Raw genomic sequence first — 72,089 nt, 5'->3', positions numbered from 1 at the left:
GGGGTTCATAAAACACAGTTCTTAAGAGATGACTAAAGGGGCTTGCATTTCTGATGGGAGGAGTAAACACAGACTTGAGGCATAATGGAAATTATTCTGATAAACTCTTCCAGGAGGGCAGATCCTCATTCTACCACTCTAGATCCAAAGACTCTGTTGAGATTATGGCAGAAAATGAAGCCCTTGAGCATCATGCCATCTCATGCAAGCTTCTGGGGCAGCCCCTCCCTTCAAAGGAACCAAGAGTCCTTTCCAAGTCAGTAATTCACTTTAGAATTTACTGCAGAATTCTGCAGCTTTCATTCCACATTTAGGATTCAGTTACCTCATTTTTTCTTTTCCTGAGGAAAAAAACTGTGGAAGTCAAATGTACATTTTTAGGACTTTTTGAAACATATTAGCAAATGTCTAATCAGAATGACTGTCTCAATTTACACATGGATGAAAACGTCCATTTCCCTAGTCCCCATTGCAATATTTTGCCATTCACTAGCTAGGGAAAAATTTTCTTTGTTTCAATTAGCACTTTTAAAAAATTAGTGAGTCTAAGCACTTTTCCTTAATTCTGTTTTTTGTGTGTGTGAGTTGCTATCCTTTGCCAAATTTCCACTGAAACATTTTCTTTCTCTTATTGATTTGTACGGTCTCTTTAAATATGACAAATATTAATATTTTCCTAGCTTGTCATGTGTTAACTTCATTTAATGGTGTTTTTGACACAGAAGTATTGGATTTTAATGCAATCAAATCCAGCAATCTTATTCTTTATTGTTTCTGCCTTTGTTACCATGGTTAGGAAAACCTTTCCTAGGCCAAAATTATAAAATTATTAAACCATACGTTCTTCTGGGCCTTTTATGGATCTGGGTTTTACCTTTTACATGTAATCCACCTGGAGGCTATCTTGGCATAGGAGTTAGGTAAACATTTACCTTTATTTTTTTGCCAAATGGTTCACTTTTTGTCATAACAAGTTATTGAATTATCTATCCTTCTGTGATGTTCTGAAATGCATGTGAAGTAAAGTATTAGTTCTTTGGCAATTTTTCAAATTGACATTCCTGACACCCTCGCCCAGCTCCCCTCCTTCCTGCTGAGTGTGTGTTAAGATGCAGGCAGTGGTTGAGGACTGGGCCCCACGTGGGATCTGGGTAAAGACTGCTAAGTGTCTGTCAAGGGAGGGGTGGGTGGGTCTCATCTGGGTCTCATCAACTCCATTCCTAACCGCTTTCTCCTCCACTTTCCATTCAATGTGTCCACTTTCCTGAGACACCTTAAGATTTATTGAAATAGGTGACAACATTCCCCCTTTACAGTTACCTTCTCCCACCAAAGCTTTGTCTTCTACTTTCACAATGGGATCTGAAACGTCCTAACAACCACAGCTGATCCTGATCCCAACAGAACTGATAAGACTTCTAGGTGCATGGTGTTGTTTATCAGCAGGGGAAATGACTTCGGGCCCTGGGGTGACACACTCAGCCTTACTGACACAGCCTTGGGAGAGAAGGGAGCAGAGGTACTCGTACAGCACCACCCAATCAGGTGCAAGGACTGGCCCTTGCTTGGTGCCACCTGGGCTTTGAAAATTGTCTGTGGCTACTGTAAAAGGAAAGAAAGAGCAGTGACTGTGCCCGTCCCTTAACGCCCTACCCCTTTCTCTTTCTGACTCTGGAACAAATAATGAAGGAGGCACCACAGGGAGCCCTGCATTTGTGCTGAGGGGCCTTTCAGGAGTGGGGCCTTCAGGGCAGTTTCCCCTGCACACTCAGGGACTTCTCTGTGAGACAGCTGTTGGCCCAGGTTTTGAGGAAGAGCGTTCATTTTGCCTTCTCAACTAGACTGTCAGCTCCCTTTCTAGGAGAAGAGAGTGTATCTTGTTGACATTTGTGTCCCCAAAACCCAGCACAGTATCTGACATTTCAAATGGGCTCAGGACATAAAGGTTCAACAAACTTAAGTACTGATGTGTTGTTGGTAATAGTAATAACAGACACTTAGGAATCAACTTATAACTTACACTTTGTACACTGTGTGAAATTAAATGTTTTGTTTTGTTTTGTTTAACAGGTGGCTTTGGTGTAGAGGACAAGGACATAGCAAGCGGAAACATTCCTTGTGAAACTCCTCATTCAGTAGGATAGACTAGTCTCTGAGTGGGAGCTCTGGAGCAGGGAGCCTGGAGAGAAGTACACTGAGGAGAGCTCCAGGATGAAGGAAAACAAAGGTGATTCAAGGGGGAGGAAGCCCAAGAAGCCTAAGCCCCCAGGAACTTTAATGCCAGTCTTCCCTGACCAAATTCCCTGTCAGAGGCCAGGATCCTATAAAAATGCATTTGAAGGTGGCTTGAGGCATTTAGAGAGCCTTTAACTCATGGATGCTCTAAATCAACCTTTGTCCCCTCCCAGCATCATACAACAGGGCCAAGGATTTGACTGCCTGTGCTTCAGTGGCTCTTCAGAGAAGCCCCATGAAAAACAGCTCTTGCCCCCTGAACTGAGCGATTTTCAGGGCTTACAATTTCTCAATGCTTCAGACACACAGTCAGTTAAGAAAAAAATCTAATTTATTACCCTAGAAAATACTGTTTTCTCTCCATAATTCATGGAGTACATACAGAACGATTTTTTTCTGGGTTCACTCACATACCTGCCTTTGCTCTGAAGCAACAGGATAGCGGGGTGGCCTGGCCTGGACCCTGGACCCTTCAAGAAGCCTTCACCTGGCCCCTGTAGCTGTCACCTGAGCCTATCCTGGGCTCTCCACCAGGTAAGAAGCCTGTCCAGAATCCTGTAGCTAGTCAATTTGCTTGTTGGCTCCAGCCTGTTGTGATGGAGCCAGCAAGCAAATTCAGGACAATTCCAAACCTGATCTCTTACCCATTATTTAGGGTGCAAATTCTTACTGACGGGATCGGTAGGGCATAACTCTCCTCTCCAAGCTCTCGAAATTTTCCTGTGGTGTTCCAAGTCCTCTTTACCCACAGACTTCGCTTGAAATATTTGCTCCTTGTCTCAGAACTCTAATTACACATTTAGTCACTGCTCATGCAGCGGCTCAACGCAAAACCCCTAAACACCCGCGGGTTTATCAACTCATTTCTTCCCAACACTTTGCTTCAGAAACCTGGATTCCCCATTTCCTGGCTCAGCGGACGGCTTCATCAACCTGCCATCCCACGCGTGGCTAATCTGAGTGGCCTTTTGGTGCTCTCGGCCCCCGCCCTACATCCGCTAACAAGTCGGCGTCTCTGGCTCGGGGCCAAACAGGAGGGACCCGAGCGCCCAGCGCGCACCGGGACCCGCAGAGCCCGAGCGGCCGATCGCATCGCCGAACTACGTCTCCCACAGTGCTCGGGGAAGCCGGGGCCGCCGAGGCGCGGCCCATCCCCTCGCTCAGGCTCACGCGGAGCCTCCTGGGAGTTGTAGTCCGGGCCGCTCGCGCCGGCGCTGCTGAGGGCTCGTTGTCGGCCTTTGTCTGTCTGCGGGCGCGCGCCGCTGCGGTGAGTGAGGCCGCCGCCCGGGTCCGTACGCCCGGGCGAGGCGGGGCCCCGCCTGCAGGCCGCGGTCCCCGAGCCCCCTGCGGCCCTGAGCAGGCCTGGCCAGCTTGGACTCCCCAGGGCAGCCAGCTGAGAGGGGAGAGGTCTGCGGCCCGCAGGAAAAGGTCCAGCTGGACCAGAGAAAGGGGTGCTGAGGCCCAGCGCGCAGAGCCGGCCCGGGGGGGTTTGGGGGTGGGGGCAGACCTGAGGCGGGAAGGGAGAGTCTGTCGGGAGGAGCAGGGGTCCCTCCGCCGCAGAGCACGGCCGGGTGTGGGGCAAGGCCCTGCACCCCGAGACGCGGGAGGGGGAGACCACAGGCAGGTGTGTCCCGGGGCCCGCAGGGAGGGTTTCAGAAGATGGACAGGAGAAAAGTGCAGTCTCTCTGAGGTGGGTGAAAGGGAGAAAGGACAAACTTCGTTGGGTGGAGAATAGGAAAGGACAAAGTGGATTCAGGTGTGCAGAGAAAATAATCACCCCTCCCCAGAATCTCCTAATCCTGAAACTATCCCTCAAGAAAGCAACTATCCTAATCCTCTACTGAGGACTCTCAACTTTAGGCCTTAAATCTGTAGGTCATGTCAGAGGCCCTTCACATTTGGTTCTTTTATTCTCCCAAGAGCTACTTGATAATACAGTGTTATCAGACTATTTAGTAAGTGAGGAAATAGGGTCAGGGCTGTTTGGTTACTTGCCCAGTGCCATTTAAGGGGAGAGAAGGGTAATCCAAGTCTCTCATGGCCTAATTCTGAGCTCTTTCCACAGGATATAATGGCCTTTCTCATAGGAAAAGTAATATTTTCTACTATAAAGTGACTTCCTCCAAAACCTTCAGGAAATTGATTCCTCAGACTTATGGAATCTAGGGAGAAAAATACAACAATTTCCCTTTATTAATCAAGGAGGTTCCTGAGACACAGCTGAGCTGTTTCTTGTTGAATATCTCACATGTGGAGAGGCACAGCTGTAAGTGCTGCCCACATGTTCTGACCAAACTATTTGCTGGACTAACCAGAGACAGTCCAACCTCAGGTAGCAGGTACCCATATACTTTCCACTGACTCTTGGTGGATGTGCGGTTGAGCAGTAACACCTTCCACTTCCAAGTGAACGGTGTTGTAGTGTCCTGACACTCTGATAGGGCATCGCTTTGTGGCTTGTACTGCACATTGGAGCTGAGTCCTCCAAATAAAGAGTTTAAATGCCTCTCCAGTCATCACAACATGTAGCAGAAAGGGCAGTTGTCAAGAAGACCAGGTGTTTGGGTTAACAAAGGATTGTAGTATCACACTATTTCATTAAATCAGGAGGCCAGCATTTTCATGGGACATAGTAGAGGGAAACAAAAGTTATACATTGAACCACTGCATAAATAAAGTGTAAGTATTCAGTAATTAGCGTCCTGAAATAAGAAGAATATCCCCCCCAAAATACAAAAGGATAATATGGAACAAGAGGATTCCTAGGATCTGGAAGAATAGTAAGGTCTGGTCAAGCTCTCTTCCATTCTATTTCATTTTATAAGAGTTCTCACCAGCTTTTTAGTGATGAGGAAGTAGAGAATTGTCTGGACATAGGCTTTGGATCCAAAAAGTCTTGGATTTGAGCCTTTGCCTCACCTTGACTCCTTACTGGCTCTGGGAATAGGGGCAAGTTACTTACCCTAATCGGTGTGCCTTGGGCTTGGTTTTGGAGTCTGAAGTAGGTCTTCTTTTTTCCAAGAATTGGCAAGTATTTATACTTCCTCAGAACTGGTATTCTCATACCTTGAAGAGTCTGGAGCCTCCTAAGAAGTGCCAAAAGGAAATATGAAATCTCTTGTTCTGTCCTAATAACCTAGAGGGGACTGGAGAGGAGAGCTGGAGCCATTTCAATCATAGAACCAATCATGAAGGCTGAAATTTTTTTTATATTCTGAATTCCTTTGGAGCCTTGGAGGATAAAATAGCAGGCTGTTAGGTGGGGGAAGGAAGTGGACGATTCCAGTCACATGCTAAGGCTAAGCTAAGGTACAAATAGGACGGACCATTATCCTGGCACTGGCAAGAAGAGATACTTGTTTGCTTTATGTCTTCCCTGCTTTCCCACCTCCTGCTTCCTCCTGGACTCATTTATAAGTGGTCATGGTACCTTTTGGCTCATTTTGCAGTTACATTGTAGGTGACTGACATTACATCAAGCAATCAAGATTTCCTCCATTCACTCATACCCCAAACTGGAGCTCCTGTTGACTTTATTCTCCTCACTTATCAATTCTCCTGTCCTTTCCTGTTTGTTTTTGTTGTTCTGTTTTGTTTTTGTTTGTTTGTTTTTCCCTCCCAGGTACTCAAGAACAGCCCATGGAAGAATCATATGGAGAGGTGGTGATTAAGGTCATACAGCAGGAGTGGACATGTTTGGATTTCCAACAGCTACTCTGCTGGACTGTCATGGAAGATATGCCCAGAATGTAGCATTTTTCAGTGAGTCAGTTGATTGCTGGCATGCCCTCAACTCACAATAATCGGTGTCCCTGTTCTCAGCACTAGTCAACAGGCTGAGGATGCAGAGAAGACGTTCCTTTGGTGGAGCTCACCGTTTCTAGGGATTACAGGGAAAGCCTACAAACCGGAGTTAGAAATAGTAGAAACAGAACAGAACAGTCTTGATATGGAGGTAGTCTCTGAGAGAATGAATGAGCAGTTTTAAATCTCAGCACAATCATTGAATAACAAGTTGAAATCTCCCTAGGATGACTCCAAGAAAACTATTATTAGTGATGAATGGACCCATATTTAAAGTGCAGTAGAAGGCTCATATGCAGGGCAATACTGGACAGTACTGTCAATATCTGCATAGGAAGTGTTGAGAATAACTTCCAAACCAAAATAGACTTCAGTTCCACCATAGCTTAGCAGATTGAAATAGCATGGATTTTAAAGGGAAAAATTCCTTGGATCAGATTCTATGATAACCCTGACTCGATCTGTGGTATCAGACAAGTTATTTAACTTTCTTGAGCTCCAGCCTCTTCATCTGTAAAATGGGACAATAAGCTCTATCTTGCAGGGTGCAGGGATTAGAATTAATAGATGTAAAGTACCAAGGATTCTGCTACATATATTCTGATATCATGGAGCTTACTCCACTGTTAGGAGAGCAGACTAGAGCAGAAGTGGATTTCTCATGAAACTAATGAAACAAAGTTCAGGATCTTTCCCTTACACTGGTCTCTTCAAGGCCTTGTCCCTACTTTTATACTGTTTCTTAATGGAATCCGTCCAAAATTTTAAAGCTTTAGGCCCTACACAACCTGGATCCACACCTGTTTTGGTGTCAGAACTTTGGTATGGCACTAAATTTGATCGTAAATAGTTTTCTTAATTTTTCTGAGCCTGTTTTCGTATCTGTAAAATGGAAATAACCATGTCTATACACAATACTATTTGGGAGGCTAAATTAAACTAAATTTAGAGGCAGTACACTGCTATGGAGCATGCCTGAATCCCAAGTCTATGCTTACCTAGCTGCACAATCTTTGACAACCTCCCTATACTTTCACTTCCTTAACTGTAGCAATAGACTGTTTTCAGGATTAAATTATCTATGCAAAGTTTATAGTATAATATCTGGCACATTATAAGCACTCAAAGCATTGTTTCTTTTTTCCCTGTTCTTCTCACTCAGCATATTGGTGCCTCTTACATGACTTCCCTCTCATTTTACCAGATGTGATGACAGAAGCCCACCACAAATATGATCACTCTGAGGCCACAGGATCCTCAAGCTGGGATTTCCAAAATTCTTTCAGAAGAGAGAAGCTGGAACAAAAATCCCCAGATTCTAAGACACTACAGGAAGATTCACCTGGAGTGAGGCAGAGGGTCTATGAGTGCCAAGAATGTGGAAAATCCTTCAGGCAAAAGGGTAGTCTAACGTTACATGAGAGAATCCACACTGGTCAGAAGCCCTTTGAGTGTACTCACTGTGGAAAAAGCTTTAGGGCCAAAGGCAATCTTGTTACACATCAACGAATACACACAGGAGAGAAGCCCTATCAGTGCAAGGAGTGTGGGAAAAGCTTTAGTCAGCGAGGTAGTCTGGCCGTTCACGAAAGACTCCACACTGGACAGAAACCCTATGAGTGTGCTATCTGTCAGAGAAGCTTCAGGAATCAAAGTAACCTCGCTGTTCACAGAAGAGTTCATAGTGGTGAGAAGCCCTACAGATGTGATCAGTGTGGAAAAGCCTTCAGTCAGAAAGGAAGCTTAATTGTTCATATCAGAGTCCACACAGGCCTGAAACCCTATGCCTGCACACAATGCAGGAAGAGTTTCCACACCAGAGGGAATTGTATTCTGCATGGCAAAATCCACACAGGAGAGACACCCTATCTGTGTGGCCAGTGTGGGAAAAGCTTCACTCAGAGAGGGAGTCTGGCTGTGCACCAGCGAAGCTGCTCACAAAGGCTCACCCTATAACCACTCTCATCAAAGGAAGTTCTCTTTGTGAATTAACAGCATAAAATCCCCTGAGATTAAACAACCTATTCAATTTTACGGAATGAATGGAGACTCCTTCAGAAAGACCATCATTGGGTAGAGCAAACTGACTTTTCTCCCTTCCCCCAAATGAATATGAAAAATAAATGTCTTGTTTATTATCGTTATCACGTATGATTCATAATTTGTCCACTTATTTTGACCTAATTTCCCAAGGTACCTCCATTAATCTAGTACACAATTGGAGATTTATGTAGCAGATACAGATTTTAAATTTGCAATTGACACCATCAGCCTGTTTAAAAAAGTCAGCCCCTTACCAATCCCAAGATTATTTTCTTCTCTACATATTCAAATTAATCTTGTTTTGCATTCAAGACCACTGGGCAGAATTCATGAGGCAAATCTAATAATCCTCATATTGAATATTATCTGAATGGTAGTCTCAACAGCATATTCTAACAAATCACGCATGTTCATAGCAGAGGCCCTAGCCTTTCCTTACAAAAATAGGATATTTTCCAAGCCTGGACTGTGGTTTACTTCAGTCTTCCACTCCTAACTGGGATAGAGATAACTTGTCTATAGCCAAAGAGCAGACAACTATCTACAATAGTTGACACAATGACTCTCACTCCCTTTTGGCAACAGTAACAATATCTCAGAGTTAGAGTCACCTAGTAAGGGCATAAGTGTCCTCATTACTGAGCTCAAATTTGTAGTCAATTATGAAGTTCCAGTCCTCCAACAACACAATCCTCTTCCTCCTACACAGACACATGCATGCACACACAGAAGAAATTTGGAAAGTAATTGTTTTTTACCTCTAGTAGATGAGATTTGAGGAATAGTGGAGAGGAGAAGTTGGTTTTGAGAGGGAATTTCCAATTTTTTTAACTTTAGCCATCTCTAAATTTTCATTCTTAGCTTTTATGTAATTAAAATGATGAATGATGTAGATAGAGTGGTTTTCTTGATATGATACCATTCCATTCTTTCTTTACCCTATAAGCTGTAGGCTCCTATAGACTATAGGCTCCCTCTAGTAGATCCTATAGGCTGTAGGCTCCTTAATCCAAGAAGCTTAACAGAAAATCTTGAGAGAGAGGTAAATTTTACCAAAGATCTTTGGGCATAGAAACACTTTAGAAACACTATGAGTTTGAATATTAATACAGTAATACTCCTAAAGATACCCTGATAATTTTTTTTTATAAATTTATTTATTAGTTTGTTCTTTAGTTTTGGCTGAGTTGGGTCTTCAGTGCTGCACCCGGGCTTCCTCTAGTTGCAGCAAGTGGGGGTACTCGTTGTTGTGATATGTGGGCTTCTGATTGTGGTGGCTTCTCTTGTTGCGGAGCACGGGCTCTAGGCACGTGAGCTCAGTAGTTGTGGTTTGTGGGCTCTAGAGCGCAGGCTCAGTAGTTGTGGCACACGGGCTTAGTTGCTCCACAGCATGTGGGATCTTCCCCGACCAGGGATTGAACCCATGTCCCCTGCATTGGCAGGTGGATTCTTAACCACTGCACCACCAGGGAAGCCCTACCCTGATAATATTTGAAGATGCATACCAGAATGTTCATGTCATCCTCATTTATAATAGTCATAAACTGGAAATAACCCAAATGTCCAATAACAGGCAAGGTAATAAACTGTGGTAGAGTCATATAATAAAATACAACTCAGCAATAAAAAATAACAACTGATACATGCAATAACCTGGATGAATTTCAAGATTTGTGTTGAGTGAAAGAACCCAAACACACACACACACACACACACACACACACACACACACATACACACACAAATATAGTACATAATTCCATTTATGTAACTTCACAGAACAGGAAAAACCAATCTGCGGTAAATGACATCAAACAGTGGTTGCCTCTATGGAACAGGCGGGAGGGGACTGACTTGAAAGAAGCACAAGGAAACTTTACAGAGAGAAAAAATGTTCTCTTCCTTTCTTCAGATGGTAGATGCATGGGTCTATGCAACTGTCAAAACTGATTAAACTCAACACTTAAAATCTATGCTTGTTATATGTAAAGTACATTTTATATATAAAGTATAGTATATGCAAAGTTTAAATAACAATGAGGTAGTTTTAAAATATTGCCCACAAGTTCTTTGACACTCATCATGTGTTCTATGTCACCTCCCCTTGAATCTGGGTAGGCTTGTGTCTGCTTCAAACAATGAAACATGGTAGAAGTGATGCTACATGACTTCCAAGAATAGGTCTAAAAAACATTTTAAAAGTCTGAAAAGTTTCTTCATGATTCTCAGGACACTTGCCCTGGAGAAAACCAGCTGCCAAGTAAAAAATCCAACTATCTCAAGGCCACTCTGCTGGACAAACAGCATGTAAGTGCTCCAGTTGACAGGTTCACCTGAGCTCCCAACAGATAGCATCAACTCTCAGCCATATGAGTGAACCATTGTAGATGCATAGCCCAGTAGAACCTTCAGATAACTGTAGCCCCAGATGACATCTGATGAAAACTATGAGAAACCCACAAATTAGAACTGCCTTCCCAAATTCCTAACACACAAAATCATGAGAGAAGTTAAAGGTTATGACTTTATACTATTAAATTTTCAGGTTGCTTGCTATACAACAGTATTAGTTAAAATATATATATATTTTAAGGATAAGCTATTTTCAAAAATAAATGAGGGGCTTCCTTGGTGGCACAGTGGTTGAGAATCTGCCTGCCAATGCAGGGGACACGGGTTCGAGCCCTGGTCTGGGAAGATCCCACATGCCGCGGAGCGACTAGGCCCGTGAGCCACAATTACTGAGCCTGCGTGTCTGGAGCCTGTGCTGCGCGACAAGAGAGGTCGCGATAGTGAGAGGCCCACGCACCGCGATGAAGAGTGGCCCCCACTTGCCGCAACTAGAGAAAGCCCTCGCACAGAAACGAAGACCCAACGCAGCCATAAATAAATAAATAAATAAATAAAATTTTAAAAAAATAAATAAATAAATAAATGAAAAATCTGGGGAGCAACTTGATATTAACTCTGAATAAATAGAAACAGGAAATTAGGATTTATGGTTCACAAGAAAGCTTAAGGTATAAAAATAAACATTTCCTTTGACAAAATAGGAGGCAAGGTATAGATTAGTTAAGCCGGATGCAATCCAAGTTACAAAATAAAGTAGATGTGGGTCTCCATCAGTCCTGGAGTATGAGAAATGTGTGTGTGTGTGTGTGTGTGTGTATCTTAGAATCCTGGTTCTGCGGAATAGAATCCGTAAATAAAGAACAAATAGATCAGAAAATATAAAGTATCTTTAAAAATATAATTCCTATTTTCTATATGTATATTATTAAATTTCTTTAAAGATTGTTCGCTGCTTATATTAAAATAATAACAAAAGAGAGTTCTGGTTCCAGATGGCAAAGTAGGAAGGTCCTGAACTCACTTCCTCCCATGGACACACAGAATCTACATCTACATATAGAACAATTTCCTCGGGGGGTGGTGGGGTACCTAAAAACTAGCTGAGCAACTCCTACACACTGGGCAAATGAAAAAAAACAATAACCAAAAAAACACACTGAAGCAGGTAGAAGAGGCTGAGACACAATCTCACCATAAATCCCCTGCCAGCAAGGCAACCCGCAATTGGGAGTGAACTCAAAACCCGGAGCTTCTCCCTGAGGAGTGAAGGGCTTGAACCCCACATCAGGCACCCCAACATTTAAGACCTGCACCTGAGAGACAAACCCCCTAAAACATCTAGCTTTGAAAACCAATAGAGCTTGCATTCATGAGACCCACGAGGCTATAAAGAAATGAGAAATTAAAAAAAAAAAAAAAAAAGAAATGAGAAATGGCTCTTAAACGGCTCACATGCTCAGATTGATTCACACCAGGGTCCAGCACAGAAGCAGCCAACTGAGAGGTGCCCAGATTTTATGTGAAAGAGGCATATTTGCTTATGTTAAAGTGTCACCCTAAGGAGCAGGCATCTAACTTAATACACATATAGGAGCCTACTGGGGTGCTCTCAGGGATGGAAGCTGGCAGGTGCCATCTTCGTGCTCTCCCTCTGCCATGCTCCAGCTCACCGGTAACTCCTGAAAAGGAACGTATACCCTCCTCTGGAACACCAATTCTTCCAGCTGAGGCCCATGGGACAAATCTAGGTTGCCTGGTTCTGGTGACAAATGGGGCTTGCACTTCAGGGTCCCACGGGTCTCCAACCAAAGAAGAAAGATTTCTTAAGCAGCTACCACCCCCAGAGCACAAGAGGCAACAGACCAAGGTACCCAGTCTTTCTATGAAAGAGGCATATTAGCTTATCTTCATAGCTGTGGCCTGAGTGGCAAACTTCTATCTAAACACACATGTAAGGGCAAACTTTAATCCTCTCCAGAGACCTCAGAGGTCAGGCACTATTTTTATGCTCTCCCTCTGCCATAATCCACAGTGCCAGTGTCTTCTGGAGAGGAGCCTATACATGTGTCTGATACCCCAATTTATGCGGGTGCTACCCAGGGGACATTCCTTGATCACCTTGCTCTGGTGGCCAGCAGGGCTTTGTTCATGGGTCCCAGGTGACTGTAACAAATGGAGAGACAATTATTGGCCAGCTACCATCCCCAAAGCACTGCACAGAAAGCAGACTAAAAAACACACCCCAGTCTTTCTGTGAAAGAGGCCGATATGCTTGAGCTTCAGCCTGAGGTGCAGGTTTCTGTTTGGCACACATTCAAGGATGGAGGCCAAAGGACGCCATGTTTGTGCTCTACCTCTGCCCTGCTATAGGTTGCTGTATCTCCCAGAAAGGAACTTGTACATTCATCTAGCACTCCAACTTTTGAGACTGTTGCAAAGGGGACAACTCTAAATTGTCTGGCTATAATGGGCAGGCAGTCCCAAAAGACTGTATATAGTTGTATACTTTAAAAGCTGCTGTCTAAGAGTCTAACTTCTAATCAGCTTGCATGTAGGAGCTAACTGAGATCCTCCCCTTTGGAACACTGACAGGTAATGTCACATCCTCTACTACTGAGAGCCACTAAAAGTAAAGTCTGCTTAGAGAATCACAAAAGTTGGAGAAAAAACCAATAGCTAAGGCAGGGTTGAACAATAAAATGCACCTACTACACAAGGCCTTCAAGACTGGGAGAGATAGCTGTTTTATCTAATACATAGAAAGTAACACAGACACTCAAAGAAGGAGAGGAATATGTTCCAAATGAAAAAAAAAAGATAAAACTTCAGAAAAAGTCCTTAATGAAATGGAGACAAGGGATTTACCTGATTAAGAGCTCAAAATAATGGTCATAAGGATATAAAGATGTTCACTGAACTTGAAAGAAGAACAAATAAACACAGTGAGAATTTCAACAGAGAGGTAAAAAAAACATAAGTATCAAATAGAAGTTACAGAGCTAAAGAATATAGTAATTGAACTAAAAAATACACTAGAGGGGTTCAACAGCAGACTAAATGAAGCAGAAGAAAGGATCAGTGAACTTGAAGACAGGACAATGCAACTCACCCAATCAGAGCAGGAAAAAAAAAAAAGAATAAATAAAAGGGAAGATAGCTTAAGGGACTTATGAGACAACATCAAGTGAACCAACATTCACACTGTAGGGGTCCTAGAAGGAGAAGAGAGAAAGAAAGGGGCAGAAAAATTATTTGAAGATACAATGGCTGAACACATTCCTAACCTAAGGAAGGAACAGATAACCATATTCAGGAAGTCCAGAGAGTTCCAAATAAGATGCACCAAAAGAGACACACACAAAGATACATTAAAATTTAAATGTCAAAAGTTAAAGACAAGGAGAGAATCTTAAAAGCAGCAAGAACAAAATGACTTGGTACATACAAAGGACCCCCCATAATACTATGAGCAGATTTTTCAGCAGAGACTTTGAAGGCAGAAGGGAATGGCATAATATATTTAAAGTCTGGAAAAGAAACTGCCAACTGAGGATACCCTAAGTTGCAATGTTGTCTTTCAGAATTGAGGAGCGATAAAGAGTTTTCCAGACAAGCAAAAGCTAAAGGAGTGCATAACCACTGAACTGGCCTTACAAGAAATGTTAAAGGGACTTCTTTAAGCTAAAAAGAAAGGGTGCTAATTAGTACAGGAAAACATATGAAAATATAAATCTCAATGATAAAGGTAAATATATAGTAAAATGTAGAATAATCAAATGCTATCCATTAATCACTTAGAAAGTTAGTATAAAGGTTAAAAGACAAAAATAGCAAAAATAACTATAACTACAACAATTAGTTAAGAAATATACAGATTTAAAAATTTAAATATGACATCAAAAACAAAATGGGGCTGGGGAGAGTAAAAATGCAGAGCTTCAGAATGCATTCAAACATAAATTGTTATCGACTTAGAATAGACTGTTATAAATAAAAGTTGTTATATATAAGCCTCGTAGTAACCATAAAACAAAAAACTATAGTAGTACACAAAAGATAAATGAAAGGAATCTAAACATACCACTAAAGAAAATAATCAGATCACAAAGGAAGAGAGCAAGAGAAGAAGAAAGAAAAACAAATTACAAAACAGCCAGAAAATAATTAACAAAATGGCAGTAAGTACATACTTATCATTAATTACTTTAAACACAAATGGACTAAATTTGCCAATGAAAAGACACAGAGTGACTAAATGGATTTTTTTTAAAAAGACCTATGATATACTGCCAACAAGAGACTCACATCACACTGAAGATCAAAGGATAGAAAAAGATATTCCATGCAAATGGAAACCAAAAGAAAGCTGGGGTAGCTATATTATATAACACAAAACAGACTTGACTGTAATAAGAGACAAAGAAGGGCATTACATAGTGGTAAAGGGATCAATTCACAAGACAATATAACATCTGTAAATATTTATGTACCCAACATAGGAGCACCTAAAATATATAAAGCAAATATTAACTGATCTAAAAGGAGAAAGAAACAGCAGTACAATAACAGTAGGAGGCTTTAATATCCCACCATCATCAATGGATAGGTCATCCAGACAGAAAATCAATAAGGAAGCATCAGCCTTAAATGACACATTAGACCAAATGAACTTGACATATATAGACATATATAGAACATGCCATCCAACAGCAACGAAATACACATTCTTCTCAAACGCACATGAAACTCTCCAGGACAGATCACATGTTAGACCACAAAACAAGTCCTAATAAATTGTAAAAGACTCAAATGTCAATCATCTTTTCCAATCACAATGGTATGGAACAAAAACAAACAAAAAAATCAGCTACAAAAATAAAACTGGAAAATTCACAAATATCTCTTGATTAAACAACATCTACTGAGTGAAATCAACATCATTAATCATATTAACAAATAAAACATAAAAATTATAGGATCATCTCAGATGCAGAAAAAGCATTTGACAAAATTCAACATCCTTTTATGATAAAAACTCTACAAAGTGGGTATAGAGGGAACAGAGTTCAGCATAATAAAGACCATATATGAAAGTCCACAGTTAACATCATACTCAATGGTGAAGAACTGAAAGCTTTTCCTCTAAGATCAAGAACAAGACAAGGGTGCTCACTCTCACCATCCTTATTTAACATACTGGAAGTCCTAGCCAGAGAAATTAGGCAAGAAAAATAAATAACAGGCATCTAAATGTGAAAGGAAGGAAGAAAACTGTAACTACTTACAGATGACATAATATTATATGTAGAAAACCCTAAATACTCCACCAAAAAACGTTAGAATTAATTTAAAAATTCAGTAAAGTTGCAGGATACAAAATCAATATACAAAAAATCTGTTGCACTTCTGTACACTAATAATAAACTATCAGAGAAATTAAGAAAATAACCCATTTACAATTGCATAAAAAAAAATACCAAGGAATAAATTTCACCAAGGTGGTGAAAAAACTATACCATGAAAACCATAACACTTTGATGAAAGAAACTGAAGACAAAACAAATAAATGAAAAAATACATCATGCTCATAGATTGGAAGAATTAATATTGGTAAAAGAGCCATGTTACCCCAAGCAATGTACAGATTCAATGCAATCCCTATCAAAATTCCAATGGCATTTTTCACAAAAATAGTACAAACAATCCTAAAATCTATATTGAACCACAAAAGACCCCAACTAGCCAAAGCAATCTTGAGAAGAACACCAAAGCTGGAGGCACCACATTCTCTGATTTCAAACTATATTTTAAAGCTATAGTAATCAATGATATAGATGAAAATACTATACAATAAAAACAGACACATCAATCAATGGAACAGAATAGAGAATCCAGAGATAAACCCACACATGTGGTCAACTAATTTATGACAAAGGAGCCAGGAATAACATACAATGGGGATAAGAAAGTCTATTCAATAAATGCTGCTGGCAAACTGGACAACCACATGCAAAACAATAAAACTGGACCACTAGATTATACCACTCACAAAAATTTAATTCAAAATAGATGAAAGAATTGAACTTAAGACCTGAAATTATAAAATTCCTAGAAGAAAACATAGGTGGTAAGCTCCTGACATTGGTCCTGGGGATGATTTTTTTGGATCTGACACCAAAAACAAAGGCAACAAAAGCAAAAATAAACAAGTGGGACTACATCAAAATAAAAAGTTTCTGCACAGCAAAGGAAACCATCAACAAAGTGAAAAGTCAACCTACTGAACAGGAAAAGATATTTTCAAACTATATATCTGATAAGGAGTTAATATCCAAAATATATAAAGAACTCATACAACTCAACAGCAAAAAAAAAAAAAAATCCAACTTAAAAATGGGCAAAGGATCTGAATAGACTTTTTCCCAGAAGACATACAGATGGCCAACAGGAACATGAAAAGGTGTTCAACATCACTAATCATCAGGGAAATGCAAATCAAAACCACAATGAGATATCACTTCATGCCTCTTAGAATGGCTATTATCAAAAAGGCAGGAAATGACAAGTGTTGACAAGCATGTGGAGAAAAGGGAACCCTCATACATTGTTGGTGGGAATGTAAATTGGTGCAACCACTATGGAAAACAGTATGGAGATTCCTCAAAAAAATAAGAATGGAACTACCATATGATCCAGCTATTTCACGTTTGGTTATTTACCCAAAGAACATGAAAATACTAATTCAGAAAGATATATGCACCCCTATGTTCATCACAGCATTATATTACAATAGCCAAGATATGGAAAAAACCTAAGTTCCATCAACAGATGAATGGATGAAGATATGGTATATATGAACAATGGAATACTATTCAGTCATTTAAAAAAAGATGAAATCTTGCGATTTGCAACATGGATGGACCTTGAGAGTATTATGCTAGGTGAAATAAGCCAGACGAAGTAAGGCAAATACTGTATAATTTCACTCATATTATGGAATATAGAAAATGAACAAACAAACAAACAAAACGAACAAACCAAACCAAACAAAAATAAACATATAGATGCCAAGAACAGAGTAGTGGTTATCAGAGGGGAAGGAATGGGAGGAGAGGGCTAAATGGGTAAGGGAGGGGCAACTTGATGATGACAGATGGAAACTAAATTTTTGGTGGTGAGCATGCTGCAATGTACACAGAAGTGGAAATGTAATGTTGTATACATGAAATATACAGTGTTATAAACCAATATTACCTAAAAGAAATAAAAATATTTTTTCTCGAGAAAATCAGGTAAACATGAGTAAGGACTGGGTACTAAAAGATGCCAAAGTGTAAAGAAAGTAGAAATAGAACTACCATACAACAAAGGAACTCCACTTCTGGATATTTAACCAAGAAAAACAAAACCACTTACTTGAAAAGATATATGCATTCCTATGTTCATTGCAGCAGTATTTAAAATAGTCAAAATATGGAAACAACTTAAATGTCCATTAATAGATGAATGGATAAAGAAGATGTGATACACACACACACACACACGTATACACAATGGAATATTATTCAGCCATAAAAAAGAATCACGACTTGACATTTGTGACAACATGGATGAACCTAAAGAATATTATGCTAAAAATAAAACAAGTCAGATAGAAAAAAAAATTACCAAATGATTTCACTTATATATGGCATCTAAAACACAAAATAAATGAACAAACAAAACAAAACAGAAACAAACAAAAAAAACCTGGTGGTTGCCAGAGGGGAGAAAATTGGGGAGTGAGCAAAATAGATGAAGGGGATTGAGGGGTACAAACTTCCAGTTATAAAATAAATAAGCCATGGGAATGTAATGTACAGCATAGGAAATATAGTCAATAATATTGTAAAAACTTGTATACCTACAGATGATAATTAGACTTATCGTGATGATCAATCAAAATGTTTCTAGACAACTAGGGCACCTACCAGGCGCTGGTGGGGGACCAGACACATAAGGGGACAGGAGGAACCCCCAAGTGATCACCTAGGACGTGGGAGGAGGAAGGGGGAAGGGGAAATGGAGGCCAGACAGGACGGGTGCCCTTGAGGGGCGGCTGGGGGAGAGGAGGGGTTCCCACGCTAGGGAGGGGCCCACCCATGGTGAGAAGATCAGCAGGAATGAAGAGAGACCCTCGGGGGATAGGAGGATCCAGAACGGGCCAGCATTTCCCCTCCCACTCGGGGCCCAGGAGCCTGCTGAGGCACCCTCTGGCAGCACCAAGCCTAGGCCCTGCCCCCCGCCTAAGTCCCGCCCCCCACAGCCAAGGCCTCTTCTGCCTTTTATTTTTTTTTGCTGTTGTGGTTCAGTTTTACCTTATTTCATTTATATTTTTATCTTTTCTAATAAATATTTTATATTTCTAACTTTATTTTTTATTCTTTGTTATTCTTCTGCTCTTTTTTGTTTGTTCCCTCCCTTTTTTTTTCCACACCATGTGACTTGCAGGATCTTGGCTCCCAGGCCGGGGGTCACGTCTGAGCTCCTGTGGTGGGAGTGTTGAGTCCAAACCGCTGGACTAACAGAGAATCTCAGACCCCAGGGAATATTAACCGGAGTGAGGTCTCCCAGAGGTCCTCATCTCAGCACCAAGACCCAGGTTTACCTAACTGCCTGCAAACTCCAGTGCTGGATGCCTCAGGCCAAACAACCTCTAAGACAGGAACACAGACCCACCCATTAAAAAAAAAAAATTAAGATGACAAAAAAATATGTTACAAATGAAGGCGCAAGGTAAAAACCTATAAGACCAAATAAATGAAGAGGAAATAGGCAACCTACCTGAAAACGAATTCAGAGTAATGATAGTAAAGATGATCCAAAATCTCAGAAATAAAATGGAGGCACGGAGGGAGAAAATACAAGAAATGTTTGAGAAAGACCTAGAAGAACTAAAGAACAAACAAACAGTAATGAACAACACAAAAACTGAAATGAAAAATATTCTAGAAGTAATCAATAACAGACTAACTGAGGCAGAAGAACGAATAAGTAAGCTGGAAGACAGAATGGTGGAAATAACTTCCAAGGAGCAGAATTAAGAAAAAAGAATGAAAAGAATTGAGGACAGTCCCAGAGACCTCTGGGACATCATTAAATGCACAAACATTCAAATTATAGGGGTCACAAAAGAAAAGAAAGAGAAAGGACCTGAAAAAATATTTGAAGAGATTATAGTCAAAAACTTCCCTATCATGGGAAAGGAAACAGCCACCCAAGTCCAGGAATCGCAGAGAGTCCCATACAGGATAAACCCTAGGAGAAACACACCAAGACACATATTAATCAAACTAACAAATTTAAATTCAAAGGAAAAATATTAAAAGCAGCAAGGAAAAAGTGACAAATAAGATACAAGGGAATCCGCATAAGGTTATCAGCTGATTTTTCAGCAGAAACTCTGCAGGACAGAGGGAGTGGCAGGATATATTTAAAGTGATGAAAGGGAAAAACCTGCAACCAAGATTACTCTATCCACTAAGGATCTCATTCAGATTTGACAAAGAAATACAGACAAGCGAAAGCTAAGAGAATTCAGCACCACCAACTCAGCCTTATAACAAATGCTAAAGGAACTTCTCTAGGCAGGAAACACAAGAGAAGAAAAAGACCCAAAAAAACAAACCTAAAACAATTAAGAATATGGTAACAGGAACATACATATCGATAATCACCTTGAAAGTAAACAGATTAAATGCTCCAGGCAAAAGACACAGACTGGCTGAATGGATACAAAAACAAGACCCATATATATGCTGTCTACAAGAGACCCACTTCAGACCTAGGGACACATACAGACTGAAAGTGAGGAGATGGAAAAAGATATTCCATACAAATGGAAATCAAAAGAAAGCTGGAGTGGCAATAAAATAGACTTTAAAATAAAGAATGTTACAAGAGACAAGGAAGGACACTACATAATGATCAAGGGATCAATCCAAAAAAGAAGATATAACACTTATAAATACTTATGCACCCAACATAGGAGTACCTCAATATATAAGGCAAATGCTAGCTGCCATAAAAGGGGAAATCAACATTAACACAATAATAGTGGGGGAGGGGTTAACACCCCACTTATACCAATGGACAGATCATCAAGACAGAAAATAAATAAGGAAATACAAGCTTTAAATGAGACAATAGGCCACATAGATTTAACTGATATTAATAGGACATTCCACCTGAAAGTGGCAGAATACACTTTCTTCTCAAGTGCACACAGAACTATCTCCAAGATAGATCACATTTTGGGTCACAAATCAAGCATTAGAAAATTTAAGAAACGTGAAATCATATCAACCATCTTTTCTGACCACAACGCTATGAGATTAGAAATCAATTACAGGAAAAAAAATCTGTAAAAACACAAACACATGGAGGCTAAACAGTGCTGTGCGAAATAACCAAGAGATCACTGAAGAAATCAGAGGAAATAAAAAATACATAGAAACAAATGACACTGAAAACATGACGACCCAAAACCTATGGGACACAGCAAAAGCAGTTCTAAGAGGGAAGTTCAGAGCAATTCAATCTCACCTCAAGAAACAAGAAAAATCTCAAATAAAAAATCTAACCTTATACCTAAAGCAACTAGAGAAAGAAGAACAAAGAAACCCCAAAGTTAGTAGAAGGAAAGAAATCATAAAGATCAGGGCAGAAATAAATGAACTACAAACGAAGAAAACAATAGCAAAGATCAATAAAACTAAAAGTTGGTTCTTTCAGAAGATAAACAAAATTGACAAACCTTTAGCCAGACTCATCAAGAAAAAAAGGGGGGCTTTCCTGGTGGCGCAGTGGTTGGGAGTCTGCCTGCCAATGTAGGAACACGGGTTCAAGCCCTGGTCTGGGAAGATCCCACGTGCCGCGGAGCAACTAGGCGCGTGAGCCACAATTACTGAGCCTGCGCATCTGGAGCCTGTGTGCTCCACAACAAGAGAGGCCGCGATAATGAGAGGCCCGCGCAACATGATGAAGATGCTTGCCACAACTGGAGAAAGCCCTCACACAGAAACGAAGACCCAACACACCCATAAATAGATAAATAAATTTAAAAAAGGAAAAGAAAAAAAAAGGGAGAGGACTGAAATCAGTAAAATTAGAAATGAAAAAGAGGAAATTACAACTGACACCGCAGAAATACAAAGCATTATAAGAGACTACTACAAGCAACTATATGCCAATAAAATGAACAACCTGGAAGAAATGGACAAATTCTTGCAAAGGTACAACCATCCAAGACTGAACCAGGAAGAAACAGAAAATATAAGCAGACCACTCACAAGCAATGAAATTGAAAATGAAATTAAAAATATTCCAACAAACAAAAGTCCGGGACCAGATGGCTTCAGAGGTGAATTCTTTTTTTTTTTTAATTTATTTTATTTATTCATTTTTTTGGGCTGCGTTGGGTCTTCGTTGCTGCGCGTGGGCTTTCTCTAGTTGAGGCAAGCAGGGGCTACTCTTCATTGCGGTGCGCGGGCTTCTCACTGTGGTGGCTTCTCTTGTTGCGGAGCACAGGCTCTAGGCACGCGGGCTTCAGTAGTTGTAGCACGCGGGCTCAGTAGTTGTGGCTCGCAGGCTCTAGAGCACAGGGTCAGTAGTTGTGGCACATGGGCTTAGCTGCTCCGCGGCAAGTGGGATCTTCCCAGACCAGGGCTTGAACCCATTTTCCCTGCATTGGCAGGCAGACTCTTAACCATTGCACCACCAGGGAAGCCCCAGAGGCGAATTCTATCAAACATTTAGAGAAGAGCTAACACCCATCCTTCTCAAACTCTTCCAAAAAATTTCAGATGGTGGAACACTTCCAAACTTGTTCTATGAGGCCACCATCACCCTAATACCAAAACCAGACAAAGATATCACAAAAAAAAGAAAATTACTGACCATTATCATTGATGAACATAGACTCAAAAATCCTCAACAAAATACTAGCAAACAGAATCCAACACATGGATCATACACCATGATCATGTGGGATTGATCCCAGGGATGCAAGGATTCTTCAATATACGCAAATCAATCAATGTGATATACCATATTAACAAATTAAAAACTAAAAACCGGGACTTCCCTGGTGGTCCAGTGGTTAAGACTCCGCACTTCCAATGCAGGGGGCCCAGGTTTGATCCCTGGTCAGGGAACTAAACCCCATATGCCCCAACTAAAACCCCACACAGCCAAATAAAAAATAAAATAAAACATTTTTTAAAAAAATAAATATAAAAAATAAAAACCATATGATCATCTCAATAGATGCAGAAAAAGCTTTTGACAAAATTCAACACCTATTTATGATAAAAACTCTCCAGAAAGTGGGCATAGAGGGAACCTACCTCAACATAATAAAGGCCATATATGACAAACCCACAGCAAACATTATTCTCAATTCTCAGGGAAAAAGTTAAAGCATTTCTACTAAGATCAGGAATAAGACGAGGATATCCACTCTTGCACTATTATTCAACGTAGTTTTGGAAGTCCTAGCCATGGCAATGAGAGAAGAAAAAGAAATAAAAAGAATACAAATTGGAAAAGAACAAGTAAAACTGTCACTGTTTGCAGATGACATGACACTATACATAGAAAATCCTAAAGATGACACCAAAAAACTACTAGAGCTAATCAATGAATTTGGTAAAGTTGCAGGGTACAAAATTAATACCCAGAAGTCTCTTGCATTGGGACCTCCCTGGGGGGTCCAGTGGTTAAGAATCCACCATCCGGGCTTCCTTGGTGGCACAGTGGTTGAGAATCTGCCTGCCAATGCAGGGGACACAGGTTCGAGCCCTGGTCTGGGAAGATTCCACATGCCACAGAGCAACTGGGCCCGTGAGCCACAATTACTGAGCCTCCACGTCTGAAGCCTGTGCTCTGCAACAAGAGAGGCCGCGATAGTGAGAGGCCCACACACCACGATGAAGAGTGGCCCCCGCTCGCCGCAACTAGAGAAAGCCCTCGCACAGAAACAAAGACCTAACTCAGCCATAACTAAAAATAAATAAATAAATTTTAAAAAAATAAAAATAAAAAAGTTTAAAAAAAAAAAGAATCCACCGTCCAATGCAGGGGACACGGGTTCAATCCCTGGTTGGAGAACTAAGATCCCACATGCCACAGGGCACCTAAGCCTGCACGCTGCAACTACTGAGCCAGCGTGCCTCAACTAGAGAGCCCGTGTGCTGCAAATTACCGAGCCCATGTGCTCTGGAGCCTGCGCACCAAAAGAGAGAAGCCTGCGCGCTGCAACAAAGAGCCCATGTGCCACAATAAAGAGCCTGCACACTGCAACTAAGACCCGACACAGCCAAAAATAAATAAATAAATAAATAAATATATTAAAAAAGAGAAATCTCTTCCGTTCCTACACACTAACAATGATAGATCAGAAACAGAAATTAAGGAAACAATCCCATTTTCCACTGCAACAAAAAGAATAAAATACCTAGGAATAAACCTACCTAAGGAGGCAAAAGACCTGTACATGGAAAACTATAAAACACTGATGAAAGAAATCAAAGATGACACAAACAGATTTAGAGATATACCATGTTCTTGGATTGGAATAGTCAATATTGTGAAAATGACTATACTACCCAAAGCAATCTACAGATTCAATGCAGTCCCTATCAAATTACCAATGGCATTTTTCACAAAATTAGAACAAAACATTTTACAATTTGTATGGAAACACAAAAGACCCCGAATAGCCAAAGCAATCTTGAGAAAGAAAAATGAAGCTGGAGGAATCAGGCTCCCCAGCTTCGGACTATACCACAAAGCTACAGTAATCAAGACAGTATGGTACTGACACAAAAAAGAAATATAGGTCAATGGTACAGGATAGAAAGCCCAGAGATAAACCCATGCACCTATGGTCAATGGAGAAAAGACAGTCTCTTCAATAAGTGGTGCTGGGAAAACTGGACAGCTACATGTAAAAGAATGAAATTAGAATACTACCTAACACCATACACAAAAATAAACTCAAAATGGATTAAAGACCTAAATGTAAGACCGGATACTATAAAACTCTTAGAGGAAAACATAGAAAGAAAGCTCTTTGACAGAAATCACAGCAACATCTTTTTTGACCCACCTCCTAGGGTAATGGAAATAAAAACAAAAATAAACAAATGGGACCTAATGAAACTTAAAAGCTTTTGCACAGCAAAGGAAACCATAAACAAGACAGAAAGACAACCCTCAGAATGGGAGAAAATATTTGCAAACAAAGCAATGGACATAGGATTAATCTCCAAAATATACAAGCAGCTCATGGAGCTCAATATCAAAAAAACAAACAACCCAATCAAAAAATGGGTGGAAGACCTAAATAGACATTTCTCCAAAGGAGACACACAGATGGCCAACAAACACATGAAAAGATACTCAACATCACTAATTATTAGAAAACTGCAGATCAAAACTACAATGAGGTATCACCTCACACCAGTTAGAATGGGCTTCATCAGAAAATCTACAAACAACAAATGCTGGAGAGGGTGTGGAGAAAAGGGAACCCTCTTGCACTGTTGGTGGGAATGTAAACTGATACAGCCACTATGGAGAACAGTATGGAGGTTCCTTAAAAAACTAAAAATAGAATTACCATATGATCCAGCAATCCCACTACTGGGCATATTACCCAGAGAAAACTACAATTCAAAAAGACACATGTACCCCAATGTTCATTGCAGCACTATTTACAATAGCCAGGTCATGGAAGCAACCTAAATGCCCATTGACAGACAGACAAATGGATAAAGAAGATGTGGTACATATATACAATGGAATACTACTCAGCCATAAAAAGGAACGAAATTGGGTCATTTGTTGAGACGTGGATTAATCTAGAGACTGTCATACAGAGTGAAGTAAGTCAGAAAGAGAAAAACAAATATCGTGTATTAACGCATATATGTGGAACCTAGAAAAATGGTACAGATGAACCAGTTTGTGGGGCAGAAATTGAGACACAGATGTAGAGAACAAACGTATGGACACCAAGGGGGGAACGCCATGGGGGGTGCGGGTGGTGGTGGGATGAACTGGGTGATTGGGATTGACATGTATACACTGATGTGTATAAAACTGATGACTAATAAGAACCTGCTGTATAAAAAAAATAGAAAAAACGTATTTATTTAAAAAAAAGAATTGTAATTCAGGATCTGCAACCATGGCAAGCCATGTGGAAAAAATCTATATATATATATATCAACTCTATAGTGAGGTATCTCAAGATTATATTTCTAATCAGGACATTTCCACTGAACTCCCATGACAGTCACCTTGTCTCTCCACCAATAATCCCTAGAAACTCCTGATCTGTTCTTCATTCCTATAGTTTGCTTTTTGAGAATGTCATATAAATGGAATCATGCAGTATATAACCTTTCTACAGTGGCTTCTTTCATCCAATATAATGCCTTCGAGATTCTCCCAAGCTGCTGTGTGGATCAACAGTTCCTTCCTTTTTATTTATTTTTTAATATTTATTTATTTGGTTGTGCCAGGTCTTAGTTGTGGCATGCAAACTCTTAGTTGCAGCATGCATGTGGGATCTAGTTCCCTGACCAGGGATCAAACCTAGGCCCCCTGCATTGGGAGTGGGAAGTCTCAACCACTGCACCAGCAGGGAAGTCCCCTAGTTTCTTCCGTTTTAATGTACTTTTATATTGCGTGGATTTACCAGTTTATAATTCACCTGTTGAAGGACATTTGGATTGTTTCCAGTTTTTTTACTACCGTAAATAAAGCTGCTACTAATACTGTTGCACAGGTTTTTATGTAAGTATAAATTTCTTTTTTCTAAGGCAGATGCATAGGACTGGGGTTGCCATGCTTAACTTTATAAGAAAAATTTTTATATGTTATATTTTTATTGGAGTACAGCTGCTTTACAATATTGTGTTAGTTTATACTGTACAGACAAGTCAATCAGCTATACGTATACATACATCCCCTTTTTTGGATTTCCTTCTCATTTACGTCACCACAGAGCATTGACTAGAGTTCCCTATGCTATACAGTAGGTTCTCATTAGTTATCTATTTTATACATAGTATCAATAGTGTATATATGTCAATCCCAATCTCCCCATTCATCCCACCCCCTTTTTTCCCCCTTGGTATCCATACCTATGTTCTTTACGTCTATGTCTCTATCTCTGCTTTGTAAATAAGATTGTCTATACCAAATTTTTCAGATTCCACATATATGTGTTAATATACAATATCTGTTTTTCTCTGACTAACTGACAAATCATTTTCCAGAGTGACCATATCATCCTGCATTCCTATCAGCACCATAAGAGAGTTTCAGTTTCTCTGTATTCTCATCAGCACTTGGTATCATTAGCATTTTTTTTATGTTGGTTGTTCTCCTAATTGTGTAGTGGTCTCGTTATTTTAATTTCCATTCCCTAATGGCTAATAACATTGAACAACTTTTCATGTACATGCTTACCACCTTTATATTCTCTTTGGTGAAAACTCCTTTGTATGAATATCTTTTACCCATTTTTAAATTGGGTTGCTTGGGTTTCATTTTGTTTTGTTCAGTTTGGAGTTTTTTGTTTGTTTGGGGGGGTTTCTGTTTTGTTTTTGGTTTGGGGTTTTTTTTTTTTTGGCCATGCCACACAGCTTGTGGGATCTTAGTTCCCCGACCAGGAATTGAACCTGCGCTGTTTGGCAGTGAAAGCGCAGGGTCCTAACCACTGGACCCCCAGGGAACTCCCTTGTTTTCTTCAGCTTTAAAATTCATTTTATATTCTACATATAAGCCCTTTAGCAGATATGTGATTTTCTCCCATCTATAGGTTGTCTTCTCATTTTTCTTGTCTAGAGCAAAAGTTAATTTGGATGAAGTGCAATTTATAAAATTTTTTCTTGCATGGATTGTGCTTTTGGTGTCATGTCTAAGAATTCTTTACCTAACCCAAAATCATGAAGATTTTCTCCTATACTTCCAGAAGTTTTATAGTTTTGTGCTTTACACTCAGATCCATAATCCTTTCTAATTTATGTTTAAGATGTGAGGTTTAGGTCAAGGATTTTTTTTTTTTAATGAAATGTCCAACGGTTCCAACATCAATTGTTGAAAGGGCTATGCTTTCTGTAATGAATTGCTTTTGCACCTTTGTAAAAAAGAAATTAATTGGCTGTATTTGTGTGGATCTATTTCTAGGTTCTCTACTCTGTTCCACTGATCTGTGTTTCTATGTCTTCACCACACAGTCTTAATTACTGCATCTTTAGAGTAACTCTTAAGTTGTATAAGGTAAGTACTCCAAGTTTCTTCTTCTTCTTTTTTTTTTTGAAAACTGTTTTAACAATTCTTACTTTGCCCTTTCACATAAATTTTAGGATCAACTTATCTACATCTACAAAACAAGCCTGCTAGAACTTGTTTTTTTTTTTTTTGTATTTTGTTAAATCTATAGATCATTTTCTGAAGAACTGACATCTTGATTATGTTGACTGTTCCCATCCACGACCATTTATTTAGGTCTTTTTTTCATTTCTTTCATCAGCATTTTGTAGGTCTCAGTGTACAGACCCTGTACATCTTTCTTAGATTTATACTTAAGAATTTTTTATTAATTTTTATTGGAGTATGGTTGCTTTACGATGTCGGGTTAGCCTGCACTACACAACAAAATCAATCAGCCATACACGTACAGATATCCCCTCCCTATACTTAAAAATTGTTTTAAGCTGTTGTAAATTGTATTTTAAGTTCAGCTTTCAACTATATATTGCTAGTATACAGAAATTGAGATGACCTTTGTGTGTTGACTTTGTATCCTATAACCTTGTTAAACTCACTTATTATTTCTAGCAATTGTTTTGGTTTTTTCTTTTGTTTTTGCAGATTCCTTAGGATATTCTACATATTCAATCATATCATCTGCAAATAGGGACAGTTACATTCCTTCCTTTCCAATTTCCTTTTCTTGCTTTGTTGGACTGGTTAAAACTGCCAGTACTATGTTGATTAACTGTGGTGACAGCAGACATCCTTACCTTGTTTCAATCTTAGAAGGAAAGAACTAATTCTTTCACCATGAAGTATAATGCCAACTCTAGGGGGTTTGTAGTTGCCCTTTATTACCTTGAGACAGTTCCCTTCTCTTCCTAGTTTTCTGAAAACTTTTGTTACGACTGGATGTTATATTGTCAAGTGCTTTTTCTGCATCAATTGGTATGATCATGTGGTTTTTCCTCTTCAACCTTTAATCTTCTTTAATGTAGATTACATTGTCTGATTTTCAAATCTGGAACCAGCCTTAAATTCTTCGGATAAACCTCACTTGGTCACAGTGTATCATTCTTTCTATATTCTTCTGGATTTGATTTGCTAATATTCTGTTGAGGATATTTTGCTTCTATGCTCATGAGAAATATTGGTCAGTTTTTTTTAATTGTCCTGTCTTGTCTTAATTTGGATAAATGCCACACTTTTAAAATAGAAAAATCTTTGAAAAATACAGAATTATTTTAAAAATCCAATAATTACTATTACCATTTTGTAAGATTTTATTATTTTTCATATGCTAAATTAGGTTACCTCAAGAAGATAAGCCAGTACCCAGGCTATGTTCATGGTGCTTGACCACTTGCTTCCACTGAACTGTGTACATGATGTAGGTAATGGTAGAGCATGCTCTTCTGAGACTTTTAACCAACTCAGTCAGATACATTTTATATATTCATATGTACACACGTTATACATACATATATCTATGTGTGAATATATGTATGTATATACATATATATTTATATAAATAAATATATACACACACACACACACCCAAAAAAAAAGGACAATAATTATCCCTAACATGGCACCAGTTAACATTTACCTTAGGCTTACTATGAACCTGGCATTCAGTTAAGCATTTTAAAAGTTTCTCCTTTAAGCTAAGCCAAGAAAGGTGTTTTGCTTTCTTTTGTTTTGTTTTACCTACACAAGGTAGATACTTTGATATGCTACATAACTTGAAATGGTCTTACAAAGTAAACAGAAGTGAGCTACATTTTGCACCCTGACTTCAAAGCTTATGTTCCTAATTGCTGTCACACAGCTTTTAGATACTATTCTGTAACCTACTTTTTTCACTCAACATATCTACTCCATCTTTTTTACTGGCTGTATCATATTCCAGTGGTTAACTGTATTTTCCAATATGGGCACAACAATGTCTCTCTTCTAACGTGCTCTTCTTGCAATGTGATTGTAACACTCCTCCCATGACGAAGTGTGGTTTGTGTTCCCTCCCCCTTTGAATTTGGGTCAGTTTGACTACAGAGGAAGTAACAGTTATTTCAAGGTTAGTTCACAACAGATAATATTGATTCTCTGCCTGATTCCCTTGGAATACTCTCTTGGAATCTTGGCCATCATGCCGTGAGGAAGCTTAAGCAGCCACATGAAAAGACCATGTGTAGGCATTCCTGCAAACAGCCTTAGCTGAGATCCCAGCCAATAGCATCTACCACCAAATTTGTGAAAACGTCTTGGTATCACTATCAACCAATTAAAAATATTATGTGAACCCCAAATGTGGGTCACAGATGTAACTTTAAATTTTCTAGCAGCCACATTAAAATCAATTTAAATAATGTAAATATATTTAACCCAACATATCCAAAATATATATAAATATATATATTTATATAAATAAATTTGACATGTAATCAGTCATTTAAAAACTGAGATATTAATTTCTCTTTGTCATACTAAGTCTTTGTAATCTGGTATATGTTTTACAGTTACAGCACTTCTCAATTCAGACTAGCCTCTTTTCAGCTGCTCAATAGCCACTTCAGGCTACTGTGCTGTGGCTGCTTCAGATTATTCCACCAACTGTCAATTCCAGCCTAGAGTTTTCCCAGCAGAGACACAATCATAGAGTTATAAAGTTGTTCCTGCTATACTCTTTCTGAATTCTTTCCCCCGCGCACACACACACACACACACACACACCATGCAGAATGTGGGATCTTAATTCCCCAACCAGGGGTAAAATCCTACATTGGAAGGCAGAGTCTTAATCACTGGACTGCTGGGAAATGCCCTTTCTGAGTTCTTGATCCACAAAATCTATGGGCCTAACAAAATGATAACTAAGTTTGGGGTTGTTTATTATGCATCAATAGTAACTAGGATACCAGGCTATGAAAATCCTATAAACATTTCCCTACTTGGATCTTGGATGTTTTTTCCATCTCTTTCCAGGATTTTATTACAAACAATGCTATGATGAGCAATACAATCTCTTTAAGCTAGTCTAATTATTTCCTTAAATAGTTTGAGAGTGGTTTTTCTGGGTCAATGGGAACATACATTTAGTAGACTTTCATTCATATTGTGAAACTGGTATCCAAAGATTAACCAGTTTTCACACTAACAATAATGCACATATGCCCAACTGTGCTTCTTCTGATTTATTGTGGCCTTTTTCTAGGTTCTTGAGTTGAATGCTTAGTTCCTTTCTTTTCTATTCCTCTATAATATTGCTTTATTTTATATTTTAAACTACCAGTGATATATTTTTATTGTAAAAGATTCAAATAATCTGTAAACTATATAAAAGGGGTACCATTATTGAATGATTTGGCTTTTTTTTCCCCACTTAATGTCTTAGACATCTTTCCCTGTCAGTTCATAAAGTTTAACTCATTAAATGTTAATTGATTAATTAAATGCATGACAGCCCAAAGAATGTATGGGCTGTATTTTAAACATTGCCCTGGTGATAGATATTGCAGTGACTTCAACTTTTCATTGCTATAATTATCTAAAGACCATTTTACTATTTATACAATTTTAGAAATAGAAATGTTAGGTCAAAGAGTAAAAGCTTTTTAAAAGTAGGTGTATATAGTAAAATTTATGCTTCTCATCATCACACCATTAATTCAGAATTCTTTCAACATGTAAGTGTGCCTGTTTTCTTGCACCTTCAAAAGCACCAAAGGGACTTCCCTGGTGGAGAATCTGCCTTCCAATCCGGGTTCGATCTCTGGTTGGGAAACTGAGTCCACATGCCATGGGGTTACTGAGGCCATGCCTCAACTAGAGAGCCCACGTGCTGCAAATTAGAGAGCCCATGCACTCTGGAGCCCGTGGGCCACAACTAGAGAGAGAAAACCTGCACGCCACAACTAGAGAGAAGCCCACACGCCACAATGAAAGATCCCACATGCTGCAACAAAGACCCGACACAGCCAAAAAAAATTTTTTTTTTTAAAGCACCAAATATCTTATTAATTTTTGCCCAATAGGAAAAAAAAATTGTGATCATTTTAATTCATCTCTCTCTAAAGCCAGTCATCTCTTTTTAAATTTGACCATTTGGGGGTTGTTTTTGACAACTGTACAATCATATCCCACACAACTTCTCCCCTGAGATTTTTATATTTTTCTTATGGATTTTTAAGAACTCTTTAGATATTCTAAGTATTATTTGTTACATACAATGGTGGTAATATTGTCTCCAAGTCTGGTTCTTTGTATTTTAACACTGTGAAGCCACTGGTCATACAAAATTTTTTAATATTTATGTGTTTTTTATGGCTTCTGAAGTTTCTAATTTAGAAAGACAACTATGTTAAATGATAGGAGATACATGAATGTATGCTTCATTAAATATTTCAAAAAACACAGCCAAAGTCAAAATTTCACTTCATCAAATCAATATCACAGTCTTCTCAAAGATAACAACTGTTTTGGCCTTTATTTTTCCAGATCTCTTTCTATATATATGTGTGTGTGTGTGTGTGTGTGCGCGTGAGCGCATGCATGTGCACGCATGTATATATTAACAAAAAATAGCTTCATTTTCTAAAATACAAATAAGACCATAATATATAAAAGCAACTTGCTTTTTTTAAAGTTTACTTACAACGTTGTGTTAGTTTCAGGTGTACAACATGATTCAGTCATCATATAAATACATATTCTTCTTCAGATTCTTTTCCATTATAGGTTATTACAAGATATTGAATATAGTTCATTGTGCTGTACAGTAGGTCCTTGTTGTTTATCTATTTTATATATAGTAGTGTGTATCTGCTAATCCCAAATTCCCAATTTATCTCCCCCCCAACCCCGCCTCAGCTATCCCCTTTGGTAACCATAGGTTTGTTTTCTATGCCTGTGAGTCTGTTTCTGTTTTGTAAATAAGTTCATTTGTATCATTCTTTTAGATTCCACAAATAAGTGATATCATATGATATTTGTCCTTCTCTTACTTCACTAAATATGATAATCTCTAGGTCCATCCATGTTGCTGTAAATGGCATTATTTCATTCTTTTTATGGCTAATATTCCATCATATATATGTGTATCTGTATACCACCTCTTCTTTATCCATTCATCAGTCAGTGGACACTTAAGTGGCTTCCATGTCTTGGCTATTATAAATAATACTAAAATGAACATTAGGGTGCATGTATCTTTTTAAATTAGGGACTGCTGGATCATATGGTATCTATTTTTAGTTTTTAAGGAGCTTCCATACTGTTCTCCATAGTGACTGTATCAATTTACATTCCCACCAACAGTGTAGGAGGGTTCCCTTTTCTCCACACCCTCTCCAGCATTTATTGTTTGTAGACTTCTTGATCATGGCCATTCTGACTGGTGTGAGGAGATACCTCATTGCAGTTTTGATTTGCATTTCTCTAATAATTAGCAATCCTGAGCATCTTTTCATGTGCGTATTGGCCATCTGAATGTCTTCTCTGGAGAAATGTCTATTTAGGTTTTCTGCCCATTTTTTGATTGGGACTTCATTTTTATTCTTTTTAATTGAGCTGTATGAGCTGTTTGTATATTATGGAAATTAAGCCCTTCTCAGTCACACAGTTTGCAAATATTTTCTCCTGGTCCACAGGTTGTCTTTTTGTTTTGTTTATGGTTTCCTTTGCTGTGCAAAGTTTGATTAGGTCCCATTTGTTTGTTTTTGCTGTTACTTCTTTTTCCTCAGGAGACTGACCTAAGAAAACATTGCTATGACTTATGTCAGAGAATGTTTTGCTTATGTTCTCTTCTAGGAGTTTTATGGTGTCTTACATTTAAGTCTTTAAGCCATTTTGAATTTATTTTTGTGTATGGTGTGAGGGCATGTTCTAACTTCATTGATTTATTACGTGCAGCTGTCCAGCTTTCCCAACACCACTTGCTGAAGAGACTGTCTTTTCTCCATTGTATATTCTCACCTCCTTTGTCGAAGATTAATTGCTCATAGGTGTCTGGGTTTATTTCTGGGCTCTCTATTCTGTTCCATTGAGCCATGTGTCTGTTTTTGTGCCAATACAATGCTGTTTTGATTACTGTAGCTTTGTAGCATTGTCTGAAGTCTGGGAGGGTTAGGCCTCTAGCTTTGTTCTTTTTTCTCAGGATTGCTTTCACAATTCTGGGTCTTTTGTGGTTCCATGTAAATTTTAGGATTATCTGTTCTAGTTCTGTGAAAAATGTCATGGGTAATTTGATAGAGATCACAATAAATCTGTAGATTGCTTTGGGTAGTATGGCCATTTTTACAATATTAATTCTTTGCAATTTGCTTTTTTAACTTATCCAGGTATCATGGAGATATATCTATGGTTGTATATAGAGCTCTACCTCATTCTTTTCACTTGCTACATATTAGCATTTAGGTTCTTGCTACATTTAAGTTCTTCAAATATTTCACTAGTACAAACCATACTACAATGAACATCCTCACAAGTGAGAAGTTTTCCAGGATACAGGCTCACAGAATATATTCATTAAGTGTATAATTTATTGAATGTCTCCTCCTTGATGGTAAAAAAGGAATAAACTATCTCTGCATGATTTACCAAACGAACTACATTTGATGGCTCTTTCTTTGTTATGAATTTTCTTATGTTGTTTGAGGCTTGAATTCTGAGGAAAAGCCTTCCCACATTCATTACATTCATAAGGTTTTTCTCCTGTATGGATTTTCTGATGTTCAGCAAGGCCAGAGCTATGCCTGAAGAATTTCCCACATTTCTTACAGCGATAGGGCTTTTCTCCAGTAAGAATTCTCTGATGTTCAATAAGGGCTGAGCTCTTCCTAAAGGCTTTCCCACAGTCATTACATTGATGTAATGGGGTTTATTGATGGGGTTTATTTCCACTATGAGTCTTCTGATGTCCAGCAAAGGATGAGCTATACCTGAAAGATTTTCCACATTTACTACAGAGATAAGGTTTCTCTCCTGTATGCATTCTTTGAAGACTAAGAAGACTTGAGGTTTTCCTAAAGCATTTTCCACATTCATTACACTGACCCAGTTTCTCACCAGTATGTATTCTCTGATGTTACAAGACAGCTGAGTTATCCCGGAAAGTTTTCCCACATTCATTACATTTAAATGGCTTCTCTCCACTATGTATTTTCACATAATGAGCAAGGCCTGAATTCTGAGCAAAGGCTTTCCCACAATCATTGTATCTGTAGGGTTTCTAACCAGTATGAAGTCTATGGTGACTTAAAAGAAGAGAATTATTTCTGAAAGTTTTCGACATTCATTGCATTTATGGAGTTTCTCTCTAGAATGAATTTTCTGATGATTAACAAATGTTGAGTGCTTCTTGAGGAAATTTCCCACATTTAACACATCTGAAACATTTCTTGCCTATGTAAATTTCATGATGATTTAAAAGGGATGAGCTGCTCATAAAGGCTATCCCACATTCTTTACATTTATGGGGTTTCTCACCAGTATGATTTCTCTGGTGGCTAATAAAGGAGGAATTATATTTGAAGACTTTCCCACATTCCTCGCATTTATAGTGTGCCTTCTCTATGCAACTTCTGCCTTCCCAATCCAGGCTTCTTTCCATCATGACACTTTTTGTTTGTTCTCCCAAATCAGATCTCTCAGAAGTATTTTGCTGTAGGGCTGACATCTTTGTTTCAAATATGTACTCCTGAACTGAAAAAAAATTTTTAAATTCAGATGTTCTCTATGTTGAAACACTGAAAATGAGAGCTGCACATGGATAAGAATAACGTTCTATTCTATACAACTAAAGGTTATGTAAAATTAATTCATCCCACTTGTGATTCTTGCTAAGAAAAGATGGCAAGACTAAAGATAGGAGAAGTAAATAGGATCTAAGGAAACAGAAGTTATAAATATTGTGTTTAAAGAATGCAAGGAGCATCTAAGAAGTTGGTAAGTTAGGAAGGTAGCACAGGAAACACCAAAAAAGAAAAAAAGATAAAAATTTGAGGATAAACACAACTTTGGGGAGAAAACCAAGTATCACAAAGCAAGCCAGGATTACCAGGACAGACTCCTATAAGGAGGTACATTTGAGAACATTGTAATATAACACTGTACATCTCCAAGAATTTGAGAATAACATTCCTCTGTGAGAATTTAGCAGAGAACCAACATTTAATGGCTCAGATAAAGATATACACACACACACATATATTTATATTTTTATTTTTATATACATTTACATTTATTAGCCTGAAGAGAAATTCCATTCATCAGATACTAGAGCTAAAACTTATTTTTTTAATGCAAAATTGGAGGTGAAGTCTGCTAATAAACAGCCCAGACCCTTCAAATGGCCTTTGATGGGATATGTATTTAATGTGTAATGATTAAGCTAGAGAAAATGTCAAGATTCTGATTGTAAAGGTAAGTGGAGGCAAATCAGTCATATGAAGAGAAAGGCACTCATGGATTCATGTTCTGTGACAAAGGTAACTTTGCAGAGCAGCGGTGAAAAGGAGACTACATTGGCATATTGGGGGGAGGGAGGAGTAAACATGCACCCTATCTCATACCATGCACAAAAATCAATTCTAACAGGATGGCAAATCTAAATGTAAAAGACAAGCAATAAAGCTTCTAAAAGTTAACACAGAAGAGTACCTTTATAAACTTGAGGAAAGGAAAGATTTATTAAACAGTACACAAAACACAATGACAAGAAAGGAGAAGATTAATAAAATAGAGCTCATTAAAATTAAAACCTCCTATTCATCAAAAGGCCACTATTAGTGAAAAGCAAACCACAGAGAGAAGGGCAATACCACATATATAATCAACAAAGAGTTTTTTTTTTAATAGACACTCCATAAAAGATGACATATAATGGCCAATAAACATTTGAAATATCCTCCACCTCATTAGATATCAGGGATATGGATATTAAGACAAAATGAGGGACTTCCCTGGTGGCACAGTGGTTAAGAATCTGCCTGCCAACGCAGGGGACACGGGTTCAAGCCCGGGTCTGGGAAGATCCCACATGCTGTGAAGCAACTAAGCCCATGCACCACAACTACTGAGCCAGTGCTCTACAGCCCATGGGCCACAACTACTGAAGCCCGTGTGCCTAGAGCCCATGCTCTGCAACAAGAGAAGCCACCGCAATGAGAAGCCCGCACACCGCAACAAAGAGTAGCCCCAGCTCTCCGCAACTAGAGAAAGCCCGCGCACAGCAACAAAGACCCAACGCAGCCAGAAATAAAGAAATAAAGAAATAAAGAAAGAAAGAAAGAAAGAAAGAAAGAAAGAAAGAAAGAAAGAAAAGTAAAATAAAATTCTAAAAAAAAAAGACACTATGAGATACACAATACACCTAAAGAACAATTAACTTCAAAGGACTGATGATATTAAGTGTCGACAAGGATATGGAACAATGAGTACTCTCACACACTGATGATGGAAATATAAATAGGTACAAAACTTTGAAAAACTATTTGGCATTATGTACTAAAGTTGAATATATGCATATCCTATAAACTAGAAATCCCACCCCAAAAGAAATGTATCCACATATGAACCAAGCAATAACATATATGAAATGTTCATACCATTTGTAATTCTCAAAAGCTAGAAACATCCCAAATATCCGTCCAAAATATGAGATAATGAAATACTCTATGGCAGTAGTTTTAACAGCCTGGTCTCCAGATCAGTAACAACAGCATCAGCATCACCTAAGAACTTGTAGAGATTTTCAATCCACATTTCAGACCTAATGAATAAAAAGTGCCGAGGGTGGGGCCTAGCAATTATGTTTAAACATGCATTCTAATGATCCACAGGAAGGACAATGATGAAAATGAATGAATCTCACAAAATGTTACGCATAAAAAGCCACATCAAAAAAATATATAGTTCCATTCATATAAAGTTAAAAAAACAGCCCAAAATAAATTACAGTGTTAGTTCAGGGGGAGGAGGAGAGTGTGGCTAATGATTGGAAGGGATCAGGTATGATTTAGTAGAGTACTGCCAGTGTTCTCTTTCTTGAGCTGAGTGCTGGTTACATGAATATTCATTTCAAAAATACCAATTTAGACCATATATACATAAAATCGACTCTTCTATATATGTGTTAAATTTTAAAAAGGTTTTAAGAAAGAAAAAGGAAGGTTAGCTTATGACTCTCTTAATACTTTGATCAGAGAAATCAAAATGCAAATTGCAAAATATCTAAAAAATAATGACAATAAAAACTACAATATAACCAAAACACTGCACAAACAGAAGTTTACAGCTTTAAATATTTATGTTACATAAATAAGAAGAAAAATCAATGAATTAATTAATGAATCAACTATAAAAGGTTAGAAAAAGTAAATAAACCTAAGGGAAAAAAAAGAAAAAGGAGTTAAAGATTAAAAAATAGAAAACAGCAACACTAGTAAATACATCTAAGAGTCTATAAAAAGTAAAACAGAGCTAATGAAGGGGGGAAAATAGGGAAAAAACAAATAAATAATGTAAGAAATCATAAGAAAGTAACCATGAATATACAGGATATATGTAGAATCATAAAAGTCTACTTTGTTCAATACTATGCAGATAAATTTGAGAACTTTATTACTGGATATTTTTTAGGAAAATGTAAATTACCAAAACTGTTTCAAGAGAGAGCAAAAATCTAGTTGGCCAAGTTACTATATAAGAGAGAATACTGCTAAAGAATTACCCCCCAATTCCTCTCCCCTGCTCCCTACCACAAAAAACAAGCTTTAAAAAAAACAAAAACAAACAAAAAAAACCCCAAACCTTCAGGGAACCAGTTATCATGTGAATTAAATTTTAACAAAGAATGAAAATAGGAAGGATCAAAAATTTTCACAAAAATTATTACAAAATTTAAATCAAAACTTAATGAAAATGGCCCAATGAAAAAGAAAAATATAAACAAATTTCTTGTAAGTATCAATGCAAAAACTTACATAAAACATTAGCAAAGAGTATCATCTACTGACATGTTAAAAGAATAATGTAATATGCCATGACCAAGTGGGGTTCTACTAAGAATGCCAAGTCATTAAGATAATTAAGAATAAAATTTACCATATTAACAACCAAAAGGGAAAAGACAGACGTCATCTCCATATATGTTGAAAAGGTATTTGATAAAATTCAATATCTATGCTGAATTTAAAAGAACAAAAATTTCTTAATAAAAGACATGGATTAAATACTTCCTTGTATAATAACGTGTATCTATCCCAACCCAATACCAAAATTAAAACAGAAAGAATAAGAAAGACTGAGTTACTACTATTACTCTATAAATCTACACAAGCATTTAGGGGGGAAATGTTCAACATAGTGAAAACAAATGGAATTACTGAAAAGCATTAAAACACACACACACACACACACACACAAAATTCCAGTTATAAAATAAGTCATGGCAATGTAATGTACAGCATGGCAACTCTAGTTAATAACACTGTAGTGCATATTTGTAAGTTGCTAAGAGAGTAAACCTTACAACTTCTCATCACAAGAAAAAAAATTTTTGTAATTATGTATGGTGACAGATGTTAACTAGACATATTATGGTGATCATTTCCCAATATATACAAATATTAAACCATTACATTGTACACCTGAAACTAATATAATGTTATATGTCTATTATATTTCAATTTTAAAAAAGAATAGTTTAGAGGTCTAAAGGAAAAAAAAAAACAGTTTAAGCAAGATTATGCATCACTGGTATTTTCCATGAAACACAATTATAAAAGTTTCCCTGAAGATGATATAGGAAAAATGACAATTCACGTTTTAAAAGAAGGATACACATTTTAGGTCAGAGAAATATCCATGTTTAAAGATTTAGAAGTGAACGATGACATGGAGAAAGTGACATACATAAATTTATGCAAAGTATACACAGAAAAAAATGAGAGACAAGAGCAAATGATAAAAGAGAAAAGAAATAAAAGAAGACCCGAGGGAAAGGGAAGAAAGTGCTTCCCTATCAGTTTCTTTGCCAAAAATAGTAATCACCTGATAGTCAGGAACATATGCTTGTAACTGGAATCTGCCACTGCCCCACTGTATGATCAGGGATATGGATATTAAAACTAGAAAGGGGGGCTTCCCTGGCAGTGCAGTGATTGAGAATCTGCCTGCCAATGCAGGGGACACGGGTTTGAGCCCTGGTCTGGGAAGATCCCACGTGCCGCGGAGCAACTAGGCCCGTGAGCCACAACTACTGAGCCTGCGCGTCTGGAGCCTGTGCTCCACAACAAGAGAGGCCGCGATAGTGAGAGGCCCGCGCACCGCAACAAAGAGTGGCCCCCGCTTGCCGCAACTAGAGAAAGCCCTCGCACAGAAACGAAGACCCAACACAGCCAAAAATAAAAAAAAAAAAATTTAATTAATTAATTAAAAAAAATAAACTAGGAAGGGTTAAACAGCCATTCGTCTAGCTAACCATAGGAGAATTTGGAAGACATTGAGAATGGACAGAAGGTAGAAACAAAGTGTAGCCTGACAAGTGCCTGAAAATGGAGAGGGAAACAACACATAAAGAGACTGATTTCAGGGTGAGAAGTCAGAGGCCTGAGGCCCTTGTGAAAGGAGCAAGAGTAGAAAGAATGACAAAAATGGCAAGTCATTTGACATGAGGATGACGTCAAAAAGAGGCAACTAGTGTCAACTGCCACAGCCCTTCTGCATGGACATGGACTCTCTAAGATGAGCCTTCTGACCAAGAACTCCCTCCTCACTGTTCTGTGTGCTGAGCTCCAGGCTCACTCACCTGCATAGGTACCTGATGGAACCTCTTGTACTTCCATCCATGGCTCTTCCATCCAACTGGGTTATTAGCTTGGGTTTGGAAGAGAGAAGCCCTGTTCACAGAGAAAGAAAAGGAACATGACTGTGGTTATGAGCACAAGGAGTTATCCCAAATCTCAGTCTCAACTTGGGGGTCTACAAGGAGCATGGATATGTCAGGAAGGCCTAGAGGGTGATATCAAGGACATCCAAATCACAGTCATAGAAATGTAGGAGTGGAAGTCAGTTAGAAAACCAGGCCTCTTTGAGGACAGGAAACTCCTACTGTTGGTGGCAGATGAATGGTGACATGCAAAATTTAGAGAACTGGGCTAGACTGCACACAAAGCTGCCCATCTTAAACTCTGTATGGCTCTGACCTTTCTGAGTGAAAGGCTCATGAACTCCAGCCTCTAAGCCCATGGTAAAAACAAACAAACAAACAAAAACCTCCCATTTTAAGAGTTTAAGTACCCCCAAATCATTAACCCTGTGAAAATGCACAATTGCCCAGCAGATCAATTTTGAGTTAAAGAGAAAAAAATCCTTACCCACAAACACCAGATTGCCATAGTCCTCCAGGATCACATCCCTGTACAGGGCCCACTGAGCAGCATCCAGGTGTCTCCCTTCAATCTGGGTAAAGGCGACAGCCACATCCCCAAACGTCAGTGATGCCTGCAAAATCAAACCCAATTCCATTCACCCAGGAACCGTTGACTCCCTTGCCCCTGAGGTAGGGAGCCAGGAAGGTCTCACTGGAGAAGGAAGGCAAGACATTCAAAGTCAGCTTTTGATAGCTCAGATTGTTTATGAGGAGAAAAGTGGGACACAGTTAACGAAAGGACCAACGAGGAACATCCTCGTTATGACATCCCCATATGTCATCCCCATATGACATCCTCGGAAAGCAGACTTGCTTCAGAGGAATGAAATATTAAAAGATGAGAGGCTGGAAAGTGAAGTGATTCGTGACCCCTCACTTCAATCACACTGCCCTCCTCGTGTTCTTCCAATACGCCTATCATGCTCGTTCCTCCGGGCCTGGTGTTTGCTCATCCCTCACTTAGTAGGGATGAAGTGAAATTGCTTAAATGTCACTTCGTCAGAAAGTTCTTCTTTTCTCTTCTCCCATCTTCTACTACTTTCTATCCCATGACCCACTTTATTTTTTTTTTTCACAGGGTTTCTCACTGCCAGGCAGGAGAGGTTTAGATTTATGGTCAGTACACTCTATAATGAGAGCTCCAGGAGGTCAGGGACCACTTGGGTCACTGCTGTCTCCCCAGCCTAAAACACTGCTTGACACATGGGCATGTTCAAGGATGTGTCATTCAACAAATGAATAGAAACGCTGAAAGACATGCAAAATGATACTGGCTTTATCCTAGAATTTACAGTGATAAATATGTATTTGTTAATTGCCATTCATAGCAATAACAACCTAGTATGTACCAGGCACAGTGCTGAGCCCTAAGACATACAACATCTCTCTGTATTTCCACCAGAAATGTATAAAGTAAATCTATTTTACAGCTAAGAATACTAAGGCTCAGAGAGTTGAAAGAACTTGCTCAAGGTCACAGGCTGGTTGAGTATACAATATTAAAAAGGAGCTATAAAAAGTGGTAATGAGACTATGGAGCAAACTAGAAGAAATGGCTAGGGCATATTAAAAGGAAAAAATGGGTGAGCCTAAAAAATACACATGCAAAGGTGTTTCAAATGAAATAATTTGATTCGCTAGTGTGATAAGAATACGGGTAATCTTTAATTTTTAAAAATTTTTGTTACTCTTAGTTTGCATAATAAATACTCAACTATTTACTACTTCCTTCAAAATGTTCATTACCTCCTGTCAACTTCTCAAAGTCCTTCAAAACCCCGTTTTCTCCAGGATTAAGGCAAATTCCAACCTGGCATTCTAGACCCTGAACGTTTCCAACTTTCTCTGGGGCTAGCTCATTCATGGTTCAGATGTAACGGCTTCACTCATGTTGCAGCGCCTTCCCCCAGTCACCCCAAACTCTCCAAATATGCAAATTTCATGTATTCTTCAGTAAGAACCATAATGATCACCACCACTACCACCTCCCCACCCTAAAGACTCCTCTGACTCCTGAAGGTCAAGAGAGCACTACCATGGCTGTGTCATGTGTATTATTCATGATTAACGTAAAGCCTGTTACATCTTTTTATGCTACGTGTCTGTTTTTCCATTTTCTGAGTTTGCAATGTCTTTGAGGCAACAGCTGTACCTTATTACAAAGTATGTTTCACTTTCTAGCACTCTAGAAAGCATGGGTACCAATAATCTATTTGGTGAATGACTCTGTAATGGGTAGAGAGGACATGAAGGGATGACAGTGGGGAGAGGGGCCCCTTCTCTGTAGAGCTACACCACTCCAGGAATGGCTCAGGCAGCTTAGTCCATACACTGGGCAGAGCATTTTCCAAGCAAGAGGCATAAACCCAACTTCACTTTGAAACAACAGCGATTTCTCAGGAAAAGGAAAAATCAAACTTGCCTGGATGTGGGTTCTTGGTAGTCTTGGGGCCGTCTGTCCCCCGAACTGTTCTCCCAGGCAAGGACAAAGAATCTTGACTAAGCCAACCTGGGAAGAAGAAAGGAAATGTGAGGAAGTCCCTCCATGTTCGGTACTAGCTAGAACTCGCTCTCTGCACGCTGAACGAGAACAGTCCGCCGCACTCCCTACTCCCCACAAAGGTCGAGAGGTGAAGGTGGTTAAGGGCAGGAAGAAAGGGCACGCAACGCCTGCCTGGAGTCCCGCCTTGCAGCAAGCTCCAGGCCAAGCTCTGACCGTGAGTCAGTCAGGCACCTTCTCCAACACATGTGGAAAGTCTCGTCGGAGATTCAATCCCTGGGCCTCAGCGCAAGCCTTTAAACCTTCTGGGACAGCACGGCTCCTGGGGTTGGGGCCCCGCTCACACCTGCCCGCCCCTCCTAGCCCGCTCTTTCCTCAACCCGCCCCTCGGGGAAAGGAGGAACGCACCAGGTCTTTGTGCCCCAGTCCGGCGGCAGGCGTTCCCGACCAAGCTGGGAGGGTTGGGCCAGAAGGCTGCGCGCGCTGAGGAGCCGTGACCACCCTCACTGTAGTTACAGCCGAGACACAGGTGCAAACCGGGAATGCCGGAGCCGCGCTCTACTCAAACGGAGGCGGGCAGGGCCGGAAACGGAAGTGACCGCGGAGGCCTCTGGGAAATGTAGTCTGGGATACAGTCCGGCGTCTCAGGTTCTTCATCCTATATGCGCACGTTGGCATCACCTGGGGAGCTTGAAAAATTAATTGCGCCTTGGTCCCAACTCCACAGATTTTGCGTTAATGCTCTGGGTGTGGTCCTGACATCGGGATTTTTTAAAGCTCCCAAACGATTTTAATATTCAGCCAAGATCGGCACCCAGAAACTGATTGCTAGAAACTGATTTGGATCTGAAAAACATGTTTTAGGTTACTTTGGGGAAGCTATTTATGGTTTGTTCATTTGTTTGTTTCCAAGTAATCCTGTTTTAATTTCAGACAAAGAAAAAGCATGTTAGAAACGTATAGCACCCAGAACATTAAAAATTAGTTTGTCACCATTAACTGACACAGAAGATGGAACAAGATTGAATCAGTTTTAACAAATGTATTATTAAAAAATTCTACTTATAAAATCCAGCAATTTGACAGCTTAGGAAGGAAAAATATATCTTTCATTCAATTAGGACTTTTTATTTAAAAGAAAATTCCTCTGAATGGAGCATTCATTCACCAACCTAACAATGATTAACCAATGCCCCAGTATGTGCCACTCACTGTTCTAGATGCTAAGGATAAAGAAGTTGTCAAGGACTCCCTCCTTCACCAAACTTTAGTCAGGATCCTGTGAATCCTCTTCTCCTCTAGACCTTGTCTTTGGCCTGCTGAATCCAATTTTAGTAAAGAATCCTGCTAAGCCAGTTCATCAAGAATTCCTGGGCTTCCCTGGTGGCGCAGTCGTTGAGAATCTGCCTGCTAATGCAGGGGACACGGGTTCGAGCCCTGGTCTAGGAAGATCCCACATGCCGTGGAGCAACTAGGCCCGTGAGCCGCAACTACTGATCCTGCGCGTCTGGAGCCTGTGCTCCGCAAAAAGAGAGGCCGCGATAGTGAGAGGCCCGCGCACCGCGATGAAGAGTGGCCCCCGTTTGCCACAACTAGAGAAAGCCCTCGCACAGAAACGAAGACCCAACACAGCCAAAAATAAATTAATTAATTAAAAATAAAATAAAATAAAATAACAAATGTTCAAGTACAATTGGTGTCTAAAAAAAAAAGAATTCCCCCACCCTTGGTATCTAATCAAGTTCCTTTCTACCTCCCCTTGATACCTAACCGATTTCTTAGTAATTTTCCATTTACTCCCTCACCCTGCCAGTTGGCTATAAATCCCCACTTGTCCCTGTTGTACTGGGGGTAAGTTCAAGCTCTCTCCCTATTGCAGTAGGCTTGAATAAAGTCTTCTTTGCAGGTTTCAACCAGTGTCAGAATAATTTCTCTTTAACACAGTGAAAAAATAATGTTCCTCCCCTCAAAGACCTTACATTCAAATAGGGGGCAGGAAGACAGAGATTAAACAAATGCAAGGTAAGGAGATGGGAGGAGGATTCTTATCCAATACAGAGCTGTATGAACTGCCCTCTTTGATAAGAGATCATACAAGCAGAGTCCGAAGGAAGTAAGGTAACAAGAAGGAGTGTATCTGTGGGAAGTCTGGTCCAGGCAGAGGAAACAGCAGATGCAAAGCCACTACAGAGAGAGCATACTTGGTTTATTTGAGGAACAGAAACATGTCAATGAGGTTGGAATTCTAAAGACATAAGAAAAGACCAGATCATGTTTGTGATGACTAATTTCATGTGTCACCTTGACTGAGCTAAGGGATGCCCAGATAGCTTATAAAATATTATTTCTGGGCCCACCTATGAGGGTGTTTCCAGAAGAGATTAATATACGAATGGTGAACTGAGTAAAGCAGACTGCTCTCCTCAATGTGGGTGGGCAACATCCAATCTATTGAGAGTCTGAATAGAATTTAAAAAGCGGAGGAAGGGAGATTGGTCTCTCCACTTGAGCTAAGACATCCATCTTCTCCTGCCCTCAGACCTTCAGATGCTGGGACTTACGTCAGCATACCATTCCTCCCTTCTCAGGCCTTCGACCTCCAACTGGGAGTTACGCCATTGGCTCCCCTAATTCTCAGGCCATCAGATACAGACTGAACTACACCACTGGCTTTCCTAGTTCTCCAGCTTGCAGACATCAGATCATTGGACTTCTAAGTCTCCATAACCACAGGAGCCAATTAATTAATTAAATACACTATTGGTTCTGTTTCTCTAGAGAACTCTGCTTAATACAATGTTGGTCCTTTCAGTCCACTATAAAGACACTGGCTCTTATTTCAACTGAAATAAGAAGCCATCAGAATGTGGAGAAATCAGAATCCTCATTGGTTGTTAGTAGGATCATAAAACACTGCAGCCACTTTGGAAAATACCTGGCAGTTCCTCGAAATGATAAATATGGGGTTACCATATCACTCCGTGATTCCATTCCTAGATACCTAACAAAGAACAATGAAAATATACAACCACACAAAAATTTGTATATAAGTGTACATAGCAGTGTTATTCATTAGAGCTAAAACTGGAAACAACACAAATGTACAACAACCGGTGAATGGATAAACAAAATATGGTATATCCAAACAATGGAATAATATTTGGCAATAAAGTTAATGAAGTACCGATACATGCTACATAATCAATGAACTTTGAAAATATAATCCTAAGTGAAAGAAGACAGTCACAAAATATAACACACTGTATGATTCCACTTATCTGAAATGTCCAAAATGTCAAATTCTATAGAGACAAAAATAGATAAATGGTTGCTAGCGGATGGAGGAAAGGAGGAATGGAGAGACACTATTGATGGGTATGGAGCTTCTTTTGGGAGTAATGAAATGTTGTAAAATTAGATAGTAATTATATTAGTTTCCTAGGGCTGCTGTAACAAAGTGCCACAAACTTAAACAATAGAAGTTAATTTTGTCACACTTTTGGAGGCCAGAAGTACAAAACCAAGGTGTCAGCAGGGTTGGTTCCTCCTCAGACTTTGGGTAGAATCCTTCCTTGACTCTTCCTAGGTTCTGGCGGTTGCCATCAATCCTTGCCTTACATTCTCCCTGTGTGTCTCTGTCTTTATGTGGTACTTCCTCTTATAAGGACAGCTACTTATATTGGATTAGAGCTCAACCTAACAACCTCATCTTAACTTGATTACATCTGCAACAACCCGATTTCCAAATAAGGTCACATTTTGGAGTACTGGGGGTTAGAACGTCAACGTATGAAGGCGGGTGGAAACACAATTCAACTCATAAAATTTAGTTTTGTGTTTTGTTCCTTAATGTTTTGCCTTTAATACTCTGTAATGTATTCTTTACAGTTCACATCTTATGAGATAGGATCTAAGTTTGTCTCAAATGAATAGATAACTTTTCAGCACCATTCATTGAAAAGTCTTTTTGTTCCTCCACTAAATTGAAATGCCATCATTATCTTATGTCACACTATACAGTCTCCTAAACAAAAGTTGTGGGGATTTCTTAACCTGTGCTGTTTTCCAGAAGCAAAGGGCTCAGATAAAGTTCAACACTCTTGCTATTAATAAGGAGTGGTTAAATATATTATAGTAAATCCATATGACAATACTAGACAACCATTAAAAATATCAACATAGATATAGACATATGTTACATAAATGTGCTGACAAAATATTGTTGAGTGAAAAAATCAGTTTCCAAGACAGCCTGTATAGTTTAATCCCACATACTACCTCACATAATAATGAGAAATGCCAGAAAAGTACTCAGCAAAGATCTCCTGCAAGATATGACTCAACCTATGCCAAGTCCTGTGATAAACCTTCTATTTGAATTATCTCTTTTAATCCTCAAAGCAACCCTATGAGGTAGGTACTATTACTATCCTCAAGAGCAAAAACTTTTTGTTATAAAAATTTCAAATTATACACAACATAGAATAATACAATGAGCCACTATGTATCTATAACCCAGATTCAATAAATATCAAGATCGTGCCCATTTTCTTTTATCTATCAATCTCCCCTCCCTTTTGGTATTCTGGGAAAACTGGACAGCTACACGTAAAAGGATGAAATTAGAACACTCCCTAATACCTTATACAAAAATAAACTTAAAATGGATTAAAGACCTAAATGTAAGGCCAGACACTATAAACTCTTAGAGGAAACCATAGGCAGAACACTCTTTGACATAAATCACAGCAACATCTTTTTGACCCACCTCTCAGAGTAATGAAAATAAAAACAAAAATAAACAAATGGGACCTAATGAAACTTAAAAGCTTTTGCACAGCAAAGGAAACCATAAACAAGACAAAAAGACAACCCTCAAAATGGGAGAAAATATTTGCAAGCGAAACAACTGACAAAGGATCAATCTCCAAAATACACAGCAGCTCATACAGCTCAATATCAAAAAAAAACCAAACAACCCAATCAAAAAATCGGCAGAAGACCTAAACAGACATTTCTCCAAAGAAGACATACAGATGGCCAACAAACACATGAAAAGATGCTCAACATCACTAATCATTAGAGAAATGCAAATCAAAACTACAACGAGGTGTCACCTCACACTGGTCAGAATGGCCATCATCAAAAAATCTACAAACAATAAATGCTGGAGAGGGTGTGGAGAAAAGGGAACCCTCCTGCACTGTTGGTGGGAAGGTAAATTGATACAGCCACTATGGGAAACAGTATGGAGGTTCCTTAAAAAACTAAAAATACAACTACCATATGACCCAACAATCCCACTACTGGGTATATACCCAGAGAAAACCATAATTCAAAAAAACACATGCGGGCTTCCCTGGTGGCGCAGTGGTTGAGAATCTGCCTGCTAATGCAGGGGACACGGGTTCGAGCCCTGGTCTGGGAAGATCCCACATGCCACAGAGCAGCTGGGCCCGTGAGCCACAACTACTGAGCCTGCACATCTGGAGCCTGTGCTCCGCAACAAGAGAGGCCACGATAGTGAGAGGCCCGCGCGCCATGATGAAGAGTGGCCCCCGCTTGCCACAACTAGAGAAAGCCCTCGCACAGAAACGAAGACCCAACACAGCCAAAAATAAATAAAATAAATAAATTTAAAAAAAAACACATGCACCCCAATATTCATAGCAACACTATTTATAATAGCCAGGACATGGAAGCAACCTAAATGTCCGTCAACAGAGGAATGGATAAAGATGTGGTACATATAAACAATGGAATATTACTCAGCCATAAAAAGGAATGAAATTGGGTCATTTGTAAAGACATGGATGGACCTAGAGAGTATCATACAGAGTGAAGTCAGAAAGAGAAAAGCAAATATCGTATAATAACGCATATACTGGACTCTAGAAAAATGGTATAGATGATCTTATTTGCAAAGCAGAAATAGAGACACAGACATAGAGAACAAATGTATGGATACCAAGGGGAAAGGGGTGGGGCAGGAGGAATTGAGAGACTGGGATTGACACATATACATTATTGATACTATGTATAAAATAGACAACTGATGGGAACATACTGTATAGCACAGGGAACTCTACCTAATGCACTGTGGTAACCTAAATGGGAGGCAAGTCCAAAAGGGAGGGGATTTCTGTATGTGTATGGCTGATTCATTTCGTTGTGCAGTGGAGGCTAACACAACATTGTAAAGCAACCATACTCCAATAGAAATTAATTTTTAAAAGTTTAAAATTTTTTTAAATTAAAAATTAAATAAAAATAAATTTCAAAATATACACAACATCGAATAATACCACAAGCTTCTACGTATCCATAACCCAGATTCAACAAATATCAAGATTGTGCCCATTTTTTTTTTTTTAATTTTATTTATTTTATTTTTGGCTGCGTTGGGTCTTTGTTGCTGCGCACGGGCTTCCTCTAGTTGCAGCTAGCGGGGGTTACTCTTTGTTGTGGTGTGCGGGCTTCTCATTGCAGCAGCTTCTCTTGTTGCAGAACACGGCTCTAGGTGCATGGGCTTCAGCAGTTGTGGCACACGGGCTCAGTAGTTGTGGCTCACAGGCTCTAGAGTGCAGGCTCAGTAGTTGTGGCGCACGGGCTTAGTTGCTCCGCAGCATGTGGGATCTTCCCAGACCAGGGATCGAACCCGTGTCCCCTGCATTGGCAGGTGGATTCTTAACCACTGATCCACCAGGGAAGTCCCGTGCCCATTTCCCTTTATCTATCAATCTCCCCTCCCTTTTGGTATTCTGGATTTTTTTTTTTTTGGCCATGCCACGCAGCACATGGGATCTTAGTTCCCCAACTAGGGATCGAAGCCGCACCCCCTGCAATGGAAGTGCAGAGTCTTAACGACTGCACCGCTGGTGAAGTCCTGGTTTTCTGGCTTATTTAATAATGAGGTATATACCTGACTCAGGGCATTTTATTTTATTTTTTACATTGTACCATTGTCACGCTGTAAAAAAATAAATACTTTGAGAGACTGAATATGTAAACGGACAATAGCAAGACCACATAAAAAAACAATCTGCAGCAACCAGCCCAGCAAATCAACCCATTACCTACAGTAACTAGCCCAGGAAACCAGCCTGCTGTAAGTCAGACTTGTAAGAAGTCAGATCACCATCTCCAGCACAATCAGTCCAGGAAGCCAAACTATCAATCACCCCCAAAATGTCTGGTCTTGATTAATAACTGTCAGTATCCCTAATTTTTGTGCCCACTTCCAACTTAGGACCAACCAGAGAAAACCAAATATACTCCCCTAACCAATCACATAAGATGCCCTCTTGTAGTCAGCCCCCTCTAGTTTCCTTTCGCCAACAACCTGCAAACAGGGTGTACCTGAAGCCATTTCCCTCTTTTCCACTCTAAAGCCTTCCGACTCAGCTGCCTGCCTTTGAGTCTCTGCCAAAATGCAAATCATGGTGGCTGACTCCCTTTCCATTAGCTCCCTTGCCATTAGCAAGCTCTGAATAAATAGCCTTTGTTTATTCTCATTTGGTTGGTCATGTTCCCCACAAATTCTTTAATATCTAATATCCAGCCCATATTCAAATCTCCCTAAGTGCCTCACACATTTTTCTACCTGGTTTGTTTGAATCAGATAGGGGAGCACTTCAGGTTGGCCCTGGGTCCTTATGACATGATAGTAGTCATCTTTGGCACTTCCTCACTCTCTGGAAGACAAGTTGTCTCAGGATAACGCTATGCTTTGCCATGAAACAGCCATTTCTCCAGAGAGCCCTGGCTTCTGCAGTTTCCTGCAGTTTTGTGGATTCGTCCACAAACTGGAGCTTGTGGAGGAGCTTGTGGAACCTTAGCTTCTTGCTGATGATTCCACTCAGAATGGGAAGCTAGGCTATTTGTTGGCAGTTTTGAGGTTCTGGGTTCCACGACTCTCACTATCTCAGCACAGCTGCTGAAACCTAGTGGTGGTTTGACCTGACCCATTCTGGAATTTGAGGGGAGACCCTGACTCTGGTTTTGTTAAAGATATTGTCCAGTGGGATGTTTCTCTGCTATCCTGGTGACTCAGCCCATTTTTATGAGTGACTTGAGGAGATTCAAAAAACTCTGCTGCCAGCAACATGGATGAACCCAGAGATTATCATACTAGATGAAGTCAGAAAGAGAAAGACAAATACCATAGGATATCACTTACATGTGGAATCTAAAATATAACACAAATGAACATATCTACAAAGCAAAAACAGACTCACAGACATAGAGAACAGATTCGTGTTTGCCAAGGGGGATGCAGGGTAGGGGAGGGATGGATTGGGAGTTTGGGATTAGCAGATGCAAACTATTATATATAGAATGGAAAAACAACAAGGTCCTACTGTATAGCACAGGGAACTATATTCAGTATCCTGTGATAAACCATAATGGAAAAGAATATGAAAAAGAATGTGTATATATGTATGTTTACATATGTATAACTGAATCACTTTGCTGTACAGCAGAAATTAACAAAACTTTGTAAATTAACTATACTTCAATAAAATAAATTTTTAAAAAACTCTGCTGCCATAAGGATCTTTCCCTACTCCCCATTTTTTGTTGTTGTTGTTTTTGTTTGTTTGTTTTAGCAGATGAGGAAGGTTTAGAGAGGCTAAAAAATGTAGCCTCAGTTTGCTCACGTGCAAAACAGTTAATAATCTCTGCTTGCCTACTTCCCAGGGCTGTTGTGAGAATTAACCGAGATAACGGAAATGAAAAGTCAGAGATTCAAGGAGAAGGACGCCGCAGACAGCAAGCGCCAGGGCAGACACACCTGGAGCAGGTGCAAAACATCCTCCGTGGTGCCTCGGTCTCCAAGGGCATGCCCCTAATGACCGCTGCCACCCGAACGTCAATAATGAGAATGGTACAGCTAACTTATACCGCCCAGCACGGTGATAAGCACCATTCACACATTATTTTATGCAGTCCTCACCACAGCCTGAAAGGGGAGAGTATCGTAAGCCTCATTTTATGGAGGAGGAAATCAGGGCTTAGTGACTGATAAACTTGTTCACAATGGTGCCGTTTTCTGTTGGCAGAACCTGTATTTAAACCCAGACTGTCTCATCCACAGCCCCTGCCTTTAGCTGTTCTGCTTTGGCTTCTGAAATGGAGAAGGTGTGAGTTTTCACTGAAGACGAAGGAAAGACAGAGGACAGAGGACAGGATGAGCCAGCAGGGGCTGGTTAGGACTCTCCCTGTTGAAGGGTTTTGGGCAGCTAGCTGCAGAGCCTCTTTCTCTGTGGCAGGTGACTGAGTTGAAGGCAGGGCTTAGCACATCTTTTGTGTTAGCCTACAAGAGATCAATTACCCACTTAGAGTCTTTCAAGTAGTTCTTGGAAGCATATCCCTCCTCTAGGGTTGCCAGATAAAATACAGCATGCCCAGTAACATCTGAATTTCAGAAAAACATTGCAGGGGACACATTTTCTTAAAAACTATTCATTGTTTATCTGAAATTCAAATTTAGCTGGGCATACTGTATTTTCATTTGCTCAATCTGGCAACCCAACCCTCTTCACTCCATACAGATCTTTGTTTTAAAACATCTCTATTATCCTAATACAACATCTAAAAAGCCACAGTTTTTTGGTTTAAAGATTTCTAGATCTTTAGGGATACCCTACGATACATTTAACCTTGGATTGAGGGGACAACCTTTAAGTTGTTATCTACTCATTAGAGTCCTTAGTTGGCTATACCCAACATCTTTCAGAAAATCAACATGTGGAGTGTGAATAAAGGTGAGAAGCGCAGCAACAGCACACAATAAGGGAGAAGAGGATGGGGGAGAAGAGAGGATTCATAACACTGAAAACCACTGAACCCTCCTCATCCCCAGTGCTAGTGGAGCCCTGCAGAGAAACATCATTTCATGTGACAAGGTAGAAAGAATATACTCACTGAGTGCTTTTTAATGAGTAAGTGCAGGAATGATGCTGAGTTGCTTCTAGCAGCATGTGAACTATAATGATGAGTTTCTACAGCCCTGAGGCCATCTTCCCTGAACCCCGAGCAGAGCAGCACCAAGAGCCCTTCATTACTGGGCAAGATTAACTTCCCTCCTCCCTCCCCTCTTGCTTGCCTGGGTGCACCTGAACAATTCTCTTCTTTTCTCTGGGCCTCAATTCTCAGCCTGAAAAGTGAAGAGAGCTGGATGAGACCCTGCTTATCACCCTCTCCATTTCCATGGCTTTTGAGGACATTTTGGCAACAGTATGGGTAATAGAGCTGGAGACATTCTTAGAACTCACAGAGATCTGGAAGGAGGGAGCTCTGTGTGCCCCTGCTCCAGTCAGAAGCCAGCCTGGTTGGGGAAAGGGATCAAATCTACATAGGAGCCCTGGACTACCTTTTCCAGCTCCAACTGTGGTTTCTCCAGCTTTCCTAGAAGTCCACTACGGCCAGAATTGCATCTGCCACCAACCAGCTTGGTCAGGTGCATTTCTGTGTCAGAGTGATCCCTAGTAGGCTGGACTGGGAGGCAGGGCCCAAGGGGGCCAACAGAAACTCCTTTCCTCATCTCTAACCTGACCTGTTCCAATTGTGATGCCTTGAAAAGATGAGGTGACAGATGTGCTACAGTGAAAGTGACCCCAGTTCAATACCCAAGGTGCTGAGTTTGGACCCTGGCTCTGCCATTTACCAGAAGCAGGATCTTAGGCAAGTCACTGCCTCTCTCTCTCATCCTCTGTGACTTCATTTTAAGAATAGTGAGGAAGAACCCTACTCCGCAGTGCTGTTCATAGGCAAGGATGAACTTTGGGCCATGAGCCCAGAGCAGGTCACCCAGGAGGAAATGGAAGTGCCTCCACCTTTCTTTCTGTGTGTCTCCCAAGGGCTCCCCAGGTAAGACCTAAAGACTCAGGTGCTCCCTGACTAATGTGCCACCAGATCCCAAGACCTTAACATGTAGAAGACGTAGGCCCCAAACGAAGACCTCCCAAGTTTTTATAGAATGAAAATTGATAATACAAAAGAGAGATGGGAATGCCCTGATGTGTGAGAAAGGGGATAAGATTCAGGGTACAAATGGAGAGTTTTCTTAAATAGAAACTGGGGCTGTTCATTCAGAATAGAAAGTAGTGCATACAGATTCCATTGGAGAGAGGTGGGCAGATGCGCTCGTGTAAAGGTATAAAAGCTCTCTTTTCTCACAGAAAGCAAAAGTCATCAGCTGTGAGTGAGATGGAAGGAGTTGTTGGAGGCTTGAAGAAATAGGAGAAACTGTGAGATAGTCATTTAGGAGAATGGATGGACTAAGAAAATGTAATAGGATAGTTGGGCAGCATTAAGGGCCCACTTGACCTTAGCAGTCATAAATTGAAAGTGAGACCAATCATCAGAGCCATGTGTTTTTCTCAGGCCACATCTGCTACACAGGTACAGGTGTGGAACAGGCAGGGAGTTGGATTCAACTAGATTTGGTGTGTGATCAGGAGAATAAAACCAAGTAAGTTAGGGTCAAGAGACTGATCATGATAGGCCATTACCTCTAAACTGGGTGAGGCGGGAAGTGAGAACATGAAGGGGTGAGAGTCAGAGCAAGAGTAGTAGAATCAATGGATAGAGAAGCAGTAGGTCCTGGCGAGATAGTTTGTGTTCCCCAGACAAAAGGCAGAGGAGCCTCAGAAATATGTCTTAGGCCCCCCAAAAGTGTCCATGTCCCAATCCCCAGAAACTGTGAATGTTACCTTATAGGGCAAAAGGAATTTTGCAAATGTGATTAAAATAAAGGTCGTGATGTTGAGAGATTATCTTGGATTAACCAGGTGGGCCTGATGTAATCACATTAGTCCTTAAAAGAGGGACACAGGAAGAGTCAGTGCCAGAAAAGGTAATGTGATGAGGGAAGCAGAGATTGAAGTCATGGGCTTTGAAGATGGAGGAAGAGACCACAAGCCAAGGAATACAGGTTGTGAACGTACCTTGGAAAAGGCAAGGAAACAGATCCTCCTCTAGAGCCTCAAAAAGGAACCAGCGGTGCCCACATCTTGACTTTAGCCCAGTGAAACTGATTTCAGACTTCTGATCTCCAGAACTGTAAGAGAATAAATTTGTGTTTGTTGTATGTCACTAAGTTTGTGGTAATTTATTACAGTAGCAGTTGGAAACTAATACATCAAGAAGGGGAAAGATACAGAGGAGAGGTCTAGGTAACAGCTCTTTCACCCCCAGGATAAATCTGCAGGGAAAGTATTCTGGAAAGACCTAGTGGCCCTCTGTCACTCAGTGAAGGGTGAATGGAAAAGCCACTGGGGAGAATTTTGGTGCCACTCCCTTAAAGGCATTAGCAACTAAAAGGGTCTCAGCGAGCAAGGTTTCTGTGTAAATCAGTGAGACACAGTACTATCAAATTTTAAAAAGCAAACTGCAGGCCTGTATACACACGGCACGACCCCATTTTTGTTTAAAAAGTGCATCTGTTTGTATAAATAGTTATGTCTGTGTACGTTTAGGAAACAGGTCTGACTGCTGAGTGTCACATGACTGATTCCCTCATCTCCTCAGTCTTTGTTTCAATATCCCCTGTTTAAAATTGCAAAGCAACGACTTCCCTCGTGGCGCAGTGGTTAAGAATCCACCTGCCAATGCAGGGGACACGGGTTCGAGTCCTGGTCCAGGAAGATCCCACATGCTGCGGAGCAACTAAGCCCATGCGCCACAACTACTGAGCCTGCGCTCTAGAGCCAGCGAGCCACAACTACTGAGCCCGCGTGCCACAACTACTGAAGCCCACGTGCCTAGAGCCCGTGCTCTGCAACAAGAGAAGCCACCGCAATGAGAAGCCCACGCACCACAACAAAGAGTAGCCCCTGCTCGCTGCAACTACAGAAAGCCCGCGGGCAGCAATGAAGACCCAACACAGACAAAAGAAAAATAAAAATAAAAAATAAAATTGCAAAGCATATCCCAACGAACACACCCCAGCACCATCACCCTCAATGCCCCGACTCAACTCCACTTTTTCCATAACACATATAACCTTATAACACATTATACCTTTTATCATAATTACGTATTGCTCTACTGGGAAATGCCACTACAATTTAACATCCACAGTGATTTTTTTTAAGTGTCTTGAACAGTTCCTGGAACATGGCAGGACCTCAAATAATGTTTGCCAAATGAACTTCAGAGGTGAGAAGGGGACACTCATTCCAGAATATTTTTTAAGGTAAAGCGAAATTACGGGTGATATTTACGTTCTTTTCCCCCAGTAGCGCTTTACCAAAACGAAAAACATTTTAATGGGCATTCCTAATATAATTCTTACGCGTTTGCAATAAAAACCAGGAGAACCACCAGAAGGACCTAGCCCAGGCCTCATAAACTGTGAAAAGCACTCCGCGTTGGACGGAACCCTACCCTTGGGCGAAGCGCCTCGCGAAGCCTCAGGGTCGACGCCGGAAGTGGGTGAGGCCCACCCGCTACTTTCTGGGACTTGTAGTTCGGGGCTGTAGGCGCTGGAGCGGGGCCGTATAGCGAATCCTGTGCTTCCAGGTGTCGGATTCCACGTGGGAGGTGAGAGCGGTATGGCCGCCCGCGCAATCCGTACGGCCTGCAGAGAGGCGTCTGGCGGTCGAGTTGTGGGAGCGCCGTGGGGGAGGCGCTGGGCCACAGGGGTCCGGAAGCCTGGCGGGCGGCCGTGGGAGGGCGCGCGTCCTGGCGGAGGTGCGAGCACGGGCCGCACGTGTGTCCGCTCGCCGCGGCCGCCGCTGCGTTCCCCGGTCCTAGCCGCGGTCACCTGAGACCAGGCGGCCCCTAGCGCTAAGCCGGCCGCGGCCCCGAGAGGCTCTGCTCTCGCCTGCCTGAGCTCCGGCCTTGGCCGGCCTGGGAGCTTCGCAGTTGGCCACACCGGCCTTTTCCGCGCCGGTGACTGGCCATATTCGAAGGAGGATTTCAGTGGACGTTAGGGGACCGAGAGGGGCTCCTGTGAGAGACCGAAGTTTCCGTCCCCACAGCCCTGTCCTTGCTGAAAAGAGATTGCGTCAGAGCCCCTGCACCCCAGAAACGAGTCAGGCCTTCAGGCGTCTCGGGCAGCCGAAATCTCTGCCGAGAGACGACACATCCGACCGGAGAGCTGCTACTGCTCTAACTAGAACGTTAGGGCAAAAATCGCAAAGCCTGGGGAAACGGGCACATCTTAGAGCTGCTGGGGCCAGTGGGATTTTCTTACCCTCATGGGTTTGCGGGGGAGGCTTGGCCTGTTTGGTCCAAAGCCTAGTGGAGAGGGGCGAGGGAGGTGCAGCTTGGAGAGACAGGAAAGGCACCCGAGGAGAGGGTGTGTGAAGGTAGCAGGAGCTGATTAACTTTTTTCCTACAGTCTTGCTAGACTGCTGCTGAGTCTATGTCCTGCAAGGTGGACTTGATTTTCATGGTTTTTTCGCTTTCCCTAACTCTACTTTTCCAGGCATCTGTCCTTCTTGAGAGGAGGAAATGACCAAGTTCCAGGTAAGTTGGGGTTTCTCTTCTCTGAGAATGGAAATAACCTTTCTTTCTTGGGAAGGACATCAGCATTAATTGAGTGCGTTATCTGGTGTCAGGTCCTGTCTTGGTTGTGTGGTTTTTTTATTTATTGTCCGACTTCAGTGTGAGACATACAGTATTCTATAAATATGGGTGTAGGAACATTAAGATACTAAGAGCATGTAGCTATCAAATGATGTCACCAGAGTCTGCACAGACAATCTGCTGACTTTAAATTCCACCTCAGTTTTCAGTGAACTACTCTGCCTCCATGAATTTGGCCCACTCCCCAGAGCACTGGGCTATGCTCTTTTATTGAAAGACTCCACACAGCATCTTTGTCTGGTCCTGTCTCTCAAAGCATGCCTTTTCCTGCCAGGCATTCCACGCACATTGAAAGTCATTCAGAGCTGTTACATGCTCAGTCCAGTGCTAAGTGGTCTTAGGAAAACAAATAGAATTATAAACTACGGTGCTTTTCTTCATGAGCAGGTGATGTATATGAAAAAAAGGATGCACATTACCAGTAATCATTTATTAAACCTGAATGAGTTAAAGACATGAGAAAATTTGTTACATAACAACACCGTAATTACCATATCACTCCCAAAAATGCTCCTCAACCAGGCTGTGCATCAGAATTATCTGTGGTGTTCTTTTAAGAATTAAAGGTTCCTAGGCACCATTCCCCTAGACCTACTAAAAGGAGAATTTCACTTTTTTATCCCTTTGACCTTTTGTACATCCAAAGATTTATTGCATTTATTGTGAAATACTTCTCTACATACTTGATATGAACATCACTAAAGTAGATAAGATGGGTTGCTCATCTTGTGTGCTCTGGTTGTTTTGTTCCCTTTACCAACATATCCACATGTTTAATTGGTACAGTAAACTGTTGAATTACTTATAAAAAGTAGCACTTTTTTAAAAAACAATTTCTCATTTGTCTCCACAAAACCATTTCTAGAAAGTTACGTCAAGACTGACACTTAGTATTATAGAATGTTGGAAAAGGAAAGGGTCAGCCAGCCCCTTCTCTGCCTTGGTGCCATCCTCTTATAGAGGAGAGCCCTAATTCTGAGGGAGCTGAGGGGAAGCACCATTTCTCTTATTGCAGAGAGCAGCAAAGTCAGAAGTAAACCCCATGTTTTCTAGCTCCATGCTGTTTCTTCTCTGTAACTAAACAGGTCATCACACCAGAAGTGATTTGAATAAAATATCAGGCTGGATTTTTTTTTATAGTTAGATGACATTATTTTTTTTTAATTGAAGTATAGTTGATTTACCATGTTTCAGGTGTACAGGCTGGATTTTAAGGAAAAAAAAATTAGTTCTTAACACCACCACCAGTAAGACCATCTTTTTGCTTGGCAAAAACAATCCTCACATCCATAGGAAGACAGCATGAGCTCTTATAAAAATTGGTTTGTTTAGAGGACAGTAAGCTACTTCAGGGTACTGAAAGCATGACATCTCTGTGCCTTGAAAATAATTGAGAACGTCAGCGAAGATTGACATAAGTAAGACCCTGTGCTCTTTTTATTTTCCTTCTCTTCTGTCTCTTCCCTAATGAAGATTATTCACAGTGATGAAGTTGGGGATTGCTAGTATAGTGAAATTTTGAGATTCTGGCATATGTTAATAATTTTTTGAATTTAAAGAAAGGACTTCATTCCACCAGTACTTACTGTTTTCTGTGTACCAGGCGTTGTCTTTGAGTCTGCTGAAAGGCAGGAGTCCCATTTAACCCCCCTCTCCCTCTGTGATCTTGGATAAGTCACTTCACAGTTATGAACCTTAGTTTTCTCATCTTTAAAATGAGAGTGCTGAGTTTGATGATCTCAAGGTTTCTCTTATTTCATTATTTAAATTGAATGTGAATTTATAAATATTTACCATTTAGATTTTGAGTCAGTTGTGCTAGTTGCTGAGGATTTAAAGATTAGTTGAGTGTGGTCCCTATCCCTGAGAATCTTATAGCCAATTTGGGAGACAAATTTAATAGCTATAGTAGAGGTATATGCAAGATACTGTGAGATCTTTGAGAAGGAGACATTTAACATACCCTTATGCTTCAGAAAGGAGGTTGTTGATTGTCCTGAAACTGAAGTGGATGGGAGGATGGGAGAAATATGTCAGGGCAGGAGCAACGTGTAAAGGGCTCTTCTAGACTAGAGCATGACATTCGGATGACTACAGGTAATCCAGGGTGATGACAGCTTCTGCCCATCACTGCCTTCTGCATCACTGTTTCTTGCCCCTAAGTAAATTGTTGGATCTAGCAGGGGTGGGCTCTAGAAAGGAAGTGGTAAGTTATGTGATATATGTAGTTTCGAGGAGTTTGACATTTACATTAGTAAGAAACTACTGTCTTGTAGCCTTATACTTTGGTTGGCCTTCAGGATACTGAGTCCATTCTCCCACAGGAAGCACAAGTTCCACCTTGGGGTGACTGAATAGCTCCACTGGTACCTGGGGAGATTATTCATTATTCAGATTCTTTCATTTCCAACTTTGTCTTGCTTTAGCAAGACCACTGTTTCCTCTTTTTCCTTTCCCCTGACACACTGAGTCCCCTAATTTGGTCCTCTGTCATACCATTTCTCATCTTGGAATTTTCAGCTTACTACAAAGTTGGTAGTCCATCAACATATCCTTTCTGTTTTCAGCATGGAATTCTCCCTACCACTTTATCTGTGGGATCTTAAAAAATTAATAACTCTTGACTGTCCGATCCTTGGATTGAAACATGACAAAACTTGTATTTTGAAGATCTGGTAAAGAGTTATTGTGGCCTAGCTAAGAAATGAGGGCCTTTCCTAGAATAGTAGGAGCAGAAATAAGAAGTAACATGCTGGAGGGAGATTTAGGAGATAGAATTGACAAGAAGTGGTTTGATTATGGTTAAGGTAGGAAAGGAGTCTTAGATATCTCAGATGACAAGGTGGAAGATGGATTTAAAAAAAAGAGAAGAAAGATCATTGATGGACTTGAATCTCAGAAGGGAAGAAAGGATTCCATCTAGAATGCGCAAGGAGAGGTTAGCCATGGACAGAAAGAAACCTTTTGTCTCTGAAAAGAAAAAGTCCAAAAGAGGAGTAGCTAATCTGACTGCTGATACTCCCCAGCCCTGTTTTCCTAACAGCCGTGTTTATGGCTCTAAGGCCACAGCCTCTGCTTCTGCTTCTTCTTTGTCCCACCTTTGCACAGGGCCTTGCAGCCTTCTCTAGTCCAACCTCATCCCTCTTCCTCAGACACAGTGGAGACTGTGACCTTTAGAGGAGAGCCTGGGAGGAAACAGCTGCTGCTTCTTTGGTGACTAGTGGGGTAGAGTCACTCCTGCCGGGGCACCTGGTTGTCCTCAGTTTCCTGAGGAGGGTGTGGGTGGTGCCCCTTCAGGCTGAGGCCTATGGTGTCAGCACTTCTGAAGGTTACTGGGTACTCCCCTGGCCCCAAGTTGAACCGCTGCTTTGGACTTCACTGGCTCTCAGTTGTTTTATGTATATTCCACTCTCTGCTTTTCAGGGTGTGGCCTGCAGACTGGTGCCAGCCCACAAACTGCTTGTTACCAGTCTATAAAGATATAAGGACAGAAATTGAGAGTTTTTTTAAATTTTATATCTGTTGAATCTCATTTTAAAAATTGGCATTGGTATTTTATATGTCTGCATTCTTATTTTCTAGTAACTTTTTAAAAATTGTATTTTAAAAAATACGTCTGTGACATGTTAGAAAAATCTTAAAAGAAACTGGTCCTTCACCAGAGGTAGTTCAAGAAGTGTTGCTCCATCAGTAGAACCTTGGAGGGAACCAGACTCACTGTGAGGTTAACTAAATAAGTACTTGGACTCTTTTTACATGCCAGGCCCTGCTGGAGGCCTTGGGGATGCAGCCATGAACAAATCAGGCAGCCTCTGTTCTTGGGGAACTTAGTAGGGAGAGACAGACTGTAAATAAGAAAGAAAATGTATAAATTAGAAAATGAGATAAGGCATAAGTACAAAGATAATAAAACAGGGAGAAGTGATGGTTACTGGACGCTCCCATGGATTAGGCAGTCAAGGAAATGCTTCTCTGAGGTGGCGGCGGTTCAGCTGAGATCTGAATGATGTAGAGAAAGAACATTCTGGGCAGAGGGGATAGCCAGTGCAAAGGCCATAAGTGGGATGAGTTTGATGTGGTCACAGGGGCCAGGTGACTTGTGAGGGAGGAGGGACTCAGGCTGAGATTGGAGAAGTGACAGGACCCCAGTCTGTAAGACCTTGCAGGCCAAGATGAAGAGCCTGGATTTTACTCGTTGTCCATGGAAACGCCTTTGGAGAGTTTCATGCCTTGAGTGGTATGTGTTTTGAAAGATCACCCAGGCTGCTGTGTGGAAAATCCGTCACATGGGGGAGCAAGAGATACAATTTTAGGAGGTTAGTGCAGGTGGAGAGTTAATGAAGGCTAGGACTTGTAATGATAACAGTGCGAGGTGAAAAGAAATGGGTAGCTTCAGATATGTTTTAGAGGCAGAGTTGAGAGGACTTGGTGATGGATAAAATATGAGGAAGTGAGAAGAGAATCAAAATGACTTCCAGAATTTTGGCTTGAGCAATTGGGTGCGTCGTGTGGCTCTTTACTAAAATGGGGACAACAAGGGAAGACCAGATACTGATGGAGATTATTGGGAGCAAGAATTCTGTTTGGGGCTTGTTGAGTCTTAAGTGCCTTTTAGACATCCAAGTGTAGATGTAGGTGGGAAATTGGAGACTGGAGTTGAGGAGAAAGGTTAGGGCTAGAGGTATATGGGAATACCTAAGGAGAATATTTTTTGGTTGTGTGTAAATGTGCTATTTTTATTTCTTCCAGGAATGGTCAACTACTTAGTTTAGAAGAAGAAAGGACATATGATTTATATGACTAGGGAAAAAATTGAGATCAGAAGTGTACTTTGGCTGAGAGGAAAAAAGAGGAAGGATCAAAGGATGGTGATCTTGATAAAGCAGATGTCATGGAGGAGGAAGAGGAGAAAAAATAGGAAGATGTTTTTAAGGTGTGAATTTTGAGATATTAATATTTCAAAAGAACAGTGGTCCAAATAGTGAAATGGCCCTAATTATGGTTGTTGAGGCAGAGATCATTGGCATTAAAGAGATTAAGAGGGATTCCCTGGTGGCACCGTGGTTAAGAATCCGCCTGCCAGTGCAGGGGACACGGGTTCGAGCCCTGGTCTGGGAAGATCCCACATGCCGCGGAGAAACTAAGCCCGTACGCCACAACTACTGAGCCTGCGCTCTAGAGCCTGTGAGCCACAACTACTGAAGCCTGCACGCCTAGAGCCCATGCTCTGCAACAAGAGAAGCCACCACAATGAGAAGCCCGCACACTGCAATGAAGAGTAGCCCCCGCTCGCTGCAGCTAGAGAAAGCCTGCCTGCAGCAACAAAGACCCAACGCAGCCCAAAAAAAAAGAGAGAGAGATTAAGAAATGTGAGGTTAGCGTGTTGGGTAATTTGTTCTCATGAGTGTTGAGGTTGTCAGGATAACAGTAGGAATGGGGCGGAAAGGACAACTCAGCAGTGACCATTAGATGACACTGATAAGGAGAGATTCAGTAGTTGGATAGCTTGAGCTTGGGTGAGTTGTGGGCAGGAGGGGAAGTATTGGGAAGGAAGTAGCAAAGGAGATGAGAAAGGAAAGGTTTTCCATCCAAACTTGACTTGGATCACCCCGATCCTTGAACTGCACACTTCCTCTGTACCCTTCTCCCCTCTTCCAGCGCTCCCAACCTCACCTTCCTTCTGGGGCCTTTGTGCAGATGGTTGTCAGTTGAGGAGGAATGTGCTTCATCTTTTAGGAACCAGTAACCTTCAAGGATGTCTCTGTGGATTTCACCGAGGAGGAGTGGGGTTGCTGGACCCTGCTCAGAGGAAGCTGCACACAGCTGTGATGCTGGAAAACTACAGTCACTTGGTCTCAGTGGGTAAGAACATGAACCTGGACACCAGTGCACTGGAGTCTCTGTTTCTTCAATTTTAAATATCATTTGGGCTTGGGCCCCGGAAGCTGTAGTTCAGGAATCAGTTTCCTAATTTCCTTTCGGCAGAAAAGGATGTTTCTGATTATTCTAAGCAGCTAAACAACTTTACTTGGTAAAAATTAGAGAATGGTAACCTTACTGAGTTGTCCAAGAAACCATACCTGGTCCATCACTTACAAGCCAGAGTTTGGGACTGAATTTTTTTTTTTTTTCCCCCCACACAGTCACCCAATCCCTGTGTGTTTCTCAGATGTGCTCTCTCAGTTGGAGCAAGTTGAAGATCATTATATAATGGAGAATTCTCCATGCCCATTACCTTTAGTTCCTGGTGTAAAGCCTCTAAACTCCCCACCTGGCTTTCAAGGCCCTTCATGCCCTACTTTTACCTATAGAGCATTATTCTCTGCTGCCCCAATGTCACCCTCCTTTCCAGCTAAGCCTGTTTCCCTGAGGTCCTCCATGCTTCCTTGTTCTGGGACCTTTGATTACCATGCTCTGGTTTCTGGTTAATTTTGTCCGTTAAGATTTTATTTGAACTCCATTACCTGTGTGAAATCTTTGACTACCCTTCCCTTTCAACCTCCTTCTTTTCTCAGAACTTTCAATTTATATCTCACGCAGGCTCAGACCTGATTACATATTATTTTATATGCTTTTATTTTAACCATTGGATCTGCAAGTCTGATTTATTTTCTTGTTTCCAGCCAGGTTTCTGGAGGGAAAGCAATGTAATACTTCCGCTACTATATGTACATAGTCAAGATTTAAAAATTGACTGCGGTAGAGTTTAGCAGCAAAGAAATATGTCTTACAGTCTTGTAAAAGAGACATTATGGTAAACACAGTATGTTACTATAAATAAATTCAGTAAGTCCTATGAAGGACAGAGAATTGTGCTCTGAGAGAATGAAGGCATGGGATGGGACAAGGGTGAAGTATGTATTGTTGAGAGTTTCAAGGAAAGCTTCTGAAGTGACATTTAAACTGAGTTCCAAAGGATTAATGGGCATTAAACAGGTGACTGGGTAGGGGAAGAATATTCCAGGCAAGAGAATAGTGCGAGGGAAAACCCAAAGACCTAAAAGAAGGAGTGTGGCTAGAATACAGGGAGCATCTGGGAAGAATAGAGTGGGGCCTGGCACATTCATGGCATTAAAGGCATGGGTAAAAAATGTGAATTTGTGTTGAGTTCAGTGAGAAGCCATTAGAACAATGAAATGGTATGAACTGATTTACCCAGGATCACTGGGACTGCTTTATAGCCTGGTTTGCAGAGAGGCAAAAGTGAGGTAGGATATATGCTTACAGTTTCAAGCTCTGCTCTAGGTTTTCCTTTTTCTTTGATATAAAATTGAACATAGTTTTCCAACTTTTTTTTATGCAAGTAAGATATAAAAATCACAAAATTCCAAGAACACAGATGAAGATTATGAAGTAAAATCACTAATAATAGCTTGTGTATCCGTTTTTTCTGTGTTCTCCATGTATGCATTTTACAAATACATGTTAAAATTTTATGAGGTTATACTGTATGTATTTTTCAACTGGATGTTTTACATCGTATGTCTTAGAGATCTTTGTTATGTCATATTAACTTCCTGTAAAAGGACCCCTTTTCTCATTACGTCAGCGTTTTCTTCTGCTATTACATACTCATTCTTGATAATATTTAAATATTTTAAAAAACAGTTATCACAAGATTTCACTACTGCTTATAAAACCTACCATTAATACAGTTCCTCCTCCACTGATTTTCATAGACCTGTCATTTCTGCAGCCGTTCCCAAGTATTGTACAGCAAGGATGTTGAAGCAGTGTCCTTTGACCATTTAATAACTTCAGCCCACCTCCTGGTTTAACTGCTCCAAACTGCACAGCTTTTCTCAGTGTTATTTTTTTCCTTTTTCTTTTTGCCACGATTTTTAAACTTTGCAAACTTTGCACAAAAAGTAAAACATTCACCTAGGTAAAACAAATCGTATTGAAAGGCTTATAATACAAACCAGTCTTCCTGCTCTGCTGCTCTTCATGCCACAGAGTGGCTTCTCAAAGCCCTCAGTTTGAATCCTTTCACTTGTTCCTTATGGTGTTTGCCTTCATCTTTACAAATATGCTCATGCAGTTACTTATTTTCCTTTTTTTAAAGAACAAATGCACTCACATGGTTAAGAAAAGAAGCATTAAAATATGCACAATGTTACTTGCAGTTACACCTAAAAAAGCCGGGAAAAAATGTACACTGAGGATTTTGGACAAGCTGGAGAAGGGCAGAAAACAAATTATACATGAGTAGCAAAGAAAAGATTTGCAAATGTACTAAATGTTTTTAAATGATTAAAGTTATACTATAAAAATTAAAACAAATTAAAAGGTGCACAGGGAGAACTTTCTTTCATGTCCCTAACTCCACTCTACCCAGGTTCTGGTCATCTGCTGTCACAAACTGTCTACAGTGACTAAATCTTGAGCAAGCATCACTTCACAACTGTGCCAGGAAATCTGAAGAATAAAACCCCCAAGCTGGACTGCTGAGTGCATGCATTTGTGATTTTGATACATAATTGTTAAAATGTCCTTCTGGGAGGGGGGTGATACCAATTTACACTTACAAGCTGTGTCACCATGCTTTGGGTTTTTGCCAGTGTTAACAGGTAGAAAATGGCACCACATTATAGTTTTAATTTGAATTTATTATATTATGGTATACTGCAATTTTTTTCAGTTTATCAATATTTGATATTTTGTATTGACTTCTTTACATCATAGGTGAGGATTTAGCTCTTTTACATTATTTCTCCCAACATGCCTATCTTTCCAAGAATTTGTCAGTCGCATCAGTGATTAATGCTTAGTTGCTTTGACTTCATAATTCTTGTTCCTGCAGAGTCAAATAGTATACTATGATTACAGTTCCTTTTCTTGTTTGTTTTTTCCCTTTCCTAAAACTAATACTTGTTTTTCAAAATATATTTTATTTGGGGTTTTTTCCTTTCCATTCTGTTTCACAGAGTTTTGGTTGATTTGGTTAATTATTGTTTTCTTTTATATATCAACGATTGATTCAGCTTGTCTGTTTTATTGACTTCTTTGCTCACTGCTATTTATTGTATATCATCTTATTCTTAAAGTAATTTAAAAATTTTTTGCTACAGTACATTGCTGAATAATTGTTTCAGTAATTGTTTAAATCCTTTCTTATCTGACAAAGTGTCTATTCCTCCCACTGAAATGTTTGATTGGCTGGGTATAGAATGGAATGCTAATTTCACAATCACTTTACCTCCAAAATTAGAAGATACTGCTCAGTTAACTTCAGGTATACAATATTGGTGTATAGTAGTTCATTGTCAATATAATTCTCATTTATATTTGCACATAACCTGGCTTTTCTGTCTGGATGCTTTTAGCATTTTCTGGGTTTGTTTGGGTTTTTTTTTCCTTGACGTCCTGAGGTTTCACATTTAGTGACCTCTGAATCTTGAATTCTAGGAAACATTTTTTTCCTGTTAGTTCTTTGATCATTTCTTTTCCTTCATTCTACCTCCACTATATTCATCGAACTCCTACAAGATGGGCTTTTAACTTTTACCTTTGCATCTGTCTACACTTTACTCTTCATTCCAGGAGTACCCCTCAATCTTCCACCTTAGCCGGATGTTCGTTTTGCTCTTCAACCCATCTAGATTGCAGGCCTTAGAATCAGACTGCCTGACACCTGGGAGCTATGACACAAGTTACTTGATCATTTCAACCTTGGTTTCTTCTGGTGTAGAATGGGTGTCCTAATAGTTCCTCTCACATAAGATCATGCAACCAGTGTCTGAGTGCTTCAGATGAGCATAGTAGATCTTAAATATTATGATTAACATCTTTTTCAGTCCTTTCATTAATTTAGAAGAATTCTGATTATTCTTCATAGCAATGTGTTTATATTTTATTATTAGATTGTCCCATTTTTTTAGATGTGCTATCCCCTCAGATTTCTCTGGGATTTTAATTATGAACCTTTTAAATTCTGTTTCCTCTGTTTACTGTTTCTTGAGTTTGTGTCTCTCTTTATTGATGTTAGTTTTCTACATTTTTTTTTGTCTCCTTATGTTTTCTCAATTGTCTCTCTTCCCCCCCACCCCAAAAGTCTTATGTTCACAGTGATACTGGAGTGTACATCCTCAGCTGATGCTCATCCCTTTTTGGTGCATGTGTGTTCTACTTACAGGGGACACCTCTGCTGACTGGGCTTGGGATGGATCTAATAAGAATCCAGATGGTGAGTGATGTAGACCCTTTTTTTTTGAGGTTACCTCTTCAGGCCAGTAAGTTATCCGGGACATGCCCTGCTTCAGTCTCCAGCTCTGGGGTGTCCTCCTTGTCAGAAATTCCACTTCACAGGTTTTCTTGAGGCTTTATCCTGGGTACATGTGGAGTCAGTTGCTTCTTTTTTGTACCTCAATCCTGTCATTGTACAGGTTTGGCATTACCTCAGCTTCTGCTTCCCTCTTCAGCCCAAATAATACTATTAGGAGTCCTTCTTTGGCGGACAATTTATTTTGTTTTTGAAGCTTTATATGAGGCTGCTACCCTTAGCCTCCCAGTATTTCATTTTTTGTGGGGAAGAGGGTCGTTGGGAGAGTGGTGCTGCAGCAACTAGTTGAGCCATTAGAAATGCCTAACGTGATTTGATAACCTCCTTCCAGAATAAATCTCTCTTACTTCATAAGTGTTGATTCTGAGCTTGGAATTTCTAGGACTTCTTGAGAATTTCTCCTACTTCTTTAGGAGGCTTTTTTTGTACATAGTTTGAGCTGTGCATTTGTTTTTTTTTTTTAGTTTCTCCATTAGACCTCGTCCATCTGCTCTTTATCACTAGGAATTCCCCAGCATTCTAGTGATGACAACCTTTCTTTTTTTTCCAAGACTATTGTGTTTTTGTTTTTGTTTTTTTGTCATTTCAGTGTAATATGAGGATATTCACGCTAATTGTTTTGACTAACATACATACCGCAGATCTTCCTTGACTTACAATGGGGTTACATTCCCATAATCCCATTGTAAATTGCAAATAGTGTTAAGTCAAAAATGCATTTAATACATCTAATCTACCGAACACCATAGCTTAGCCTAACCTACCTTAATCATGCTCAGAACACTTAAATTAGCCTACAGTTGGGCAAAATCATCTAACACAAAGCCTATTTTATAATAGTGTTGAATATCTCCTGAAGTTTATTGCATACTCTACTGAAAATGAAAAACAGAATGGTTATAGGCATATTGCTTGGAGCTGTGGCTGCTGCCGTTGCCCAGCATCATGAGAGAGTGTTGTCCAGCATACTGCTAGCCCAGGAAAAGATCAAAATTCAAAGTACTGTTTCTACTAAATGCACATCGCTTTCACACCACCATAAAGTTGAAAAATCGTAAGTCAAGCCATCGTAAGTCAGGGACCGTCTATAGTAAGTCTAAAATCTGTATTCCTAGCACAGTTCTCTCCCAGGAGTTCCAGACCCATGTATCTCACTGCTTATTGAACAGTGCAAGAATGTTCCACCAACAGCACAAATTAATCAAGTCAGATTCTGAGTTTGTTATCTGTCACCCTTCCCCACTCCAGCCTTGGAGATTGATTCCCTATGTTATGGTATAGTACCCCCATACCTAAGTCACTCAAGGAACTTGAGGATCATGCTTGGTGCCTCCTTTCCCTTTTGAGTTTAGTCAGTCATCATGTGATTTAGAGTGAATCTCTCCCTTTCTCTCCGTAACTATCCTCCTTATCACTTTTCTTCTGATTCACTACAGCAGCTCTCTCTCTCTACCTTAAAGTCTTGCTCATTTCTGATGGTGTTTATAATCAAAGTCAGTCATTTCATTCCCAGTTGTAATCCTTTAATAGCTTTACATCTCTGAGGGGATCTCTGAGTACACACCAAGCCCTTTGAACATGTCATATTTTCTCTCTCCACATTTCACTTTTTTTTTTTCCTTACATTTGCTCCCAGAAATCTTCCCCAAGGTTTGAGCTGAATGCCCCTACTCTGTGCTCCCATGACTGGCTGCGCATGCATCTATAGTAGCACTTACATGGTATTATTGTTGACCTATTTGTCCTTCTTCCCAGTAGACTCTAGTGTGTCAAGCAAAAGGATTTCTATTTTCTTCTTTGTATCCCCAGCACCTATTAGATTACCAATTAAATGCAAATTTAATTAAAATGAAGTAAAGTGAAATGAAATGTGGCAAGGATGTGGGATCCATAGCCTTCTGCAGGGCTAGGGTACGAATACTTTTATTGGCTTTACTTAAAAGCAGAGACAAGATTTCTGTCTTGTGTACCCAAGCCTTCTCCCTTCCTGACATTAACCCAAAGGACATGACTATAAGGACAAGACTGAACTTTTTGCTAGTTACCTTAGGCACTCCAGTTCTGAAATCTTGAAATCTACCCTTTGTTTGTTATCATTGAATTCTCTTTGTTCCCTAGGAGACTTGAATGAAAATTCTGTGGAGAATCAACAGAAAGGACTTAGGTTATCTCTTACCTGAATAGCTTTCCTCCTGGCAAATTTTGGAAGAGGTGGCCAGTACAATAACTGGGAGTCAGGATTAAATTGTGAATCTTCAGTGTACAGGAACCCTGAACTAGATCTTCCCACTTGTCAAAAGTGGGGAGAAGCATCTTCTCATATTTCCAAAAACAAAAGCAGTTTGGTGACTCTTCAGAGTGATGATTTAAAAAACATGGAAAGTGAAGAATATTTGTCTTTGAAAGTCCCAAGCCAAATGGCCACACAGGACTCCTCAGTGACGTTCTGTAAGAATGAGCCCCAAGATCCTCAGGAAAACAAAAGTCTGTTTGTAACTGAAGAAAGCACTGAGAGGAAAATCTCAGAGGGGAAAAGTCCTCCCATCGGCCATTGTTCAGAGAAACTTCAAAATAAACTTGTGTCTGATGTAAAAGAAGTGGTCTCGCCCTCATTCAGAGGTGAGACAATATGCCAGATTGGCCAGTCAAAAGAATCCTTGGATCCCTTTGACTGTAACCACAAGGACATTTGTGGTTGGAAATCATGGGTGATCAGTCGTAGTCATCAGAGAGCTCATACAGAGGAGAAGCCCTGTACCCATTATGACTGTGGGAAAATACGTACCACCAGCCCAGCTGGTCACCCAGGTGAGAAAATCCACACTGCCGAGAAACTATACAGATGTAGTCAGTGTGGTAGGGACTTCAGTGAGCGCTCAGAGCTAGTCCTTCATCAGAGGGACCACACAGAAGAAAAGCCCTACAGATGTGATCAGTGCGGGAAGGGCTTCACGAGAAGCTCAAGTCTCCTCATCCACCGCGAAGTCCACGCAGATGAGAAGCCTTATAAGTGCGACAAGTGTGGGAAGGGCTTCACGAGGAGTTCAAGTCTGCTCATTCATCACTCAGTCCACACAGGCGAGAAGCCTTACAAATGTGACAAGTGCGGGAAGGGCTTTACCCAGAGCTCCAAACTGCATATCCACCAGCGAGTGCACACTGGAGAGAAGCCCTATGAGTGCGGGGAGTGTGGTATGAGCTTCAGTCAGCGCTCCAACCTGCACATCCACCAGCGCATCCATACAGGGGAGAGGCCCTACAAGTGTGGAGAGTGTGGGAAGGGCTTCAGTCAGAGTTCAAACCTTCACATCCACCGGTGCTCACACACGGGGGAGAAGCCTTACCAGTGCTATGAGTGCGGGAAGGGCTTCAGCCAGAGCTCAGACCTCCGCATCCACCTCAGAGTCCACACTGGAGAGAAGCCCTATCACTGCGGCAAGTGCGGGAAGGGATTCAGCCAGAGCTCCAAACTCCTTATCCACCAGAGAGTCCACACTGGAGAGAAGCCCTACGAGTGCAGCAAGTGTGGGAAGGGCTTCAGCCAGAGCTCCAACCTCCACATCCACCAGCGGGTCCACAGGAAAGATCCCCATTAAATGAGGTCTTCAATCGCATGCTTGTACACTAAAGACTTATTTTTAACATCACTCTTACTTTTATATTCTCAGGATACAGTAAGAGTTATTCAGATAAGTTCCCTCACTGGAAAATCATTCATTTAAAGTATTTAAGTACCAAGCACTTTATTATGCTACACAGTGAATTGACTGATTGCCCTTGTTCCTCAGATGGGTAGAGTGAAAACGTCTGTACTTTGCTGTTCAGCCAGTGTTACTAGAACTACGTATCCTACCCAGCATTTTTAAGTGCAAGAACCTTATATTTTTCCAAGCAGAACATGTTTCCTTTGTTCACATTCTCTGAGAAATTGGAACTTTGTCTTCTCTTCAAATCACGTGCCTTGTGTTTTCCTATTTCCTTCCAGCCCTGAGTAGCCCTCTCTAAATTCTGGTTATACAATATGTTAGTTTTAG

General features: G+C 40.3%; 3 protein-coding genes across 12 annotated transcripts; 2 read left to right on the top strand and 1 right to left on the bottom strand.

Moving 5' to 3' along the window:
- The first annotated feature begins 3,423 nt into the window (after positions 1-3,423).
- ZNF32 (zinc finger protein 32) lies at positions 3,424-8,183 on the top strand. 4 transcript variants are annotated; one of them, XM_059900337.1, is made up of 3 exons: positions 3,424-3,502; positions 5,858-5,997; positions 7,202-8,183. In XM_059900337.1, exons 2-3 carry the CDS (start codon positions 5,928-5,930, stop codon positions 7,993-7,995), a joined length of 864 nt encoding a protein of 287 aa, XP_059756320.1. In that variant the 5' UTR covers positions 3,424-3,502; positions 5,858-5,927; the 3' UTR covers positions 7,996-8,183. The 4 variants fall into 4 exon arrangements, with proteins under 4 accessions (XP_059756320.1, XP_059756321.1, XP_059756319.1 ...); XM_059900338.1 differs by lacking the exon at positions 3,424-3,502 and adding an exon at positions 3,645-3,663; XM_059900336.1 differs by lacking the exon at positions 3,424-3,502 and adding an exon at positions 3,783-3,925.
- Positions 8,184-32,412: 24,229 nt separating this feature from the next.
- Positions 32,413-64,065, bottom strand: ZNF485 (zinc finger protein 485). The gene is given in 11 exon segments (XM_059899622.1): positions 32,413-35,031; positions 35,034-35,109; positions 35,111-35,445; positions 40,553-40,602; positions 40,604-40,643; positions 41,121-41,247; positions 43,098-43,184; positions 43,584-43,733; positions 56,476-57,078; positions 63,447-63,572; positions 64,009-64,065. Coding segments are annotated over 11 exon segments (2,400 nt in total). The 3' UTR covers positions 32,413-34,282.
- Positions 56,660-71,702, top strand: ZNF239 (zinc finger protein 239). 7 transcript variants are annotated; one of them, XM_059900326.1, is made up of 5 exons: positions 56,670-56,723; positions 57,613-57,653; positions 62,523-62,706; positions 63,510-63,635; positions 70,174-71,702. In XM_059900326.1, exon 5 carries the CDS (start codon positions 70,431-70,433, stop codon positions 71,649-71,651), a length of 1,221 nt encoding a protein of 406 aa, XP_059756309.1. In that variant the 5' UTR covers positions 56,670-56,723; positions 57,613-57,653; positions 62,523-62,706; positions 63,510-63,635; positions 70,174-70,430; the 3' UTR covers positions 71,652-71,702. The 7 variants fall into 7 exon arrangements, with proteins under 7 accessions (XP_059756306.1, XP_059756309.1, XP_059756308.1 ...); XM_059900325.1 differs by lacking the exon at positions 56,670-56,723 and adding an exon at positions 56,731-56,873; XM_059900323.1 differs by lacking the exon at positions 62,523-62,706 and having other exon boundaries at positions 56,660-56,723.
- The last annotated feature ends 387 nt before the right edge of the window (positions 71,703-72,089 follow it).

Source organism: Balaenoptera ricei, chromosome 16 (genome assembly GCF_028023285.1).
Source record: "Balaenoptera ricei isolate mBalRic1 chromosome 16, mBalRic1.hap2, whole genome shotgun sequence".
Classification (NCBI taxonomy): domain Eukaryota; kingdom Metazoa; phylum Chordata; class Mammalia; order Artiodactyla; family Balaenopteridae; genus Balaenoptera; species Balaenoptera ricei.
This window is presented reverse-complemented; position numbering and strand designations above follow the sequence as displayed.

Excerpts from the sequence above, each read along its gene's own strand:
- ZNF32 (XM_059900337.1), top strand. The coding sequence starts at position 5,928 with ATGTTTGGATTTCCAACAGCTACTCTGCTGGACTGTCATGGAAGATAT. Across the intron at positions 5,998-7,201 it reads CCAGAATGTAGCATTTTTCA|CATATTGGTGCCTCTTACAT; the intron begins GTGAGTCAGTTG and ends CTTCTCACTCAG.
- ZNF239 (XM_059900323.1), top strand. The coding sequence starts at position 70,431 with ATGGAAAGTGAAGAATATTTGTCTTTGAAAGTCCCAAGCCAAATGGCC.